The sequence below is a fragment of the Oxyura jamaicensis genome, chromosome 3 (genome assembly GCF_011077185.1).
Source record: "Oxyura jamaicensis isolate SHBP4307 breed ruddy duck chromosome 3, BPBGC_Ojam_1.0, whole genome shotgun sequence".
Lineage (NCBI taxonomy): Eukaryota > Metazoa > Chordata > Aves > Anseriformes > Anatidae > Oxyura > Oxyura jamaicensis.
In genome coordinates, this window is record NC_048895.1 from 19,033,788 (window position 1) to 19,105,097 (window position 71,310).

General features: G+C 44.8%; 2 protein-coding genes across 3 annotated transcripts in view; both read left to right on the top strand.

The window, feature by feature from the left end:
• Window positions 1-11,176: 11,176 nt before the first annotated feature.
• On the top strand, window positions 11,177-38,125 carry SRD5A2 (steroid 5 alpha-reductase 2). Its single transcript, XM_035322591.1, has 5 exons — window positions 11,177-11,643; window positions 32,272-32,435; window positions 35,054-35,155; window positions 36,082-36,232; window positions 36,800-38,125. The coding sequence occupies exons 1-5, from the start codon at window positions 11,360-11,362 to the stop codon at window positions 36,864-36,866; spliced, it is 768 nt and encodes a 255-aa protein (XP_035178482.1). The 5' UTR covers window positions 11,177-11,359; the 3' UTR covers window positions 36,867-38,125.
• A 19,753-nt stretch (window positions 38,126-57,878) lies between these two features.
• Window positions 57,879-71,310, top strand: part of AHCTF1 (AT-hook containing transcription factor 1) — a 45,419-nt gene continuing 31,987 nt past the window's right edge. For both annotated transcript variants that reach the window (XM_035320498.1, XM_035320500.1), the window contains exons 1-5: window positions 57,879-57,988; window positions 64,133-64,259; window positions 65,455-65,708; window positions 69,555-69,735; window positions 70,519-70,726. In XM_035320498.1, coding sequence (XP_035176389.1) covers window positions 64,139-64,259; window positions 65,455-65,708; window positions 69,555-69,735; window positions 70,519-70,726 — 764 coding nt within the window. In that variant the 5' untranslated portion in view covers window positions 57,879-57,988; window positions 64,133-64,138. The remainder of the gene's footprint in view (window positions 57,989-64,132; window positions 64,260-65,454; window positions 65,709-69,554; window positions 69,736-70,518; window positions 70,727-71,310) is intronic.

A 71,310-nucleotide genomic window follows, 5' to 3' on the forward strand; every position in this document is an offset into this window, starting at 1 on the left:
CTCTGCGGCATGGCTGCAGGGGGCATAGGATGCAGCAGAGCTGATGTCAGCGTGAGGTGGAAAGGGCCCTGGCGAGGGCTGGGGCAGTTTGTGCTTCCCAAAGGCACAGCAGGAGGGATGGTGTTTCTGGGCACCCTTATGAAACGTGCCAGGAGCATATTAACAAACAAACAAAAACAATACTAAAAACAGCGTAAGTTTGACATATCCCTTAGCTACAGTCAATCTTTTAGGTAGGAATGCTCAGCGACTCTGGGAAGGCAGCAACCAGAGAGCAATCAAGTGCTTGAAGTGCAAGATGTAAAGATTTCTACTTCCTGCATAACAGTCAAAGCAGCCTGGCAAAATGGAGGCAAATTGTGTCATGGTCCCTCCATTGCCACCGCTTGTATACCAGCTTGCAAGCACACAAAAGGGAAATGTTGAAATAGAAGAAAAAACAAAGATGCTTAAAACATAAGTAAGAACAATGGCAAACTATTCCTAAAAGAATACTGCCATGGGGAAAATAAAAAAATATGTTTCAATAGTGAAGTCATAAAATGAGTGTGGCTCATGCTGTCTAAGATCATGCCAGGAATGTGTCAGCCTCGCAAACTGTGCAGTCAGAAATGCTCCATCACCAGTACAGCCAACTTTGTTTCCTTGCTTTGTGCACCGAGGCATATGTATGGGCAGAGCCATGAAGCACTGCTGCCAATGACAAGGTCTTGCAGGGTTGGTGGTGCACACTTCCTCCGTTTTAGTCCCTTGTCTTCTATTTTAAGCAAGTAGCTCATCGTACTGGAGCGTTTGAGATGCTCATAACCTGAACACACTGGCTTCCTTGCCGACCAGGGGATTGTGACTCGATGGAGTGCTATGGTTGCCATTTCCCAAACCAGGGACGGAAGAAAAAAGTGACTGAGTAACTTGCTCAAAACTACCCGTGGAGTTTCAGGCAGACCTGAGAAGTCAATGCAGATCTCCCAAGTGCTGGGTAAAATGTTGAACCATTCCTTCTGTTGCTAAATTTCTATTGTCTGCTTGAGTATATGATTAGGACAAGAGCAAAGCATGAAGAAACAATGTGAGAAAATGCATGTCCCCAGGGTATCCTCTCAAATGGTACTGATTAAATCCAATACAAAAGGGTAGCCAGTGACCAGTATAACATTTGGTTGAAATCTAAGAAAAGGCCATATGAACCTTGCAGAAGTCCATAGGACTTCTGAGTCCTATGTCTTTCCTATGTCCTAGAAGTCTTTACGAGTAATCTCAATGAATTTACAATGAATTCATGGGGGGGGGCGAGGGGGGGGGAAGGGGGGGGAGAGGCATGTAGCAAACAGAGATTAAGAGTATGTAAAAGAGATTATAGGTGACTGAAGTATGAAAACTACAGATATGTATGGGAAAAAAGGCCACAGAGTTTGGTGTTAGCTTACAGTTCAACAGACAGTCCTTTTGGGTACATGTATGTCATCTGGTATCCCTGTAGAGAGCACTTCATACCAGGTCATTTTTGGTCTAATCCACAAACATTTCTAATCATATGTCCTTCACAATGGTGCTCTGACCTCACGTCATACACTTTTCCTTCCTCACATCTTGCCCTTGTGGATGTAGCAGCCACTGCTGTCTGTGCAGCCCACGACCAACCCTCCCTGTGTCTCCCCTCCATTTCCTGCAGGCACTTAGAAGGTGGGCTGTAGATTTTTAGCTGGAATGACAACAATCTACATTGCATTTTTCAGATTTTAGTGTAAAGGTAACACATTGGTCTCGGTACATTTTATTACCCGGATAGAGTGTTTCCCACTTTCTTACTGTAACTGCCAGGCACAACTTGTTCTCATTCTGCATGATGCTTTCATAAGGGTCTGCCTACTGCTTATTAGATTGCCAGAAATTCAGTAGAAATGGCAAAGAGTGGTTCTCCAGCCAGGTGTTTAGAAGTCACAGCACAGAAAGATGTGGCGTCCTGTTACTAGATCAGTGCCAATATTGTAAATGAGCCAAAATTAAAACAAACTATGAGGATGACAAAACACACTGACAAGGAATTACATAATCAAAGAAATCAGCTTCCAGAGGACCAAGTAAAAGGAGACTGTGCTTTCCCAACTTGTACACTGCACAATCTTTTCTGTCATCACTGCCCTATTTAAATTAAATACACTGTTATTTACATGTAGGTTCATACCTATAAGATACCATTTGCATGCAACAGTCCACCTGACTACTTGATCACATAACCCTTCTCAGATAATTTAACACCATAGTATCTTTACTGTTGCTGCAGAGATCAAACCTAGTTGAACCATTCAATGGAGTATGTGAAAAGCTGAGCTTGAGAGGCTGGGCTGGTAAGTGGTGGTGGTTGCACTGGTGGCTTCATGCCTGCACTGACTTTCTCTGTCTTCTGCTCCATGCGACAGGTGGAGGTGGCTGGGTATTGTTACTGGCTCATGCTGTTCTGGAGAGCACTTTATTTATAGGTTTAGTCCCAACTTCTTGAATAACCAAAGAAGTGAACAGTCCTTCTGGTATGAGCAGTACAGCTGCATAAGCTAGTGCTTATAACTAGAACAGAAGTGGATTTAATAGATCAAGCAATGGCTTCCTCATGTTTTTCATAGACTCATGCATTTCAAGGCCAGAAAGAACCTAATTAATTTTATCTGAGCTCCTAAATGAGGCCACTTTATTTTATCCAAGTACTCAAGTATTGAGCTTGATAATTACACTGACTTAAAGTATGCTTTCTGGAAATGCAGCCATTCTTAACTGGAAAGCATTAAGCAATGGAGAATCAACTGCTTCTCTTTGAAAATGTATTTTATGACAATTGCCTCCAGTTTTAAAAATATATGATTATTTTTTTTTTTGAAGTTGTCTGATTATGAATTCCAGATACTGTTTTTTGTTACACATTTTTCTTATAAGCTGAAGAGTCATCTAGCACCAGGTACTTTCATATGTATAAAGCCACTTCTCAATCTTAAAAAAAACGAGTAAGTTTAAAATATTGCTATAGGATTTTTTAATTTTTTTTTTTTTTTTTTTCCAGACCAAGGATCATATTATAGCTCATTTCAGCACTTTTAAAAAGCATTCTTTATAAAAACATGATTGGCGGATCTGGAAACAGAATTCCCCTTGTAACTGGCACCATCACTTGTAAATACCATATGGATTTAAAAGTGCCCAAAGTAACTCAGAGGAGGGAGTAAAGAGTTGAGAGTGTGAAATCAGAACTCTTTTCTTTTTCATGTGGTCAGGAAGTGAAGGTCCTCATCTTACAGGGCCTCCCGCTAGGTCTCATCAACTGAAAGCAAATTTATTTGAAACAGTTGCTTACACTTGCTTTTGAGAAGTAAGTGAGTGCTGTTCTTACCGAGTTTGTGAAAGCCAAGCTTGCAAAAGACAATAGGAAGCCAGAAATCAGCAAGGGGCTTTCCTGCCAGGTAACAGGGAGGATGTCCAGGGGCCAAGAGTCAGCTTAACAGATGGGGGCCCAGTAGCTCTGCCGAAGTTAGGGCTGGAATGACAGATGCGTAGTTATTCTTTGTGCTCTGATACGTGGCTCAAGGAGACAATTGTTCTTCACCATTTGCGCTCACTAGATTATCTCTTTAAAAATGTAACTAACCATAACATGTTGATTTCATGAGTGTCAAATCTGTTCTAGAAACTGTTAAGGGCTTCAGAATGGTGCAGAGGAACATAGTCTTTCTTTAAAAATAAATATATTCTGACATTTGGCCACATCTACTAAGTTGGATAATGCCCTAAATTGCTCCTAGGTGCATTAGAGGGCAACTGTTAAATTGCTGGAGTGATCCTTGGCACGGACTAAACCAAATAACTCTCAACTGGGATTATAAAGCACGGTTTGGCAGTTATTGTTGGCAAGGGTCTCTTCCTCATGGACAACCGGCATGCCTCCGCCCTGTTTTGGAGGTTAGGAAAGTTTAATTGTACCAATACAGGCAATTTCATACCAGTTGATCTCTGTGCTGGAAGACAGTCCACAGCATGGTAAATTTTGCAATACAGTTTACAACTAACTTTTGAATATTTGCTGAGGGCAGACCAGTGCAGGAATAGGTGGTTCAGGAGTCTGCAGACTTCCTGGAGTATCATCACTGAAAGATATGAGTTGTCCTATTCCTCTCAATAGAGGATCTGTTGATCAGATTAATCTAAAAATCAGATTAGGTTTGGGACTTCAATCCACATGCCCATATTCTCAGCTGCTTCACTAATGTTTGTTTTGGTCCTGATTTAGATGAGGCTTAAGCACTTGTCCAGACCAAGCAACTTACATCAGTGATACAGCATTATCATCTTAATTTAATTACAACTTCTACTTCAATTGTGGCTTGTCATAATGCCCTAAATATTTGGATCAAGAAATTATATGAGGTCTTTAGCTTCATTCAAGTCGTGTAATTGTGGCAGAATAAACAACTGGAAATGGAAAACAAAATAACTTGAAAGACCAGCAATTTTGATATAAAAATGTGATTATATATGCTGTGATTATAATCACAAAATCTGGTAAAATGAAAATGAACAGAAAGCATGAAGAATTCCATCCAGTTACTGAAACACATGTGTTAGTCATGTTCAAATAACAAATGGTTCACTTGGTAGCTTCCCTACCTCAGTTTAAAAGAAACTGCCACAGAATTTCAGAGACTCACAGCATGGCTGTGGCTGGAAGGGCCCTCTGGAGCTCATCTGGTCCAGTTCCCTGGAGGTGGCTGCCCAGGACCACGTCCAGGCAGCTTCTGAAGATCTCCAAGGAGGCAGACTCCACAGCCTCTCTGGGCAACCTGTGCCAGCGCTCCGTCACCTACACAGTGAAAAAAAATCCTGATGTTCAGGCAAAGCCTCCTGTGCTCCAGTTTGTGCCCATTGACTCTTGGGCACCACAGAAAAGAGCCTGGCTCTGACCTCTTTGCACTTTCCCTTCAGGGATGTCTATTCATTGATGACATCCCTCCAACAGGCCCAGCCCTCTCCTTTACCCATAGGAGGGATGCCCCAGTCCCCTCGTCATGTTTGTGGCCTTTCACTGGCCTCCCTCCAGCACGTCCATGTCTCTCTGATACTGGGCAGCCCAGACCCGGACACAGTAGCCCCAGCATGGCCCCACCAGTGCAGACGAGAGGAAAGGTCCCCTCCCTCAGCCCGCTGGTGGCTCTCCTCCTCACACAGCCCAGGATACCATCGCCCTTCTTTATCACACAATGTAGAGCTGGCTTACATAAAGCATGGATTGTCAGAACACTACTAGCAGTGTGCTATCACAATTCTGGGTGTTCAGGATACTGTGTAACACAGATGTCCATATTGCATTATCCAAGACAACTGTCTTGTCCAGCACACTGAATTACTCCAAGCAGCCCACAGTCTTCCTGTGAGAAAGGACTTAGGCTACCCTGGTTTGTCCCAGGCTACGTGGGGTCTTCTAGCATCAGAGCACTGCTGTGGCTCAAATTCTACCTGTAGATTCTCCTTAAATATGGAGAGCCATCGGGAGATAGTTTGGATATTGGAGTGCCTCAGAGAAGCCGAAGTGGGACTGCAGTCTCAGTGCAGAGCCAACAGAATGAAACAGCACAGACAGCTAGGAAGATGGGTTCTTGGTGAGAAAAGAAAACTTTCCATGCCTCCCAGTTATACAAAACAATTGCTAGATGTTCGGCAAGCCACAAACCTAAAATATTCAACAAACTTCCTGTTTCTGAACTTGTTGACCATTGTAAGAGCTCAGAAATCAAAACCCCTCTAACCGACATAGTTGGAAACAGACCCTGCACAGGCAACCAAGGCACAAACATGTCACTGCAGGACCTGGCTGCTCTGTTGGCTAGGTAATGTACTCTACCCAGAGCCCCCAGGACACCACCCTGCTCTGTCCAGGTCCCGTCCCCTCCCTGCATTCCCCATTTCCATGGAGAAGAAACTCAGTTGCATCAGCTGGGAGCTGTGGCACACTGCAGGCAAGTTCCCGACTTTAACAGAACAAGCCAGCCTGAGCCAAGTTTCTGCGGGGTGCGCTGCTGGTGCAAGCCACCCAGGAGCCGTGCTGGGATGGCAACAACCACCAGCCGGTGGCAACCCCTGCTGCTGAGCTGCAGGCACGAAAACGCAGCAGCGTAGGGGCTGCCCTGCCTCACTTGCTGCATGACCAGGACATGCTGCATGGCCACTAGGGGAAAAAAATACCCCAAATTGTTAACAATGCCTGGCATTTCCCATTGTTACGCCCCATCTTTAGTTGTTTATAACTTTGCCGGCTCTAACCATACAGTCTGCTGTTTTCCAACTTTGGTGTGTGCTCAAACTTTTTGGAAAATGTCAGCCAACGATTCAACTGTTTCTGAAAGAAAATAGCTAACCACGTTAAAAAAAAAAAAAAAAAAAGTGACATTTTCTTTGAGCTGTTCTAGCACCCCCAAGCTCTGGAGCACTCACATGACGTTTGACAGGAGGTGGCCTTCACATCTGGGATGTGCCAAGTGAGAAGTCTTTGAAAATACTTGGCTTATGGTGCTCAGGAGAAACATGTTGGAGTTTGTAACTAATTTCCCAGGAGAGACGGTCTGCAACGATGATGACCCAACTTCTGGTGAGCAGAGAAACTGCAGTTCAGTGCCGTGGGGACTCGGCGCTCACACCAGACACCAGATGAGGAAGATTCTCCTGTGCTCCTCAAGCTCCCCCTGCTTTTCATTCTGTGATTTTGTCTCAACGTCCACGAGCGACAGTTAAGTTGAGCGTGCTTCCTCACCTTGTAACTTTCAGTGGCTAGGATGTTTTAATGCTAACAAACTGGAACAGGTGGGGCAGTGTGGGTGTAAAGGTATCTTCCCTCTCTGCTGGAAGCCCTGTGTTCTCAGGGAGCAGCATCTGAAGACCAGCCAACACGGTAAGAAAGCCACCTGATAAAAGAAGAGCAGTTAAAAGAGAGAACTGGTGGTCAGGCTCTGATCTTCTGGCAGATTTATATTGATGCTGTTCATGAGAAACTGAAATGAAAGGAAAGCCAGTCTCACAATATTACACTTCTCCCTCTTGTTTGCGGCCCTTTGTTTGTCACTGTCTTTATATTTATCTCAGTAATGACGTAAACACAGTATTAAAAATAATTTGCTGCAAAACCCTGTGCGGACTAGAATGAAGTTAATCCTCCAAGAGATTCCTTCCTCTTTGTTTGCATCTGCTGGGGCAATCTGACCTCTCTTCCTCAAACCCTACCTTTACTGCCTCTTCACTCAAACTGTATTTGCTTAAGTGAGTCTTTCTCTGCATTTGTTTGATGCCAAGTAAGCATACATAACGAAGAGCATTAATCAGTAGCAGACCACAGATTTTATAGAGCGAAGGTTTGCCAATGGAGCTTTCTTTGCAAGTTGCAAGCACTGACTCTTCCATGTATGAAAACATAAAACTGGATACTGATTTACTTCTACTGGGATTTGGTGACAATTTTATAGTTTGCTGAGATTCTCACACTTCCTTCAGCGTCAGGAGTACAAACAATAGCAGTGGCTTATTTATTAAACTTCACAAGCCAAGTTAATGCATGCTTCTGCAGTTCTAATTGTTTTTCTATGCTTGCTTGCACAAGTCACAGAACAGGCCTTTAGAAATGTAGTTTTATTAACCACATGTAGTTTGGTTACTACTCTTTCACTGTACCATCTGTGACGGAAGGAAAATGAGTATATTTTTCTTTCTCTCTCTTTTTTTTTTTTTTTTTATGCTTGCAATTTCACCCACTGGAATAAACACGCCATGCAAAGTGGCAGTAATCCAGCCTCTTGTGTCAAAAGATGGCAATTCCTGCCGCACAGCGAAAGAGTACTTGTGACCGAGATGTCTGTGTCAGATTATGAACTCTGCGTTCTTGCAGCATTCAAAATTATATGAGGATAGTGCAATAGAAAGAACCATGAGGAAAGGAAAAGTTTCTTATTTAGCACAGGTTACATATGATGTAAAGCAAAGTGGCAGCAGCGGCTGACAGGTCCCAATATTTCTCAGCTCCAGCCCAGCTGCATTCATGGCAGCACTGGAAAGAGGCTTTTTCAAAATTGCACCAGTGCAGAGGAAACTTCTGGGAGATCTAAGGAGCTTCCTCAGGCAACTCTTTATATTTCTGTGTGTCCTCATATTCTCATTCCAAACTTAATCCTTGGTAGAGACTAGATATGTGCCACTGCAAGGACCGCACACCTAGTGGTGCGCCACACCCAAGCTCCGCGTCGTCTTGCTGCAAGCGACAGCCCGTCTTTTTGGTCTGCTGTGCTCTGACCCTGGCCTGCAGGAGCTCCCGCAGGTGAGAAGCTTCTCCGGAGGGCAGAGAGGCAATCAAGCAGAACGATGCTGTTCTTACCCCGTGTTATTAGAGCAGGGACATACGTGACGTGGTCAGGAGGCACGGCCGTGTCAGAAGGCAGCCTGTGCTTTGGGAACGCCACCCTCCAGCTCTTCTGGGGTTCTGCAGCAGGCCAAAATGATTCTTGGCGGCCTCCTGAACTCAGGGAGGAGGTGTGTAGTAGTACTAATCCTAAATCAACAAACCTTTAGATTTATAAGCGACACATTTATTTTCCTCAGATGATCCCTATTTATAAATTTCTGCATCTTTGGTACATTTAACAATTCAGTTCTTCGGAAGAGCTGGACTTCTCCCTTTGAAGATAAAACAAGCCAAGAGTTCTGAAGTTTTATCAGATGTGCACACAGGGCTTAGAGTGTACATCTTCCCCCTGTTCAAGTATTTTTTTTCAACAAATACTCCCCATGAAGTATTTACTGCTGAGACATAAAAAGCATTCTGAATATCTGTAATTTACTGGAGGAGAAAACATCTGAATTCAATGAACTTCACTTTATAACTTGATTGTGCTGGCTCGAGATAATTTCAGGGCAAGATTCATTACTGCCTGGTGCTCCTTTGGGCTGGCAAAACCAACATCTGCATAGGCACTCATAGGAAGCATAAAGTTTTATTTAAAATTAAGATTTAGTGATGTTATACAACACATACTCATGCCACATGCACCCTGACTTCTCAAAACTCATTGATGTATACGAAGAACACTTCTTTCACAGCACTGCTTTCACCTTCTCATCACAATCCATGATGGGATACTTAGGCAAGGAGGAGGAATTTTCGGGGAAGATCCATCCAGCAGTTGAATGAAGTGGATGATCGTGCAATGTCTATTTCAAACAACGAACATAAACACTCTGGTACTTAGGGGAGTGTCTGTCCATAAAAGCAACTTCAGAGCTCTGACATAGCAAAAGTGGGATTTAGTTCTGACACATTTGTCTAGATATCCTTTAGAGCCAACAGAGAGAAACAGGCTTTTCTCGGGTATGATTCATCCTTTTTCTCCATGAACTGGAAAGGGTTTCTATCTGACTAGCTCGCTTTCTAAACATTAGATGAATTCCCACCCCATTTGTCCTCCACTGTAAATGAGGAGAACTGGGCTCATTCAGCTTGAACCCAGCCAACCAGGCTAAGGGGGAAGCTCCCAGCGCTGTGTTTCAGACCACAGAGCCCTCTAGTTCTTACACCATCTCCCCATTAGTTTTAGTTTGAATCCAAACTGTATTTTCAAAGTGAATCCCACAAACATCCCCAGCTACTGAGCTTTGATTTGCTTCATGAAATAGCCTCTGAGTCCAACTCAGGTTTTCTTTTGGATGAAGTTGGCTTTGTTCAGAAGATACGTGCCATGAGTGCGCCTAATGTGCTTCTGTTGCTAATGTGTCTCCAAGGCACGGGGATCAGACTAGAGGTAGCTTGAAGTAATTCCCCCTGAAACTTGCATGTTATGGATCCTGGGTCCTCATTGCTAGCTCTTTTACTACAGATCCATTTCTTTTGGACTGTGCTTCTTTCTAATTCAGACATAGCCTTACATTTCTAAAATCTCTCCCACAGATACTTTCCTCCACTGGTGATTCACAGCCAGGAACTGCTTCTTGAACATAGGTGCCTATGCCACTAGCCATGATCTACACTGTTTCATAGTGAGCATACCAGGCACAGCTCTGGTCCAGACCAGCTCTCCTTTTTATACACAGCTGGGAGATGGCAAGTGCCAGAGACCAGCTCCAGCAGGTAGGTCAGAGGCAGACAGGAGACTTCAGGGGGAAGAGTGTTCAAGGCATGTGGCTGACAGACGTAAAATACCATGTGTCTCCTAGGCTGGATTAGCCTTGCCCTGTTTTACTTACGAAGGAGACCCTAGTGACTACAGCACTCTACATGGTACAGGAGAAACAGCTCATGGCCAAAAGAGCTCTGTTCCTCTGAGTAGCTACCCCGTGGGGCAGCCCAAAGAACTGAAGAAGAGCCTCCTGGACCACAGGACAGTCTGTAGCCTGGTGGTTTGCTTGGCCTCTGCAGAGAGAGCACCCCCTTAAGCAGAGGAGGCACTTGAACCCCAGCCTCCCCCACCCTAGGCTTGCACATTCACTGCTCAGACACCGAATAAAAAGCGAACTACTGCCACGCCTGCTCCGTGAGGGTGCCTTCTCCAGCATGTTGTGTGGCGTCCAACAGCTTGCTAAGCTGGATCCGACCGCTTTCTCGGTGAGGCTTCCAAATGACACGGATGCAACTAGAACTCATGGCTTTGAGCTAATATGCCGCAATGGCCTGTAACGACACAGTTTAATGTTCTGCTAGCCCTCCTGCAGTAGTTCAATGCCTTGAAAACCCTGACCAAAACGAAGAAACGAACAAAAAAAGCCAACTCCTGAGGTATGCCTTTAGGCAGGCTGCTGGCAAAACTGCTGTTGGGACAGGTTGGGATGCACGCCCCGGAGCACTCCTCGGGGCACGCTGTGACCCCGCCACACGGCCCTGGGCCACTTCAGGAGCCCCAGCACGCTGTGGTCCCGCCGGGCGTGAGCGCTGCCCCACGTTCCCGGCGCCGTGCCGGGACACGTCCCTCACCGCCCCGCTTCCACCCGCAGCCCCTCACGGGGCGCCCGCCCCTTCTCGTCGCCTCTGCGTGCCCGGCGGCGGGCTGAGGGGATCGGGCTGAGGGGATCGGGCTGAGGGGATCGGGCTGAGGGCAGCCGGGCTGAGGGGATCGGGCTGAGAGCGGCCGGGCCGAGGGGGCGGCGGAGCCCCCCGCGGGGCGCAGCTCCCCTCGGGGCGGGCTGGGGCGCCGGCGAGCGAGGGGCTGCGCCCTCTGACGAGCCCGGGCGATGGGAGGCAGCGCGGCGGGGCGGGGTGACGGCCGCCGCCGCTCTAATAAGGCCGGGGCTGGCGGCGGCCGCCGGCCGTTCGCAGCGGTGCCCCGCGCCCCCCGCCCCCCCTTCGCCGAGCATGCACTGCCTGCCCGGGCTGGTGCCGGCGCTCAGCTCGCTGCTGGGCGCCCTGGCGCTGCTGCAGCTCTCGCTGTACCTGCGGGTGCCGTCCCGCTACGGGAAGCACGAGGAGCGGCTGTGCCGGCCGCGGGGCCGGCTGCCGGCGCGCTGCGCCTGGTTCGTGCAGGAGCTGCCCTCCTTCCTGGTGCCCGCGCTGCTGCTGGCGCTGCGCAGCCCGCCCCGCCTCGAGCCGCTCGGCTGCCGCCTCCTGTGCTGCCTCTTCTGCTGGCACTACTTCTACAGGTACCCCCGGGGAGCGGGGCGGCCGCGGGGATGGCCGGGGGAAGGAGCAGGTGGAAGGAAGGGCTCGCTGCTGCGGCACGCCGGGGCGAAGCTGCGGGGGCTCGCCCGTCGCAGCCCCGAGGGTCGCCAGCCCCGAGCTCCCTGCGATGAATTCGGCGCTTTCTAACCGGGGGCTCAAAGCGAGAGCTCCTCTGCGGGCTTTCCGAGGCGGTTGAGGTGGCGCAGCCCTGCAGCCGTCACCTGGCGCTACAGTCCCACGAGGGGACTTGGTGCTGGAGGGTATCGCCGGGGTTTATCTCCTTGTAGGCTGAGCCGAGCGTGTCTTGCCTGCTGCTGCCCTTCCATTTTCGCGGGGGGGCTCATGAGGAGTTTGAATGTTGGTTTTCTGCTCATGAAAAAACTGACTTTTTGCAAGTGGAGAGGGCATGCGAAAACCTTAAGTCATTCTCTAGCAAAGATAGATGTAACTTCTGAAGCAAAACCTCTTTGTTTCTTTTATCCCCAATCCTATTCCTGTTTGTTCTCCTTCCCAGAAGTACAAAACATGTAACAGTTGATCAAAATTGATTATTTGCAACTCAGGCACAATCAATATGTTGAAAATCCAGCAGCAGTCTCTCAACAGCCAGTTTAGGGATGCAGAGCCTAGGGTGTTGAAAATAGAACGGAAAATGGTTTTAAGGACTAAAATGCTTATTTTACAGATGTATTCATTATCACTAAGCTGGTCTTTGCTATTCTAAATCAGCTGGAGGACACTACCTGTGACACATTAGGTTCCCAGAAAGCTAGATGTATTAGATGCATGTAGTCATACTAAATTTATTTTAATGCATTCTGCTCTTCTCATGGATTTCTGACTGTTTCAGAAAATGAAATCAATGAGAACCGCTAGACAACTGCACGAGGCGTTACCCTACCAGTGTGCATGTATCTGAGCCAGTGCCTTCTTTCCTAATATTACTGCTAGACCTAGGCAGAAGCCCTGTGTTTTCATACTTTTTTTTTTTTTTTTTTTTTCCTCAGTTTTGAGATTCTTTTCATCTCTGGCCAGATTATACTTTTTCCCTTGTAAAAATAAAAGCTCTCATTTAGCCAAGTCTACATGACCACCTATTCTGTTTCTAGCATTACATCTTATTGCAGTATTATTCTCGCAGTGTGCAGCCTCTTCTCATGTAAGCCGTTTGGAGATTCTTTTAAGCCAATTAATATTCAAAATATTGCATGACATGCTAGTGCTCTGTTCTTACATAGAAGAGCAACAAAAAGAGAAAACGAGGAGTTTTTCTGGTTACAGACGTTTTGCTGGTTTATGGTATTTGAAAAGAGGTTCAGCACTGTGATATAATATCCAGAGTTTATCTATTAAAAAAAAAAAAAATCTTTACTAGAAATGAACTAACAACAGTTTAAAATAATTTCATGTTTAAACTCGACTGCAAATATAATAAATTAAATATAAAATTGATCATTAATAAAATTACATTTACTTGGTGGATGTAGCCTACTGCAGTTTTTCTGACTTTAAAAGTGAATAAAGATGTCCTGGTTTTAGTTATTAAAATATCTTACTAATCTGTTCCTACTTTTGCTACTAATCGTCTGATATCTGTATTTAAGCATTACATTATGTTTGTATGAAAATACCCTCTTTGTAAATAGAAGTTTCTTCATGTATTGTTGCATATTTTAGAGACAACTTTGTCTCCACAAGAAAGCTTTTATTGTTCCTAGTTTTGTCAGATCTCTTGCACCAAACATGCATGTGGAAGAGAAGTTTTAAATAGAGGTATGCCCAGAAGGACAATGTAGACTATTAGAGAAACATCGATTTTTAAAGACCACTATAATAGCTGTTCTGCCTTCCTCTCTGCTAGGACCAGCTGTGCTGCCCCAGTGGGTTGTGTTTGACTGAAGCACATAGTTCAGAATATCTTCAAGTCTTGATCTGAAGACCCTGGGAGATGGAGAATCCATCACTTTCTATGGAGAATCTGCTGTTTTCTTTGGTAGTTTAGTCTTGTGAATTCTTTCACTACCACTTAACTTGCTTAAAATGTCATGCTTGAATAGAACTATTCTCTATTTCTTCCAGTGTTGCTTGTTGCTTGTTTCTCTGTGCTAATTTAAAGCACTCTGTAGTATCCTTTAGTATTTTCTGACCATGATATCACTTATACGGTAATCAGATCATCTTTCAACCTGCTTGTTACAGAGCTGTCAGATCCTGTGTCTGCACTGGTGTGATCCAGATAGTACAGGAGCACATGATCATATTTCTGATGAATTGGCTAATGCACATGATATGGTGCTTATGAAAGATTTATGTTTTCATGGTGGCTTTCTGCCAGCTACAGGGGAATGGACATTACCTGATCTGACACAGAGTGGTGCAGACACATGGTACCTCATCCAGCATGAAGTTTGCCAGGATAAAGTTACCTTTTCATAAATTTAGGAACAGGTTTAAATGAGCATAATGATTTTGTCCTGCTTTTGCATGTGGTGTCATGTAGCTGCAACATTTTTGATTTGATCTGAGGTATCATACCTAAACCAGATTTATCACAGCACTGAACCACGGCTGAAGGCCATCAATGCAAGGCAGTTTTTCCCTCCCTGGAGACTGTTTTTTCCTCTCCTCCTTTTCTACGTCCTGAAGACCTCAGTGTTGGCTGTAGCACGTAATATCAGAGTTGTAGTACTGTATCTACAGACAGCACCACCTTCCCGTTCCCATAGGCTCTTCCCATGCTTTCAGATCAGAGAATGCCTTCTGCTTTGGAGTGACACCGGGAAGCCCTGTGTTTCCAGGCTCCTTTGAGCACCCCGGAGCTGGTGCTTGCTAAGGTTACAGTCCCCGTTAGGGATGGTTTGTGTGTGTACTCTTTGCCTGGGGAGCAATCTTCTGAATGGGCTCAGTGCTCGGTGCAGCTGGCCGACCTGCACTGATGTTCACCACTCGCCTAGCATTTGTGCCATCCGCCAGCTTTTTCGGCGGTGCTTTTGCATCTGCTGCCAGGTCGTTGAGGAACAGGGTGGAGCGTGGCAGGGACCCCACAACCCTTTCCTAGAAAGTCCCGGGGTTAGTGCCGGCGGCTCCTGGGGAGGGCTCGGCGGAGCGCCCTGCCCGCCCGGCGGAGGTGCCCCCGCACCCCGGGAGGGGACGGGGCCGTGTCCGAGGATCCTGCCCGCGGTCCCACGCCGACCCCGCTGCCCGAGGGGGATGCCAGGAGACCTCCCCCGCCTTCCCTCCTCGCCCGGCAGCCGCCGTGGGGAAGCAGGGCGCTCTCCAGGCTTCTCGGCCACCGCTAGGCAGCAGCCTCTCTCTTCGTGGCGAGCACAAGGTGCTGCGTTCCCTGTGCTAAAGGCACGCTGCGCCTGCTGCTTTGGGGGTGGGGGGAGCAAACGGGGAATCCCACATGTTCCCCCCCACTTTGTCTGCTCTCTGTAGTTGGCCATCTCTTCGTCGCTCCGTGTGAGCTGTATTACCGCAGCGTGGTGTGAATTTAATCAAATGCAGAGGCCCTACAGTGCTAAAGAAAACATCCCATAAAAATCTGAATTTATCACATCTGTTTTAGGTAAGCTCACAGCTTCTTCACTTTCGTATGGAAGGGTCTGCAATAGCAGGGCCTCCAAAACTGATGGGCTGGGAAGGCAGAGAAGAGGAGGAAGAAAGTGAGAGAAGCACTGAATGCCAAGTCTGCCATCTGTATCTTCATTCTCTAGGAAAAGCTGTCTGTGAGCAGAAAATGATGAGTGGCATGAGATGTATGTACAGGAATAGTTCTTGTCATAAATGACTTATAAAGGATTGTGGTTTGAAATGTAGTTTGTAATACAGCCTTTCCTGTGAGAGGGGCTGCGTTGGTTCAGGAATGCAGTGAGGATGCCAACTGAAGTCCTCATGTGGAGTGTGGGGGGAGCCTGTTCACTGCATTTCCATTTTGCATCCCATTCAAGAACCAAAGGGGGGAAACAGAATATAAGAGGATGAGAGGGAGCTGTCACAATCAAATTCCATATAAACCTTAAGGCTGCATTTCTCTTAGAACTCAGACCAGGCAAGAAAAGAGAAAGACAGAGTGGTGGGGGAGCAGAGAAGATGCCAGCTTCAACAGTCAGGGAGAAAGTCTTGTCTCACTGGGCTACAAACAAAATCTTTTACTCTGTTAGTATATATATATATAAAATAATAAATTTACTGTTTTCATTTTGAAGTGTGCTCTAGTGGTATGACAGGCATTAGGCAGGCTGGTCTTTCAGAGACTGCTGAATCCTCAGCCCCCTTTGGTTACAGGTGACCCATTTGGTGTGCCTGTACTTAGTTTTCTACAAATCTAGATAATTCTAAAAAATCAGGGAAAGCTGGCTTTCATGGCTAAAGAATGGGAAACCGGGAGCATTTGAACCCTGCACAAGTTTTTTATGCTTCTCTTGGCCAGTACTCCTCCCTCCAAAACCAAATTGGGGTAGGTAAGAAAAAGCTGCTCCCTCTCCTCAAGCTCTGCAGAACGGGCTCATCCAGTCTTCTTTTGCCTGCCTGTACTGCCTAGTTGGTCAGGCATGTGCAGCATTCACCTGGACATGCTTTTCTTTTTGTCCTGTAGGTGTGCCTACTCAGGAACAGTAAGAAAATTGGCTCATAATTTTTAAAGGTATTTTGTACTCGTTCATAATGGGGTTTGAAACACCAAGTAGATAAGCACAGATTAGATTAAGTTTAAACTGTATGTTTCTAAATGGAAGTCTCCTGGCTAATAGTAGATATAATCAGACCACATAATAGCCACCAGCTGCAATCCAGAAACTATTTTTTCCCCAAAGAAATATCTATTCTATCCTTTGTTCTTATAAAGTCATCATTGTTAATTGTCAAGAACTAATGATATTTCAATAGTGGCCTCTTGAAACATGTACCATTCATCTCCCAGCAACAACATGCAGATATTTGACAAGTAACAATTCTCTATTTTGCTTCACCTCGATTCTTTGCAGTAGACCTTAACCACATAACTTTTGGCCTTCACCAGCTACCCAGTAACACATTTACATTCCCTCTTCTGTTTGGACTTAACTCTTGATCTGGTTGTGATATCCCTAGAGAAGGCTGGCCATTCACTCTGCCTCTTTCATGCATTCTTTGCTGCCCAGTCAATGAGTTTAACTTTTCGCAGTTCATCCCAGTGAGTTTCAGGTAATGCCAGCCATACCCAGTTTCATCTCATCAGTGAAAATGTTACATTCCTCGCTGTTCCTACCCGGGTTCCTCAAATTAATGTGTAAATAGTCAACCAAAACACCTCAGCGTGCTTTGCCACAGAAATGCAAAGTGTTCACATATCCAATGCACATATCCAGTGCTGAGATTGAGTTTGCTTCCTTGCAGTCTCCTCTAAGATTATTAAGTACCCTCATAATTATTCCCTCCTAATTGAATACTAGCTGGTTGCCTTCCTCACTGTTAGTAGTAATTGTCTCATCTATATATTCCTTTTCCATTGGAAAATGGCCTAACATTACAGACACCAGCCATTGTTGCCCAGCCTAAAGTGTACCAAAATAATTTTTCCTTTTATCCCTTGAACTGGAAGAATTTCTGCAGAGGTATTGTAGAATCATAGAATATCCTGAGTTGGAAGGGACCTACCCACAAGGATCATCATGTCTAACACAGGTTCCACACAGGACCACCCAAAAACCAGACCGTGTGTCTCAGAGCGTTGTCCAAACGCTTCTTGAACTCCGTCAGGCTTGGTGCCATGACCACTGCCCTGGGGAGCCTGTCCCAGTGCCCGACCACCCTCTGGGTGCAGAACCTTTCCCTAACCCCCAGCCTGACCCTCCCCTGTCCCAGCTCCATGCTGTTCCCTCGGGTCCTGTCGCTGTCCCCAGAGAGCAGAGCTCAGCGCCTGCCCCTCCGCTCCCCTCGTGAGGGAGCTGCAGGCCGCCATGAGGCCTCCCCTCAGCCTGCTCTGCTCTGGGCTGAACAAACCAAGGGACCTCAGCCGCTCCTCATGCGTCTTCTCCTCCAGAGCTTCACCATCTTTGTAGTCCTCATTTGGGCACTCTCTAACAATTTTATGTCCTTATATTGTGGTGCCCCAAACTGCACACAGTACTCCAAGTGAGGCTGCACCAGCACAGAGCGGAGCAGAACAGTCCCTTCCCTCAACTAACAGTGCCATGCCCGAGGCACCCCAGGGCCCTCTTGGCCACCAAGGCACACTGCTGGCTCACGTTCAGCTTGCTGTCCACCAAAACCCCCAGATCCCTTAGGTGACTTAGACTTGTCTTTCTTCACATCATTTCAAAACAGCATGCCCATTATCAGTATATTTCTACATGATGCCAACTAATCTGTGTTACTTTATATTACCAGGCAGCATTACAAAACTTTTTTTTTGTGTGTGTGTGTGTGTATAATCCAAGTTTTCCTCCCAGATAGGCATCACTGTGTGCCATTCTTTTGCTCTCCATTCCCCATCATACCCACCACGCATGCTGTGCCATCTAAGGCAGTAATTCCCAAATCTGGTTGTTCAAGAAGGTTTTGTTTTTTTGAGTGCTGCCCATCATTACAATTTAGCACTCCAGACTATACCTGTTGTCTCACAGTCAGTCAGCTGGCTTCATATACCAAGTGTTTTTTCTGTCCTCTGGAAGGAAAGGAAATTATGGTACATGCAGAGCATATCACAGAAGCTTTTTCTCCTTGTTCCATCTCTGCTACCTGGAGCAGGGCCATAGCTAAAGCAGTATTTGTGCTTCCTCTGAAACACCTCAGTCAGTCACTCCTGTTTGCCTGTCACTGATAAATGAAGTCTCTGTGGGTGCTCAGTCCAAGCCACTCTGGAGAGAGCTGTTCCAATTGCAGAGCCCTGAAGTCCCAGCCATGAGGCAGTCACCAAGGCACAAGTAGGTCCCTCTGATCTCACCCAGGTGGGCTTCCTCACCTCAGTGAGGAAGTTACAGTGCTTTGTACTCTGGAAGTTTAAAAGCCTTGTGGGAAGATACATGCTGAGCGCTGAACTCCACTGAGCTTCAGTTAGACTGATGAGAATGTACAGATTTGTATCTGCATTACCAGATTCCTGCTGTTGATATTCGAAAAGCAGAATTTGAATTGCAAAGGAGTAAAACTAAGAGAAAAAAGACAAAACTAAGAGAAAAAAAGACTACATTATATGCAAGAGTCTTAATATTTTATTTATTTATTTTTTTTTACTTTAAAATAATACTCCTTCTACCAAACAAGGAAATTACTTGTTTTGATCATGGCAAGTCCGCGGTATTCCCTTATTAGGGCTGCTCTTTTAAGTAGAAAATAAAAAGCATGGAAGAAGAGCTAAGGTTCATTCCATACACACAGCAGAAAATTTGTTGAGGACCTTGCTCTTTTCCAGGTTCACAAATCTATTCTTCAGATTTCTTATCATAAGAAAGGCAGCCTTTATGGGAGAGGTAGTACTTTTTAATGAGCCAATAAATACAGATTGACAAAAGGATAAATTTTCACAAGCCACTCTGTGTATTGAAAAGCCTATACACTTAGGTCATTTCCTCATTCTAGGGATCTCAGGTAAGAATAAAAAGATGTGAAATGACCTTGTACTATTCTGATTAAAAATATATACACATTCCATATACACTGCATCTATTGGACTGCTTGTGGTTATATTCATGCTATCTCCTTCAAAATTAAAGTCATTTTGATCAAGGGGAATTATACTAAATTTCTTATGTTAGGTGTGTAACCATTCTTATGTTACACACCTTGAAGTGTCGTTCTCTTCTTCTAGATGTTAATTTAAAGGTGGCAGGTGAATTGATCAGTAGTCACCCACAGTTGACATTTGCCATATGTAATACCATTTTGCTTACAACTGTGCTAAATTTCACAAACAAGGCTTGTGAGGGGCAGCAGAGGGAACCAGGGCTGTTCGGTCTGGAGGGGAGCAGGCTGAGAGGAGGCCTTGTTGTGCTCTACGGCTGCCTGAAACGAGCTTGCAAGCGAGGAGGGTGTCGGTTCCTTTTCTCTCAAGTGACAAGTGATGGGACACAATGAAAAGGTCTCAAGTTGTGCTAGGGGAGGTTTAGGTTGGATATCAGGAAGAATTTCTTCACCAAAAAGGTGGTCAAGCATCAGAACAAGCTGCCCAGGGAGGTGGTGGAGTGGCCATCCCTGGAGGTGTTGAAGAGACGAGTGGATGTGGTGCTTAGGGACATGGTTTGGTGACGGAACTCGGCAGTGTTGGGTGAGGGCTAGACTTGATGATCTTGAAGATCTTCCCCAGCCTGAATGATTCTGTGATTCTCAGTGCCTCACTAAGTGATGCAGAATACCTCTGGAGAGTGTTGTCCTAAGCAGACCTTTCAGTGACTCCTGCCACACACCTGGGGCAGGAAAATGCATGTGCATCTATAAAACTTTTGCTGCTCCTGAAAACAATGAAGGGGAGAAAAATGTTGTGTTTACATTATGCTATTGAGTTCTTTTTGTGTGTTTGCTTCTTTTTATAACCTTTAAAAAAAAAAAAAAAAAAAGAATCATCAAAGTGTTCGTGTTTTCAAACTTGGCCTGGGTTAAGGTTACTAAAGTGTAGAGATGTGTCTCTGGCTGTTCCCAGCAAAAGCAATTTAAACTTGGCGGAGTTGTTTCTGGGAAATGCATTCGTATTTGTTCAGGGACATAGAGTTTGTCAATTAACATCTTTAGAGTCTACTTGTGCTGAGCAGTTCTGGTTCGTCTGAGGCTATAAGCAAGTGTGTGAGCCTGCAATCCAGCCAAGTATTGTCCAGGCCAGCACTGCAGGGGCAGAACAGCACTTCTCATGCATTTCAGGCCGGTAGGGTACTCAACAGGGGGGAAGGGGTCCCCTGTCCGGAGTCCTGTCAGTGAGGATTAGGAAAATACAACTTGTCTCAAATGCAGAGAAATGAAAAATACTGTGAGGCTTATGGTCAGGGATAGATGGCAAGAGATAAAAAGGTCAGGTGAAAGAGCAGAACAGGAAAGGGCTAGTATGAGAAATGTTAGAAACAGCAAGGACTGAGAAGAAATGGAAGGGAAAAGTTGCAAGAGGACAGTATCGGGGTAAATCTGGGGAACAAAGGACACTAATACTGACATTTTCTATGAATTGAGTGTTTCACTTAGCAATTTTATGCGTTAGTAAATCTTTTGATGTAGTATGTAGTTTGGAAGGAAGCAAACCTGACTGTGACTCTGTCAGCCCATGATGATAGCTCTTTTCCTTACCAAAATAAATAATAATAATAATAAATATATATATATATTAAGTCTTCTGACCACTTTAGTGTGAACACAAACTCAGGACCTCACCTGTACATTTCAGATTCTCTTCCTCTCTGTGTCTGTACTGCCATGGATGCCACGGGGTCATACAGGTTCAGAAGTAATTTGGATTACTGCCTTTCCAAATAAAAGACATTCAACCAATACTCTTCAAAATGTGAACCTAAGAATTTAGAAATGATAATTTCTAACTTTAACATTTTTTACTGTTTTAGAAGTAGAACAACTTTTTTGGTATTGGCTGTAGACATTGATCAGATTAAACTGCTGACAGAAGGCTATGGCTGAGATTCTGACTTATAATGGCAGGATACTGCCAATTACAGGAGCAGAGGTGTGGGAGATATTGAAAATTAATCAAATTGAACATACTCAGTACTCCTCAAGACCTAGGACACATGTGAGTCTCCAGGACATTTCAGCATGGACTTGGCTTCCTCTAATTTTTAGACATGCAAGTTGGAGTTCCATATTTTTTGTCTGTGGTTTCCATTTTCGGTTTCTCTTGTCTACTGGTTAAAATGATTATACTAATCAACAGCCCTTCAAATACAGCATGGGCTCCAAGAGTTTAAGTGTTGCAATAAACAGTTTTCCTGCTTTGTCATCAGAATGATATATTTTGGCCTTTGAATTTCTGTCTTCCTTCTAAAATCTCAAAAAGCTCATCCTTACTGCTTTTGAATTAGTTTGAAATACAGACTCAGCTGAGGACAGAGCTTGGTCTGACACAAGGAATTTAATGACACACCATGTTTTTAATCAGACTAATGCAAGACATTTGTTTTAATTAAGCTGACTGTGCAAAGCTGTCAGAGATGAAAAATAATTTGAAATGTTGTAATTGTTTGGTTAAGTGTGTTTTTGAATGTGTGCAGGGAACAAGTCAGTTAAAAAGGCCTGAAATTTTCTTATGAAAGAATTAGGGTCTAAACTTGGAAAAAAATGTATGTAGTGTTTCTGATCTTTATGGTTATGAAGAAGACTTTCCCAACATGAGACAAGCCCAAACTGCTGCAGAGGTTTATTGCTGAGTCTTTCAGTTTCTTAGAGCATGTCATCGCATATTAAGAAACAAGGAAGAAGACGACCCAGTGCTGCACTTCTGAACCCTGTGGGCTGTGGTGAAACAGTCAGAAATCCTTCTACCATTAGCCTGCTGCATGGTGAAAGGCAGAAGCACTCTCAGCAGAGGTAGGGCCTTAAACTGCTTTAGTTTATGACCTCAGTTTTCTCACAGATCAGATCCTTTTTTTTTTTTTTTTTTTTCCCCCAGCAACACCTAGCTCTCAATCTCATACTGCTTCCTGTAGCTGAATAAACAACACAGATGTGTCAAGTCTCCAGACTTGGGGTGAGACTCCCAGGTAGCCGCTGGCTGTCACCACATGCACTCATGACCTTAGGTCTGTATCCCAGTCTCCCGTAGTCCCCAGGTGTCCCTCCTGCTCTGTGAGCCCCTGTGACAGACACAGCTGCCTGGGCTGATCAGCGAGGCAGCTGGGAGCCTGCTTGCCTTGTGTGGGAGCAGTGAGCACGCTGCCTCTGAACAGATGCTCACAGGTCCCCAAGCATGGACGTGCTCCCCAGCTAGAGACTGGTGCTGGAAAGCCTCCTCCTCCAGGTTCCTGTCCTGTTTATCCTTCACATAAACCAAATACGTGGGCACTTAGGACAGGGGGAAAGAAACCCAGGAGGTCCTCCCCTGGTCCTCACCTCCACAAGTGCCCAGCGTTGCTACTGGAACTAGCAGCCAGTCTCTGCTGGTACCAAAGAACCACAGCAACTGTGTAGATCAATGCTCTTATATGTCCAAATTATGCAGAAGTTTATAGCTTATCAAAAACTGACCCTATGGAGGCAAAGCCAAATGGAATTTAGAATTAAATAATTTAGGAAGCACGACACATTTTCATGGACAAGTCAATGTAAACTGTACTAATACTTTGTCACGGCTGAGTCGTTTCCAGCTACAGGATCCGGAAAATCTGTTGTAGAGGGGAGAAAGACCTGTTTGGGAGCCCAAGAGAAGCAATCCTGTTGCTATTCAGTCATAATTACAAAGGGATAGGTACAAAGGTGAAAGAACTACAGAAAGAGAGACAGAGTGCAGTTGTTGGGTAGCAAGAGAGACAAATCTTGACTAGCATGAGGAATCATAAGGGAGGCAAGAATCTGAAGAAGGACAAAGAAAAGACAAAGTCAGGAAGGCTGGAAAAGCAAAATGGAGAAAGCAGGAGTTTAGGCTTAAAAGAGGACAGAAAGGTCCTTAATGGACAGGAAAAAGCCAGTTAAGAATATTTTAAATACTACTAGCAATGTGTCTTGCAGCTCTCCAGGGGCTTTCTGAATAGATATAAAGGCTAGTGTATGTTGGAAGGATACAGTCTGACCACGATGTAACTTTGGAGAGGGATAGCTCACCAAATGTCTGGGTTTTTTGGTCATTTCTCAGCCCCATGTGGGCCACTTGTGGGAAATAATTGCACTTTATCTGCTAAGTGCAGTTGTAAGAGCACAGATTTGTGCATCCTTGGATTGTGTACCATTTTTCATGTAGATGTGTCCTTTTTTTCTGCTCGCACTCTGAGCCTCTGTGAACTCTTTGAGCTCTCTGCTCCAGTGGAGCAGTTTTTTGAAGTGCATAGCACAGTGTCTGGTTAAGTTACTCTGGCACATGTTTCATGCCTTTGGCAGGCACCCATAGTTTAGCAGGAGGAACAAAGTGATCTGTCTTTGTAAATATCAAATGGTTATTTCTGGAGAAGAAAAGAGTGAGATACCTTGCTGAAATATATGCTTTAGCTGGCTGAGCCTTTGACATGCCATTGCTTAGATAAAACAACAAGCACTCTCTTAATCATTATGTACTGCTGTCCTTTAGATACCTGCAATTAGTAGAGGCAAGCCTGAAGCACTGTGGTTGGTATCTGCATGTTTGTCTTCACCGCAGTCCGTCTTTGCATGTTGACCCAAGTCCTGTCTTCTGCCACTCACAATTTTAAATCTGGACCAAATTTTAAGGGTTTCAACTGAGATAGCTGGCCTGGCGCTGGGTTCAGTCTGCAGCCTGAATAAGAGGTTTTCTCGTGCTAGGATTTTTTTTTTTTGTGTGTGTGTGTTTGTTTGTTTGTTTGTTTTGGTGGTTGTTGTTCAGCTAATTCCAGATCTTATCACTCCTCCAGAGCTCCCTCTCACCAAGATAGCTCCAAGTTCCCATTCTTGGACAGGTCCCAGCCACATATAGTCCTTGAATTTTCTTCTCAGTGCTTTGACCTGTAAGAACAAAATTAGCACAGGAGAGGCTTCCATGAGCTCCACTGTCCTGTAATGACCAAGCCTGCAACAGCCCAGAACTGCAATTGCAGGGTAAATTACAGAGAATAAGGGAAGATGATCAGTCTCATTCCTGATGGGCATTTGACTTGTCCATAAAAACCACCAGTGACAGATGATCTTCCAACCCTACAGCTAATACTTCTTTCTTTTTTTGCAGCAACTTTTTATGAAGTTGTAAGTTGTTACAATACTCATTTTTTCCCAGAGCTAAAATACTCATTTTTTCCCAGTGGCATATCATTCATGAAAAGAACGGAGTAATACCAGAAAAGTCTTTTACAGAACCTCTCTCAAAATACACTTTTACTTTGATAGTGAACAACTGTTAATGATCCTTTGCTACAATTTAACAATCAATTTCACTGCCACTTAAAATAACATCTTCTAAATCAGGAAGCTCTAAGAAACTTATAAGATTGACATGTGAGACAGTGTAAAATGTCTTGCTAAGATCAAGACACGGAACATCTGCTGCTGCTACCCTCCCTCTCCCATAATACATGCAATTTATGTTAATTCCTTCACTAAACAAACCTATTTTAAGAAGATAGGATTACCTAAATTAAGTATAGAAATAAATCCTGCCTCCTGCTATTGTAGGTATAGAGCACTGCTGGACGTGGAGGCTGTTACAAATACTAGAGTTTGGCTTTTTAGGCAAAAGGACCATCATACCATACATTGTGTACTCCAGCACTTTGCTGTGCGGTTTTGTGGGCAAACTGTGGGTCTGTGTGGGATGGTCTTGATTCCAGCAGGGATCTGTACACAGGAAATCATTCCTTTGCTTTCTTAGCTTCACTTTACCTTCTTTGGTTATTAAGAGCAAAATATTTTGAAAACAAATCCCAGTCTTTCCAGTGAATTTTCCCAGTTTGGCAGAAGAGATAGACAGAGACAGCTGGTTCTAGGATCTTGCTCCAGTCACTTTTGGTTGTGGACGTTCAATCCATTTTTCCCAATTTTCAGTCCAGCTGTCTTTCAGATCTCCTTTCTGCAAAGAGGAAGACATCATAAAAATTTGCTTAGTTAAGAGCAAATATAAATAAAATAATATTTCATAATTAAGGGTATTTAAAACCTATTTGGAACTTCTACTCCAAAATAGAAACATGTGAGAAACCAATATATCAATATAAATGTATACTGATTGTAGTTTGCTGATGGACTGTGACTCGCTGGCACAGCTTGCTTATGCACCAAGCCCAAGAATTTAGTTCTTGGTTTCCCTTTAGAAATTGCATAATAATTGAAGTGTGGCACTTGTTACCTGCTAAAGCCAGTAGAAAAGATCATAATGATTCAATGCTTTTCATGATTCAATGCCTTTTCTAAACAGTGAAAAGGAAGAATTCTCCTTTGTTGGTTCTAACTGGGTGCTGGTAATCACTGGGAGATACCAGATTTTTCCAGCGACAGTTTCAGAAATAATGGCAGAATAACAGGAGGAGCAAGGAAGTAATTCATACACAGACTTGCAAAATGCTTTTGAAACCTGGCTGCTGTTGTAATGAATTTAGAAAAGCAGAAATGTGTTCCTTGGAGCCAAGCCTACACAGTCCTTCCTTACTAATTAAAAACAAATACCCATTATTAGGTCCTGTTCTTTTCCTTCCTTTTTCTTTCTTTTTTTTTTTTTTTTTTTTTTTCAGCTACATGTATTTTATTAAGTGTAGCACATCTAATCATTCCTGCATGCAGTGATGTGAAGAGGATTCAATTTTATCCCTACACCGTATATGTCCTTCTTACTTTTCTAACCATATAGCATGCCTAAAATTTGTAACAATTAATCAGGTGCTCCCGACTAGTACTAGATTGTCAGAACGACTGACTTTAGGTGTTTATAGTGTTGGAATTGAACATTACATAGCTCACATTCCTCAGATTTATCTGAGGAAAAAATCTCAATGCATTATTTTTTTCAGCAATGATTGATAGTAGCGTAGAAGCAGCATTTTATTTTTAGCCATTCACTTTGGATACACATGCTTCTGCAAATCATTGTAAATCTTTTCCTAAAATCCCACTTTATTCAATTGCAGTTGTAAGCAGCTGAGCTTTTCTGAGCCAGCACCAAGAATTCAACCTGAAGTCTGTATCAAACCGTGGGCAAGAAGTCAAGCACTGTTGTTGACTGTCAATCTTTGACGGAGTTGGCTTCTGCAAGTGCTGCCATCCATGGTGTCAGCCTTCCTGGGATAGCGAGTATTGCTCTGGAGCTTCGCTCGTAAATGCCAGTGTTAAGCAATTGCTTTGCTATTCTAGGGAGTTAACGCTGTCGTTTTTAACTCTCTCGGTTTGTGTGTGATTTTCTTAGATGAGACGTGAGACACTACGAAACCCTCAAGTTACCATACTGGCTCAGAGCAGAGGTCCGTCCCATTCAGTGCCCTGTCTTGGTAAAAGTCTTTCAAAAGAAAGCGCATTAAATGGTGGTCGGTCACCCAGGGGAGGTGCTACCTACCCTCTGCCTCTCTGAATTGGAATATGATTTATCCCCTGACATAGAAAAATGAATATGCATTCCAAAGCCTTAGATTTTTTCTTGTCTTTATTAAAGGACCTGCCTGTGTCTGTAACCTGTGGTTATCCCCCTTCTAGTCCTACTGAGCTCTTTACTCCATCGCTGTTTGTGTACTATGTTAGTATGTATATATTCATTGCGTTTGAACTTGCTTCTTTTCATATCATGACAAATTTGGCACACAGATATTCAACTCTCCCAGACTGATTATTTTATGATATTTTTTATCTCTTATATATCTTCACGTTTTAATCTCCAGTCCAAACTCAGCAGCTCCAATGAACCAGTATAGGAATCTCTTCCAGGCCTCTTCTTATTTTGCCACTCTCAATCCTTCTCCATTTCTGCTGTCTTTCCCTCAGTCAGCATTGCCCAGACTTCCCATGCTCCATCGCCCTTTTTCTCAAGAACTCCTGAAACCTAAGCATGGTGCCATCTGGGTCTCAGGGTTTCCTCAGTCCTTCTCCCATCCCTTGATGAGACGTGTCCCTGTGTCTTTTCCCCGGGAAAGATGAGTGCTCCTGCCAGAAGCCTTCATACAGTCCTGAACCTGCTCCTAACAGACTGCAAAGAGTGTCTCTACGAACGGGCTTCAGGTTGGATGAATTTTCTAAGTGGGCCATAAATAACCCAACAATTATAGATTGAGCAAATTTCTTCTAGACAGAACACTCAGCAACAAACCTGAGGTGACAGGTTTACTATTTTTTTTTTTTGCAGCCGGACTGTAAGCTTGTCAGTATTGTCTATAACTTTCTTGTTCCTTAAGTAAAAGCAACCTAAACTTTGTCCAAAGATCTTTGGAGGAACATGGAAATAGGGTGTTTTGCATGTGGTTTTGAAAGGAGAGCTAATTCCAGCTTTGTGTTAGTCACAGCTATCTGTTAATCTGCATGACTGAAGTAAAAAGGGAGCTCTTGTTCCCATCACAGTCACTGGACAATGATTTAAGATGAGTCTACAGAACTGGGCTTTGGACCATCAAGTGATTCCAGCTCTCTGATGGCCCCCTACACTTGCAGTGATGCAGGAAGGGGCAAGGAAGAAGAGGTGCCCTGCAGCTGGCAGTCACCCAGGGGTGCACACAGCCTCCGCAGGCAGCTGCAGCTAGACCTCAGGTCCTGATTTTACAGCCTTCCGAACATCAGGAGATGATGTGCAACTGCAGAACTGCAGTCAGGAGATCTGACGGCTGTCCTGGACCTACAGCAGGTATTGCCAGAGGCTCAGCAGCCCAACGGGCATTCCTGCGTGCCAGCATTGTTGGTGTGTGTGTCGCCTGGGTCATAGCCCGAACTGATTCTTGAGGCTGCGCCAGAGCGTGTCTCACTGCCCACACCTCCTTAGCAAAAGGGACGTGGTCCACCCTGTACCGTACAACTGGCTCCTAATAGCCTGCACGCTTAAATATTCCTGTCTTGCTGACCTTCTGGGGCTATTGCAAAGTCCATGGGAATGAGGAGGCAGTGCAAAGCAGCTTAGGGTGGGTTGTATGAGGAGAGGGATATGAGAGGTGAGGAAGCTCTACTGTTGTTTGTGATGCCAGGGCATCTGTAGACAGCACAATGAAGGAGGGTTAAAGTGCTTCTGTTTTACTTTTGAAAGTATTTGTCCTTTTGAACTGATAGCAAGATTGCCTGCTGCTTGAAATTGTCATTTTAACTGTTAAATTTTTTTAAACCCCATTTGGGATAACTGAAAAAAACAGAAGTGGCACATGAAAATTAGCTACCAGATTGTGCCCTGGTGTTGACTATATATGCAGAATAGACTCAACTGTCTTCTGCAAATATTCAGTGAGAATCAGTATAATAGAACTCAAAAATAGTAGAAGTTAAAAACTGACTCAGGGAGCAATCCACAAATAATTTACAGGATTAGTCTCAAAAAGAGAAAGCATGTACAGATTTTTAGCACAGACCCTTCAGCAGCAGATGTCTTTGCAACGTGTCCTTTGACATCCAGGAATCTCCAGAATAATTGGAGGCTTTGTGCAGGGCATCACGGATGGCCCAGGTAGAAGACCATCATCGTGGACGTCTTCAGCCTTCACCTAGCTGGTCAGGTCAGCAGCTCCCCACCAACATGGTCAGGTGACAACCTATGGCAAATACTCCTATGCTGTTGGTTGTCCATGCAAATAAAATGGTGTTGAGATCACAGAATCACAGAATCATAGGGGTTGGAAGGGACCCCTGGAGATTATTGTGTCCAAACCCCTGCTAAAAGCAGGTTCCCTACAGGAGGTTGAGCAGGAAAGCATCCTGGCAGGTCTTGAATATCTCCAAAGAGAGAGACTCCACAAGCTCTCTGGGCAAGCTGTTCCAGTGCTCTTTCACCCCCAGGGTAAAGAAGTTCTTACGCACGTTGGTGTGGAATTTCTTGTGTTCCTGCTTTTGGCCATTGCCTCTTGTCCTATCAATGCATACCCCTGAAAAGAGCCTGGCCCCATCCATTTGCCTCCCACACTTCACATATGTATAAACATTGGTCAGATCATCTCTCAGTCTTCTCTTCTGCAGGCTGAACAGTGTATCTTGGGGCTTGACGCAGTTGCCCCAGGTGTAAAATAGCTCATGGGCACTGGAAACACCTCAGGTATCTAGACTGAAAAGCATGAGCTGCTACGGCCTGAACTACTGCACCTGGGCCCTGGAGAGGAAAAGACAGCAGCAGCATAAATGCTTCCAATTAACAAGCTGTTGGAGGAGGTCTGAGAACCCACTCTTCCTGGATTATGGTAACATTGGTGAAAAGATTTCCACCTTCCAAGGAAAGAAGAAGGAAACTCTGTTTTCCCCCAGTTTGAGTGGGGGCCTCCATAGTTTTCAAGGGAGCTGGGCTAACACCTGTAAGGTGAAATTGATGCAATGTCGAGTCATTCTCTCTTTGAAACCTTCTGGAAAATAAATGATGGAAAAGGAGATGAATAATTTATTATTCATTCATTTAAAAGGAAGCTGTTGGCAATGGTTTAGTCAGATGCAGTGCCTTTGGCCAGTAAAGATAATAAAGGACTAAAGGATTAGTCATCAATATTGCACTGAAAGATAAAGATCAAATTTGTCATTTGTCTAAATCCAAAAGGCCATTTTTTGATCTGTTATTCTGGTGGCTTCTGATCCTCTTTTGATTTGCACACTGCAAAATAATTTCAGCAGAGATGCAGACTCTTCCATGTACTATTTAATCCTATTAACTATCCTCACCTTATCTCAGTTGCCTTTTCAAAACCCATCAGGAATAGTTTGTGCACCCTCAGGTAGCAGTGTGGCACAAGCTGAAAAGCCCCGTGTTAAAACAAAGGCTTCTGGCATTGTTCAGATACAGGGAACTGAGTCTGGGCTCTGGATTTACTGAAGCAGATTTCCTCGGAGAAGTTGCTCTGCAACACGGATTATTGGATGAAATCCTGAGCTGGATTTTCAGAAATCGCTATGAGTCGGGGTTTCATTGATGCCAGGATTTTATTCCCTCAATAACAACAACAAAAAGCTGGCACATCCTGGCACCCCTGAGGTTGTGCTTACACTGTGCACGGAGCTTCCTTCTGTCCTGCATCCACAGCACCCATGGCAGGGAGCTCCATGCCTGATTTTTGCCCTCCTGTTACTGCTGGATGAACCATCTTGCGAGGGCCTGTAGCCTTCGTACTGCCACAGCAGGTTCAGGCCGTGCCATGGCAAGCATCAGCTTCACCAGGAGCCGAGACGAGGAACAGAAGCGAGGGTAGGAACTTCTGTCCATGTCGGCTAGAGAAATTAGGAGATTCTCGCACACACCTGTTTTTGACAAAGGGTCTAACTCCAGCCTGCTGTGTAAATTCCCCTCCTAAACTCATGTTTATGTAGAATTTACTTTCTCCAAGTCTCCACTTGTGAGTGTCCCTCTTCTCGTAGCTGCTCAAGTCCGGTTTGCCAGTATTATTTCAGTAGGCAGGTCTGATTGCTAAAGCTGGCCTCGCCTACTCCAGCACCTTATTCCTGAAGGACAAAAGCAATAGCTGGTAACTGTACTCCAAAGAGCATTCTTTTCCATGCTTTAGTAAGTGTGACTTGTGATACCACTGCCTGAAAAATATTTTCTGTACCTCTTAGCTTTCACTGTATTTAGAAATGTTTAGTGCTTCTGCATCATAACTGTCTTAATTGCCAGAAATTTGGCTTATCTTGCTCTGGAAAGCAGTGAATACATTAACGTGTCATTGCTTGTACTCAGCTTACTCACTTTTAGACACGCTTAATCAGATTCAAGCTAGATTTATAGTGTTAAGACATTTTATGCCTCAGCTTGCTGAAGTTGATATTGGCAACCCAGGCTATGGATTACCTACCGCTAGAGCTTATATACTGCGATGGTAAGCACCATCCTGAGAGGCCAAAGGAAAGAAATGGAGAGTGTAGATTTTATCATGTACAGAACTTAATTGGACAGGTAAGAAAGTACTTAACAACCCTGAATATAACGTCTCCACTCTCCCAAGGATGATACGGATTGCCTACAGTGTCGAGAGGGGTATGCCCTCCTCAAGTGGAGAATGCGTGACAGCTAAAACCACACAATCACAAATTATTTGCTCCTACGAATGTTTATGCTAGTGTTAGCACAGCTTTTGTCTAAGGAAGCTTTGGTTGCTGGAACTGCATGAAAATCTTGGCATTTAGCATATTAAACTGAAGTTTTTAGCTCTTCTTATTTTAGAGAAGAGCATGAAAGCATGGAGGGGAGGCAGAGACCGCAGCCAACAACATCGCTCTGCCTCTAGGTCAAAGTGTCCGAGCAGAGCAGGACAGAGCTGCGGTGTGTCGGAGATGAGCGGAGATCCGGGAGTGGAGCAGGAGAAGCCGGGGAAGGCGATTATGCCTCAGGCTGCATACCACAGGGGATGGGAGAACCACAGGGGTCTTGACGTTGCCTTCAAATCCACACCCCACCATCAGCTAAATCCCTTAGGGATCATTCCTGGTGGTGAGATCAGGAATGTCTTCTCCACAAGGAAGCTCCTCCGGAGTGTTTGGGAAACTTTGGACATCAATGTGCTTTCACAGCTTCCTTTCCTCAGCCCTCTGCAGTATGGCAGCAAAGGGCAGCCAAGGTCTTAGTATGAAAGTGCTGTTTGTGGTTTGAGTTCCTCGTGTTACCCACAAGGGAGAATGAAGGCAGAGAGTTATTCCTGAAGCCACAGTGACTCTGGATGAGATTTCTAGCTTCCCATCCTGTGCTCAGTCCCGAGGGACCAGAAAAATGTGGGTATCGGCAGTATTTCTTGTTCCCGTTTGTTGTTGGTCTTATTTTGTTACAGCTGTTTCCCAATATTTAATCTTTACTGACTTTTTTATATTTTGTGTTTTGTTAAAGTTTTTCTTCCTACAGCAGAGAAATTGCAAATACAGTGTTATCGTGTAATGTGCTGACTTTGTTTTCTTATCTACCTTAGGACATTTATTTACCCCTTCTTCACTAGAGGCAGACCTTTCCCACTGCAATTGCTTTTCTTTGGCACGTTATTCTGTATCTATAATGGCTTCCTCCAGGGGTACTACCTGATTTACTGCGCTGAATATCCAAACGATTGGTGCACTGACATCAGATTTACATCAGGTAATTACAGCTGCAGGATTCCCAAGATGTAATCTCCAAGCAATTTGTCAGCATTTTGAATTACATCCTAATCTTCACAGAACATGTGAGTCAAATCAGTTGTGATGGAAATCAGCATAAAACCTGCCTGCTGGCCCAGATAAAACAACCGAATGTGCAGTGACATTTTTTTGCAGGGCAGCCACCTCTGAAGGCATGATGAAGACGGAGGGTCTTAGAGCACAGTCTCAAATCACCAGCCTTGTTTTACTGACGCCACCCAAGAGCCTCGTGCTGCTGCGGGCTGTGGATATGCTGCCTCAGACCTCAGCTGAGCAGGGATGTGCCCCTGCTTGGCCAGAAATGTCCTCCAGGCAGTGGCGAGAGTGTGCAAGGGCAAACTGTGTCTTTCTCTCCCTGCCCGGGTGGTTTGCACTTGATGCAGCCATTCTGACTGACAGAGGGCAAAGCCCCAGCATAAATGAGGCTTCAGAAACAAAGGGCTCTTTTTTCTCCTGTAGGGCACATGGAAAGATTAGTGATCACGCACAGTCTGTTTGTATGTTAATCAGGTTCCTTTTTGTTCGGTAACTTAAGAGTCTAGCTGGATTTTGCCCTGTAAAAACCCTGAGAGAATAACTGAGCAAGAGCAGCTAGGTGGCATTACACATTTGGGTGCTGCACAGAAGATTTTTTTAAATGCACACTTTGAAATGAGAATGAACATGGAGGTCAGAGGAAGTGCTTTGGATATGACAAGTACAAAGCAACCAAGGTACTTTCCATACGCTGTTTCAGGCAGTGGATGAAAGTTCAGTCTTGTGTCACAGCATCTCATGTTAAAAATCCTGGATGTTGTTTAGCAACAGCTCCCGTATCTATCAAAGCAAATGCCACACTGCTTAATTTGCATAATAAATTAAAAATATATGCAATGAGGGGGAAAAAAAGAGAAAACAGTATTAGCAGTACTTAAAATATCAAATAAAAAATGATGTATTCTTCCTCTGCAGATTCTTCCCAACTTTCTGTTGCTCCTGGAAGTGTTGAGGTTTTACGAGTGCTTAGTCTTTTTGCTATGGTTCTTAGCACCCACCACCTCCATTTCATTCCTGTCAGACACAGTTTTCTCAATGCCTAATGTGGCATGAAATGTAGGGCATGTCACCTGCAGAGTTCCTCAATCAGAAGCCTCTCGTTTTTCAGCTAAATGGAGTCTGATCAATGAATCACGCTGTCCAGAAGCTGTCAGCAGCCTTCAGCGAGTGAGCGACTGCTCCGTGTTCATGCCCACAGCTCTGTCCAAACGGCCTCGCTGCCGGTGGACTGCGCTGCCCTGGGATGTAGGTTCCCTTCCCTGCTCCGGTGACATGCTGGATAAATTTGTGTTCCCTGGGATCCTCTTTCCCCAGCTGTAAAATGAGAATAATGAAACCTGCCTACAGCTCTGCAGTAACGTGCACAGCTGTGGCAGGCCGCCATCCGCGTGGATGTGGTATAGAGCCTGCTAGCAGGCTACCCGCTCTTCTTGTCCACTTTTCTCTGCTAAAAGAGATGCCTCAGGAAAAAAAAGAGCAAGCAGTGGCTGACAAGTCAGGGGAAAGTACAACAACAGGGGTCTCTTAGACTGGCAGGCAGAGGACCACTTTTTGCCTCAAGCTAACCTTTCTGGCTACCTCAGCCAGAAAATTCTGGCTACCTCAGCCACCTGTCCCTCAGCAACCCAAAACAAGCCTCTGCCTCAGGTCCTTTGCCTACTCCCTTAACTTTCTGTTCAGCTGCAGTCAGGATCCTGTCAGTTACCGCATTTTCTCTCCAGCACCTGCTTCTCTCTGATCCTTTCTATCCCTGGCCTCCTCCTTTCCCCAGTCCCCCCAGCCCATCCCAGTACTTGGCCACCTGATGTCCCTGGGGACTGCCAATACGTAGGTGCTGCTCAGCCAGGGGGAGACTGAGCTGAATGACTGATCTTCCGGATCATTAATGTGCGTATTTGTGGGACCCAAGTGGTCAACGGTTCAGCAGACGAAAATTGGCAGCAGACTGTCCTCATGTCTCTGGCTGAGGATGGGACATACAGACAGACCACAGCACGATGGCAAAAAGCCTGAGGAGCAATCGCAGTGCCCACAAACCCATGTGCAGGGATGCTAGTTGACTTTGTAGCCTTTCTTCTTGTAATAGCTTCTTGAAAGCTATCTTCTTCATGTCCTTCTTGAAAATGGAGCCTTGACCTGCCCTCTGGCTTTGGAACGTGCACACATCTCCGATGCACACGCCATTTGCCCTTCCGACCAGAGCACCTGACAGTGCTCTGGTCGGACTGACAGAACAGTCTGCTCGGGATGGCCATTTTTCTGTGCATAATTGCTCTCCACACTGAAGCTATCCAGTGCAGGGGATCCCACCGCTGACACGGAGACACATGGTTATTTTGTCATCCATCACTCATACTTCCCCCGTTCAGTAGCTTTCTCAGTAGCAGCACATTTTTGACTTGAAAAAGAATCCACCCACATCATGTTAGGCCTCACGTCTGTGTGCTCCAAAGATAAACCTCATAAATGTGCTTGAATTTGTTGGGTAGGGATAATGGGACAGACCAGAAGCTGTCTTTCTAACCCATTTCTCTTTCTTAGGCCTTCTCTTATTTCTGCTGGGGATGGGAATCAACATTCACAGCGATCTCCTGCTGCGCCAGCTGAGGAAACCTGGGGAAGTTACTTACAAAATTCCTCAAGGTATGTTTCTGCCATTAGGGAAAGCAGTGCAGCAGGACAGGTGATGTTTTCAGGTTGAATTTGTGGCAAAACCCAATAAAAGCATAAATGCCAGTATCGCTCATACTTGCTGCAGATGCTTCCTGAGCAGCAGGGATGAGCGTGAGCTGGCTGCAGGCAGTCGGCAGGAAGCAACAAGAGTGTCTGCAAACGCGGCGTGAGGAGAGGTTGTAGGAAATAGGCTGGATAATTTAAGGAAGATTGAAATGGGACATAATAAGAGTTTTTAGCCTTCTAAAAGGCAGCTGCAAAGAAAGAAATCTTCTCCTTGTCCAGGAAGAAGAAGTAGTGAACTTACACTGCAAAAGGAAGATTCAAAATGTAAAATTCAGGGAAAAAAAGTCAGAGCTATGAACCACGAAATGCCTGGCTCTGTAGAGAAACATGGACAGCGACCCAGGAGGTCCTGCTTTTGCAGTTGACTCCTGCTGGCTTGCTGTGGATGCTGGTCTCTCTCCCCCCTGCCCCATTATTGCCTCCCATACCGACTTGCCCCTTGTAAATATTTTGGTTAGCAAGACTGAGATCCAGATTTTGCATTCCCCAAAGGTAGTGGAGTTGCAAAATATTTTTAGGGCCAGAAAAGAATTCAATAAATGTTAATACTTATAATCTAGATAATTCTAAGAATGGGCTTTCTTAAGCCCCTCTCCAAATGGAAATACGTTATTGTGAAATGCTGGAAACCTCTGGCTTAGAACTGCCTCTGATTCTTATACTTGTACAAGACCCTCCTTGTACTTTGACCTGGCTCCACTGGCTTAAGGGAAGTCATTTTAGGTTTCTGTTATGGGTTCTGAGTAAGGAAGGTAGAGTATCTGTTGCTGACTTCATGGGAAGGAACTTCCCAGGAGGCTAAAAATTGCATATTTTGTCTTTTGATGCAGGGGGGCTGTTCACCTATGTTTCTGGAGCCAACTACTTTGGAGAAATTGTGGAGTGGTTTGGTTTCGCCATCGCAACCTGGTCCCTACCAGCCTTCGCCTTTGCCTTTTTTACTCTTTGCTGCATTGGGCCACGTGCTTATCACCATCACAGGTATCAAAACCCATACTGCTTCCTGCAGTGTGCTGCAGCTTGCTCTTGGAATGCACTCTGCAAAAGGGCCAGAGAGGGGCAAAGGAGCAGGGCCAGAAATCAAGATAAAATCAAAATTAATGCTATGTAGAAGAAGCGTAGGGGCCTGTTCATGGCTAGGTGAAAGTACAGCAGCATGCTGGAAAACCTGTAGAGTCAAGTAGGCCTGACGGTCCTTTAATATAGCACAAATTGCATCACTGCTTCCACTGCATTAAGGCACCTTGTCACCGAGCCTGGTAACCAGAACCTTCTTGAAGGTTCCCTGCGCTCTCTGCAATATTTTGGAGTAGACATGCTACTGTGCTCTGAATTCCTAAAGTTTCTACTTCAGGTCTGCTACTACGTTATTATCAGCTTTCACTTAATTAAATAACCAAACATTTTGGGAATATTCTTTTGCAGACTAACACAGAGAGATTGCAAAGTAGTTTGGAGGTGTTATAAGGTTCCTCAGCTGAGCTGTATTCAAACTGTCCAGTTTTCTTGCATGTATGCAGTTTCACTCTCTTGCTTGTTTTCTTTCAGGTACTATCTCAAGACATTTACGGACTATCCAAAATCAAGGAAAGCCTTGATTCCTTTTGTTTTTTAATGACTGAAATATGGACTCTGTGTTCTGTTTTTATAGGGCTTTTTTTTTTTTTTTTTTTTTTTTTTCCCTAGTTTTAAAGTTAGGTCTGATTACAAATAATTGTACAAATGGTAACCTGGGGTTGTAACAGGCAAGCAGGTCATTTGGAACTGAAGTTCCTGTTTTAATTACAGGGGAAACTGCAGGTAGCTGTGGGCATAGGGGCTTCCCAAGCAACGTACTTGCTTGTCAGTGGAGTTCTACCTGTGGAAAACGGGTATGACTGCACTGAAATCAGAGGGAAAGCACTGGCTAAAAGCTGATGCAGAAAAGTTCAAAGTAAGCCCATGACTTCAGGTGAAAGTCCTCAGCAACCACTCCAATCTGCAGCCCTTCCACAGCTGCTTCTTCCTGCACCCATGCCATAGCCCTTGCGCTGCCGGCACTGCCCTCGCTGTTCCCACACTTCACACTGGAGCAGGGGTCCCTTTGTCAAGAAAATAACTCAGCCCATTACTTTGCATCTAAAAGCGAGGTTAGCCCCCAGAGCCACGAAGCAACAAGAGGACACCTATGCCAGCACACGGCTGGGAGCAGGCTGCCGTGGCGCAGAGGCAGCATGAAGTATGCGGAGATGCAAGCACCTTAAGCTGGCACTCACAAGCACGTCTGTGTTACTTAAGCAATATCCTCCTCACTGCCAGATGATTAATCTTTAGCCACCAGGATTTTTTTTTTTTAATGTACTTTGTTAAAGCAGTTGCAGCTCCATTAGGACTTTTGTTTCTCCTCTGGCAAATCCAGAGGCCTTTTCAGAATAAAAAAAATTGTCCACTCAAAACCACTCAATTTTTATTCATAAGAAGAACTTGAGATGGTGATGTATGACAAAAAAAAATATACAACAAATAAAAAGCTCTGGGTTGAAGAAAATGTTCTCTGTCACTGGCAGTACATTTTGTCTAAGAGGAACATTTTCAGATACTCCTATTAGGAAATGATACAGAGATATTATTGAATTTCCACAAAGACACAGTATGTCTTTTCATAATTTCAGAATATAGTTAGGAATTTTCCAAAAAATGTCAATAGGAACAGATGTCCCAGAGGATGCTGATAGTTTAGTTACTCTTTAAAGCATAAAATCCTGCTAAGAATTATGCTGAGTAGCTGGAAAGAAAAAGACCAGACCACACATACTAAACGTATTACATACTGCTGGAGTAACCTGATTGACTGTATGCAGTTTTCTCCAAAACACAATAAAATTTATGTAAAACGCAGAGCTGTGCTCGTCTGTAATTTATTGTTTACAGAAACAAGTCTCTGACGTTGCTTATACAGTCCTGCTCACATTGGGTTCCTTCTTCTGGGCAGACCCGCCCTGCTTTGCTATTATTATTAATTGTCCTCATTGCCCCATCCCTGGAAGTGTTGAAGGCCAGGCTGGATGGGGCTTTGGGCAACCTGGTCAGGTGGGAGGTGTCCCTGCCCATGGCCAGGGATTGGAACCAGGTAATCTTTAGGGTCCCTTCCAGCACAAAGCATTCTGTGGTTCTGTGTTTACTGAGGATCAGTGGCCAGCAGAGGCTGGGCCCCACCGCACTGGTCCCTGTACAGCACACAGCAGAGCCAGACCTTCTGCCAAAGAGCTGTGCAGGCAAAGGTGAGGGCAGGATGAAATAACACACAAGCAGAACTTTTGTGGCTACAAATTTCACATTAGTCCCACAAACATATTTTCCTTTTGTGTCCTTATTTAAACCTGCTGTGTGGAAACACAAGGGGAAGGGGGCTGCAGCCCTGAGGCTCTTGTGCTGGCTTTGGTGTCCGGATGGCTCCTCCTTGCACTTTTTCTTTCCCCTAAACCTCAGAGTGGTGAGAGAGCAAAAGGGCTGTGGGTGCCAGTTCCCTAACTGCTGTCTCCTCCATCTATTTATGAGTTTGGAGAAGGAACAGTGATCAAGCTTTTCCTCACCTTTTGGACTAGAACAGTGTTTTATGCAGTCTCCTTCATCCCTCTTACGTACCCCTCCTCTTAGAACAGGAATATTCCCTGAATTTATTTTCTCCTGCTCTGTACCATCACTTTAAATTGTCTTCACCTGCACCCTGCTGGGCTCCTGTTACCCTGGTCCAACACTCAGCCTAGGGTTAACTTCACCCTGCTCTCTACGTACACGAGCTTGTCCCATCCATACCTAAGGAAGGTCGATAAAAGGGCCATTTTCTCAACAGGATTTAAATAAGTTCCCCCAGTTGGATCATTACCATTGACACTGCTGGCCCCAGGCCCAGAGAGCTACTGGGGCGGGGGGGCTGGGAATGGTCCACGATGGGAGCTGGCACCCTGAAGTATTTTTGGAAAGTGGGAGTGATGCACGTGTGCTTTAAACCACCCAGAAGCAATGGTTGGTGTTAATAGTGACAGAGAGGAGGGACGGGTTGTCCCCACATGGCGCTCCCCAGTGGGGCCGGTGGCTGCTGTCAGGACACTAGCCTGCCCTGCTGCATATGTGGGGGGCATGATGCTCCCCGTGCATTTCTTTCATCCCATATTTTTATAAGGAAAAATACATTCCACTTGTCTCCAGGAGAAAAACACCATGGACATTTTCATATTCCCCTGCTCAAGCCTCTGGAGGTTATGTGCACTTATTTTGATTACAGAGTTGACTGAAAAGTGTTTTGAAAACCAGCACTTTTTTGACTTTCTTTGCAATGCCCTTTTGTTCTGCCAAAAGCTAACACAAGTGTCCTCTGCTGGTAAGCATTTACAATAATAGCTCATTCCTTTCCTCCCCCTTTTGCAATAATATTTTTCTGTTTGGTTTCCTCCCATCATTCATATGTAAGTTTTCATTTCTCTTTGAAGAACAACTCCGTTTCAGTGCAGCTCCCCTGGAGAGGGCCTTCCCAAGGACAGCTCTTGAGTGTTGCAGAGCAGACCTGTCGTATGCGGAGCTGATCACCCAGCCTTCGTTCATGCTGGCAGACTGCTGGGAAAACTAATCCTTTGTCCCTAGACTCTTGTTAATTTAATTATTTTTGTATTGTTCAAATGCTGTCTTCAGAATCTGACTTTCTGTAAACACGCATGATGCCACTCTAGTAATACACAAGTGGTTTCACCACATATCTGACAGTTTCCTCTGTGAAACACATTTTCTGCACCCAAGTGATCAGACAGACCACTTATTGATACCGTAATTTAGATATCTAATCTCTTCTGACAACTGAAAACAGAGTGGAACGCTGTTCACGGGGAGGCAAAGAGGAGAACAATGGCACTTGCCATTTCTGATTCCCATCTCCCTGTGCCACACACGCGTCAGCCTTTGCCTGGCTTCCATCCACGCTTCAGATGAGAGGTCACCAAAGACAATAGAAAACTGGCTCCAGGCAACATAGAGCTTTTGTTGCTATTGTTTTAAAGTGCATATTTTACATAATACATTTACTCAAAAGGCAAAGCCCCCAGTTTTGGCCCTTGAACGACTGTCTTTAAGAAAAGCACTCATCTAGGAGCTGCACTTCTGCCCCCATTACTCTCCCAGAACACGAAGCCTCTCAGGCTTAGCCAGAAGTTCTGCATGTTTCTGCAGAAATATCAAGCCATGCTGTGTCCTGGAATCACAAATACCAAGGGACCCTCACAGATAGGTAGAGTGCTCTAATGGCTTGTACTCAAGATATCTGTTTGTACTCTTGATGGTGTCACTGATCCACTGAGGAACTTGAGCAAGTTATTCACCACTTTTTGGTTTTATTCCTTGTCCCTGGAAATGGTCGTAAGGGCCAGGATTAATTCCTATTTTATGTGTTTTATAGTACTTGGCAAAATAGGCCCAAACTCAGTTGAGGCCATTAGATACCAATGTAGCACAAATAAGATACAGCCTGCTGCATAGTCTTGGCACGCAGGGTTATTATAATATTACAAAATATTCTGAAGATATATAAGATGTCCAACTGGTGCACTGAGATGTATCTTAAGGAGATATTCTCATAAGGAAAATGGCTAACACATGTCACCCAGTGAACCTCAGGATCATCTGCTGACAGCAGAGGGATTGCCTGCTTGCATTTGAATCAGTTTTCTAATTAAAAAAAAAAAAAAAAAAAAAAAAAAGTTTTTTAATACAAATGACCATAGGTCTCATTTAAATCTGAGTGTAGTCCTGAAAGCCTTGTATCCTCTCATCTGCCACCTATGGGATCCTCCTGAATAGGCCTCATGTCCCAGAGTTGGCTTTCTAGGGACTTCGCTCAAATCCAAACACTGCTATCCCTGCAGGAGTAATGTGATCTAGGAAACACAAACATCTGACATTAATTCAGGGCCAGAGCCTGCCAGGTACGTTCCTCATGAGCTGTACCATACCCTGTGAATAAAGGCATTGTTGGCCACTGAGCTGCTCATGCAATTATTGTCTACAGAGGTGGCAGGTTTGGGCTCTGTGGTACCAAAGTCAGGCATCAAGAAATGCCTAAAGGTAACATCTGAAAGGGTAAAGGAAGACATTGAGGCCTGGTTCTGGTTTATCAAGTTACTCCACAAGTTACTCCGGCCTGTCCAATGCCGGAGTGCTGTGAAGGCCTTCAGTATAGATACGACCCTGTCTTTCAGAACTGTACATTTGAAAAGTAAAGGAAAAGGACACAGATTTCAAAGGAGCATTAAATGAGTTCCTCTGCATATTCCGAAGAGAACAGACTCGGAGCTTAACTGATGCAGTGTTTGGAAAAATTCCACCACCATGCTTTTCCTCTGGGTGCCAATGGCCTCCTGCAGAGTCAGTGCAGTCTTCAGCTCCTTCAGACTGTGATTCACAGCGCCCTAGCGGGAAGCCTGCGATCCCACTAAGGAGGTAGGGATGCTAGCAGTACCCACAGTGAGCCCGTATCCATTCATTAATGACATTTGCCTCGTTGATGGCAAATGGGAGACGGCTGCGTTTTGGCAGCATGACCTGCAATGTCATTCCCAGAACCAGGGTTATCCCATCCGAACACCTCTCACATCCCCTCCAGCACCACAGGCACCTGCCAGGCTGCTTTCCAGTTTACGTGCCTAATTTTCCCAAATTTTCCATGTGAGGTCACATACACATGAGGTGAATGGAGAAACAGATACTGCATTGTACCTTCCATAATTCATATGCAGCATAGAAAAAAAAAAAAAATGCTCTGATGATTTACTAAGCTTTCGATATATTATTGTTTACAAGCACTTGCTACACTCTAGTTGCTTGGGGAGAGGATCAGGGGCAGGCACAACATGGCATGGAGCATTCCAGAGTATGAGACTGCACCTGCCTTAGATGTGGATAAATGAGGTATGTGGGATGGAGACCATACACAACTTGTGATCCATTTCCCCAGCAGAGCTCATTTCATCAGCTTCCACCACCAAGACTGCCAAACTCTGCCTTGTAGGTAATTCTCCTTTCCCAACTATTTATATAATAGTGTCACAGCCACATTTCCTTGCCATACCAAACACACCATGTCTGTTTGGGCTGAATTTTTCTTTTTGTTCTGCAGCGTTGCAGCCACAAGGAAAGGCCTACCATGGGGATATGGGGATACATTATATGGTGCATGGTAAAAGATGGACATCTTGCAGAGGGAGTTAATTTTAGTGGGTTCACAGCAGCCTCAATCAGGCCTGAGTCAAATTTGGGAGGAAGGGCCTTGCCCTGCCTCGAATGTTGAGAGAAGGTGTAGCTCCACGAGCCCCCTGCATCCCCATGCCAAGCCCACCAACCCTCATGAGCAAGATTCCCTCTGCCCATGGAGTGCTTGGTTTCTCACCTGTGAAGGGGAATTCAGCTGTCTGGTGTCCCCCATGGAGTATTCATCCTCATCCTCCCTGGTCACATCCCAGCCACAGCTCTGGGTGCTACACCAGAACAAAGCCCCTTCTTCTTCCTGTCACCTAGTGTGGCTGGGTACCTGCGAGCAGCCCTGAGAGCATCTGTTTCCTCTGATGGAAATTCCAGAAACAAGTTCAGTCCCCCCAGAAAGAGAGCAGCTTTCAGATGATTTGGGAACCTGCCTAGGCCAAAACAGCATCACTGCTATTTGACCAGAAAACTCATGTTTCAGACCTCTGCAGGAACAGAAAGCCTGTTCTTTCAGGAGTCACAGACTTGGACGGTGTTTATGTAGAGGAAACCAAGAGAGCATTCACAGTAGATTTCTAGAGATGTGGGAAGCTGGCTCTGTCAGCCCTATGGAACAGACAATTTAAAAATACCAGTAACCACCACTCATGATAAAAAGCTGCTTTAAAACACATATGCATCAATGGAGCCTCTTAATCTAAACCCTCTGCTTCCTCAGATGGGAATTCAGAGCTAGCCCTTTGGTAGTGGGTAGGAAGCGTGCATTTCAGCACTGAACGTACTAATCCTGCCTTCTGTGCAGCAGGGTGAAACTTTATCATCACGCATCCTGGCAGCCTCACACAGTAAGAAATTTTTCTGAGGGTGTTAACTGAGCTATGTCAGGCAGACAGCCCTCTTACGTGTGATACAACTTTGGCTTCACAGCCAGCAAGCTACAAGCCAGAGCCCCAGTGGTTATTAGCGTATCACAGACAAAGCCATAAACATCAAAATGTGGTGACTATCCCACAACTGAAATGGATGCCCTGAAGCAGTGGTAATGGCATTGGACTGAAGTCAGGCTTGGCAACTGGTGCTGCACAATACATCAAATGACAAAATCCTCCCCGATTTCAGCAAGGCTTTGGTTTCAGCCACATTTTCTCTCTTCAAATACATTAGTGGCCTGTATCCAGTGATTTTCAACACTGTTCCTATCCAGCATCCATGTGTCAGCCACAGCAACACAGGGAAGCTTTCTTTTCATAAAGTAGGATTTCTGTTTTCCCTTGCTTCTGACTGCGATGCCATTTCACAGGTATTTTCAGAACTTCTTCTCTCCCTGTGTCTTGCTCTCTCCACACATCTCTCCACCAGCAGGTCATGGAGGAGGCGAACACAAGGACGGGACAACCTCCTTGTACCCCTTGTTGTGGGGCTGAAAGACTGTTCTTGCAATCTAAATATATTCTGGTTATATATAACTATTCAGTCATTAATTTATAACTGATATTGAGTGAATCCAATCCACACCTTCTGGCCAAGCCCTGGCTTCACAGTGCAGCCAGTGCTGTAGCACTGTGTTTACTTGGATTTTCTTGCTCTGAGCCCATCTTATCTGAGGTCTACTGACACTGCATCACTGCTGTTGCTCAGAGAACATGATGAGACTTCTCCAGCCATTCCCGCTCCCCTGGGCAAAGCACGGATTGGGAACTAAGTAAATGGGAATCTGAATAAAACAAAAGAACAGTTTTGATTATGCCAGATGCCCTGGGTAATTAGTGGGCTGTACAGGGAGACAGATGTTAAGCACAGCAGCAGGTCTGCCAGGGCTGGCTAACACAGGACAGCAGTTTTTACATGGATGTTTCTGACAAGGGCAGCACACTTCCCTACCCAACACACTTTTGTTTGGGGTTTTCTGCCATGCTGAAGCTCTGGGAGGAAAAACAGCCAAGGAGGGATGACTCATGGCCGTGCCAGAGGCCTAGCGACAATTCAGAGGTGGAGCTGTCTCATAGGCCCCGTGCAGCCAACTCAGGCAGTGCTGGAGCTGGAGATATTCCAGGAAGCCCTCCTCACACGCAACCGCAAAAAAAAAAGATTTAGTGACTTCTTCTTGGCACCTTTTAGCACTTTCCCTGCCAAACAAGTCCTAAATGTTCACCTTTTTCAGTTGGACTTAATCATCCCTTAGCGTGAGTGCTCAGGCTTATTCACAGGATCGCAGAAGAGGGCATGACCTCTGACTTTATGCGATGGCACGAGAGCCTGCTGAAAATGCCCAGCCTGACATATCCTACAACTATATATGTCTTGTTTCATGTCTGTATTGCACTGGGGACTCTTCATAGTGCTGTGATCGATTAACGCGCCCATGTTTTTCCTGAAAAAATAAAATTTCAGTTCCAACCATGGAGATCTGGTGGTGCAGGGGATGGTGAGTTAGAGGCCAGGAGAAGGGGTGTGAACTGGTAGGCACAGCTAGCGATGCACAGCCCCAGCTACACACCAGGGGAGGTATCTAATGAGCATGGATGCAGCAGTGGCCACGCATGACACCTGCTCAATGTGGGACTGAGGAGTTGTGGAGGTTTCACCCAGCCTGGAGAACTGCTCAGGTTTAGCAATTTATCCTCACAAGAATTAGATCTCAGTACCATCCTCCAGCCAGAGCTGTTGTAGGGAAGCTGTTGTGAGAGGCAGGTGCACCCTTCCTCTCCTGAGGCGAGTGAAATGTCCTCCTCGTCCTACCGGAGAGAGTCCTTCTGTATGAAAACATGCCACCCAGCTGCTACCAGAGGAAATGCAGAAAGTCCTCAGAAACACAGAAGAGCCCAAAGACTCCTTCCTCCACCCAGTATACTCACCTGAGACAGGACACGGATTTTTTCCCCTTCTTCCTTGAGTTGAGGGTGATAACAGAAAACATGATACTTTATCCTGAGTGGAAAAGGGGAAAGTAAAATTGTCTGGGGCCTGTTCCTCTCTGAGGAGCAGACTAAGGCAGCCAGCCTGAGGAACATCTCATCAAGAGCACATTTTCTGAATGGGACCAGCCAAGTTGGGTAAAGTACTACATGTTACCAGGTCTTGATGCCGGGTTTGAATACCTTTGGTATTTTATTTTCCTTCACTGGGAGTATTTCTCAATCACAGCAAAGTGTGTTTGGTGATGTTTTTGTCCCTCAGCCTGAGGAGATGTTGACAGTCTCATTTCCTACCAACTGCAATCTGCAATTGCTTAACATAAAGTGTTGTCATGAGTTTCTCATATTGAGCATTACAAGCTTCTAACCTCTCATTCAAATGATCTGTTGAAAATATCATGATTTTTTTATTGCTATAACCACAAATATTTAATGCTGCACATATTTTAGGCCAAAAAAATAAAAAATAAAATCTTCCTTGAAATTACCATGAATAAATTGTATCTTTCCATTTGAGAATGTGTTCACACATGTAGGGAATTAACTATTTCCAGATAAATTTATTTATTTACAGTAAATGAGTGTTATTTTGATTTGCACCAACAGTTGGTAATAAGGCAAGATGAGGGGGAGAGAGAGAAAGAGAGAGAGGAACACGTGTCTCTACCAGCTGTTGTTTCACTCTTTCCAAAAAGCATGAAGAAGTTGTTGGCAGTCATTACAAAAAGATTTTCTTTCTTCATTTTCAAGCACAAGTATAACAGCTGTTGCCTCTGGCAAGTGTAATTTTTGCCTTATTAATGCTCATCCCAAACAGAATTTTTATAAAAGACCAAACAAGAAAACAAAAAATGGTGAAAACAGCAATGAATCAAACTCAGTTCACAAGCTTGGAATATCCAAATAAGAAAAAGAACAGTCTAGCCACTTGAAGACATAACCACCCATCTCACAAATTTAGACGGAAGGGCAAGAACAAAAGAAATTATCACTGCTGGTCACCCTGCAAGATGCTGCTTCAGTTTTCCTACAAGATTGTTTCTGTTGCTGTATCAACAATTGCATTTCTTTTCCCCTTTGGCTGCAAGTCACTTTCCTGATAGAAACTGTATTTATCTGTTCTACATTTAGATTTGAGAAAATGCCCATCCTGTGGCAGCTAATCAGCAGGGTAAGGCTGTCCTGTGCATGGCTGCTGCTGGCAGACACTTGCAACCTCATTCTGTTTCAGAAATACAGCATCTCCTCAACTGAGCTGAAGAAGTGTAGATTAAAACACATGATTTTGGTGGTTAGCACAGCTTTTACTTATAATTGTCCAACATCATTGCCACAAGTGCAGTCTTCTCACTGGAAGCTCTGTCAAGGCAGCCTGGATAGGACACCACCCAGTAGCACCCTACAGTGCCAGCCCCACAGGGCAGCCAAATCTTCGCTGAGCAAACTCAGTCCCCATCACTATCTATCACAGGAAAAAGTCACCTTCTCAGTACAGGGAACCCCCCGGCTCCAATTTTTCTTCATTATTTGGAGCCAAGCTGCTCAGTTGCCTTCTTCACCAGCATCTCCAACTTCCCTCAGTTGACCATGGGATTTTAACAACGTATGTAAGCTCCACTGTTTGGTTCCTTGTTTCTCTCCTTTTCCTTCTGAAGATCTCACCTTTGTCACTGGGTTTGTCTCACTGGTATTTTGCATTGTATCTTGACCCTGCCCTAAAATGCTGCAGGCTGTGGTGAAACAATTTGGATCAGCTCATTGCAAAATAGTCTTAAAAGAGATTGACTGTGATAAAGGGCTTTGAATTCACTTATTAATAATGCAGAAGGTTAACCACAACAGAAATCCTAAGCAGATACTCCTAAGTACATTCAGAGGGATAAAGTTTATCAATCTCCAGGGTTATGTTTCTTGATTACAGTAGTATTTTTTTCTGGCAGACAAAACAGACAAGACAGTCAAAAGCAAATTCTAGACCTAATCCTCCTCCATGGGGAGCTGATTTCATTTCATAAAGGGGAAGCTGCAAAGCAGCTAGGATCTATCACATACACAAAGAAATACAACACTTTGTGCTACTTTGGGACAGATCACATTCACTCAGAAAGGCAGGAAGGCTTGGGAGTAGGACTCTCACTCCTGTGATTTAATTCCAGCTGAAGTGAGAGGAGCTCTACTAGCATGCATGCTGTAGCAGTGTAATCTGTGATTCCACCAAAAGTCATGATCTTGATGTGGATATGAATAGGTAAAATCCACAGTTTTGTTCTCATGCAGAAAGGGGGATTAGAATACTGAACTTGTCTCTTAAAGTTTGAAAATCTATGCAATTTTATTTTTCAAAGCCAAGACCAAGTCACAGTGCTTATTTTTAGGTATAATTCTCAGTTGCAATTGATGGCAAATTTGGACTAGAAGTCAATGGTGCCATCTGGCCCTTAGATAGATCCTTGTACATTGTTAGCTTTGCAAAATTAGAGGAAGGTGATGTTGATCATCCAGAAAGAGCAGCTGCTGTTGGAGCTGTTCCTTGGATAGAGTGCTAGTCAGCTGCGGGCTAGCAATTCCTCCAACACATATTTAATCTAGCAGACTAATTTTTGTGCACATTCCTTTAGAGGCAGAAGCCACTGTAATGAACAAACACACAGACCCACCTGCCACCTGCTTTTAAACAAGTCTACTTGAAGTAGTGATGGCAGGCACTGGGGTAGCTGGCCAATGCTTCTGGCTCAGCACATGATCTGCTGGGTGAATTTTAGCATGGTATTTCTTATTACAGCTGTTTCCCTTCCAGTTTGTCAAGTTGCAAGCAGTCTGTGAGACAGGCTAAGTATAATCCTATCATTGTGTGAAGCCTCACAAAACAGGACTCTGTTCTCAGCCAGCACATCTAGGCCAAACTTGTTGACTCTGATGTTTTTTATCTGGGTACATCCAAAAGGAAGAGGGGCTTAGCACTCCATCCCTCAGCAGTATCAGAGGCAGGGGCATGCTGTAGGGACAGGGAGACTGCGCAGAAACCTGGGGTCAGTTTTTTTTTTCCAGACTGGGTGCTATGCACAAGCCCCCTCCTCAGGCAGCCCCCAGGAGCTCCAGGTGAAGAAGCAAAGCCCAGCGCAATGCTGCCATCCCTGCCAGTGTAGGGAGCTGCCTCGGCCTTGCCAGGGGCATGGTCACAGCACAAAGTAACCCACATGTGGGCAGGAGGGCAAAATATGGGGGCTGGCCTCTGCAGCCTCCCTTGGAGCCTGTCTGGGCATTGCCCATGTCTGAGGGCTACCTGGGGAGACTCTCGAGGTGGTGGCAACTCAGATAATTTCCACGACGCCACTTCCAGAAACACACTTTCTATCTTTGAAATGGTGGAGCAAGAGAAGCTGAAAGGACTATTTATTCACAGTAAATCTTTGTTCCAGCAGCTAATGAGCAGATTCAGCAGACTGAGTGATGTCTCCTCCTCCAAATTGCTCACACCAGAGGTCACAGTGGCTCTCTCAAGGGCACCGGCTTTGTGTTCACTGTCTGTGTTTGCAGGAGGGTGGATAACCTTTATTTTTCAGCACATGTGGGTCATATCCAACAAGGTGCTGATCACTTTCTGCAAGGCGCTAAGCACCCATTGACAAATGAGGTGTCTGAGTACCTCTTGGGAGATGATCAGCATCTGGCAGAATAAAAGGCTGCAGGGCTGAGCTGCCCAGACAGCCCACACAGCAATAAATTAGATGCTGTAGTTGCTGTGCTGGCAAATGTATTCATCGCTCACACTCAGCCGTGCTGCTCACACAGCTGGGCACACTGACATTAAAGCTTACCTGTACAGGGAAATCACTTGTACTCTCAGACATTTTCAGGAAGCGGTCTGTTGCAGATGGTTTGAGGAAACACAGATATCCTGTGCTCCCCTGCATGCTGCTATGAGGAACTTCTATTATTTGCTTTGTCTGCTGAAGGAGGAACTGCTGGATATTGCATGCTTTTTAAAAAATCTCTACTTGACAGCCATTTCAACATATGTCCGTGTTCCCTATGAAAAGCAGCCAATATGATTTATTTTCCGTTTTCAGCTGGTATTTTCCAGCATTCAGATTTTTGCTACGGAAGCTTGGATTTCATTGCTTGCAAGTTTTCTATTTTACACCTTTTAGTATTTTGGTCTAAAGCTGCACATGGAGATGGTAACCACCAAAGAAAATGCCTAATATCAACCATCTCAAATTGATTTCTTCCCAGCTCAAGTTGTGTTAAATCAGGGCATTCCAAATTTGAACACTGTGTAAACAACCTCACACATACTGTATGTGCAATGTGGTAATGAACTGTAGACAGCAGAGTGACTTTGGTGCCAACTAGAGAACAAAACCCCCTCTTAATTATTGGTGTGTTTTTATTTTAGATCTCAGAAAACATCTGCAGGCTAGTTTGCAGCACCTCAGCACAGAAGCCCCCTTCTCAGTTTCAGCACACAGCCTGTTGCTGCTATTGTACTGCATAAACTGAATTAAAAAATCCCTCTGCACCAGAAATCACAGGAAAACCGTATTTCACAGTTAGATTTTAAGGATTTTTTTTTGCCACACAAGCCCATTCTTGCTTTGTTTCAATATGAATGATGACGAGCGTTTGACAGATCTGCAAGAGAGACCAGAAATGCAATCTCAAACCTGAACAAATTCTCTTGTCAGGAAGAACTTGATTTAGGAACTAATGACCATTGGGATTTACCAGCAAAATGGGCATAAAACCCCTTACACTTGAACAGTATCATTAATTCAGCCACACTGCACACATGCAATGCAGGATCTTCTATTCCTTTCCTGTGTATAAGGGCATCTATTGTTTACACCCTAAAGTACAAACCCCACTTTTTTCAAGCTGTCAAGCCGTGCAATGCAGACTGAGTGCTGCTGCCGGAATGTGAACACTTTGCAGAGAGGTGGGTCCTTCCATTGTGTGACCTTCGCGCCACATAAAAAAGGACATCATTTAGCAAAAGGGGTGGGCAAGTGAAAGGCTGGTGGAGGACTCGGGAACTTGTTGTGCAGTCAACCGACTGCAAGCTGCAAAGAAAGAAACACGTGCTGGGAATTATCTGGGGTAAGGTGCAGCCACGTTGGCACATCTTACCTGTGGCTTGTTTTGATCTGTTGCTCATTTTAGACATGGTTTCAGCAACCACCTGCTCCCCAGCCTCTGGTGGCTGTCTCCAAGCGAAGCCCCTTCCCCACACTTTGCCTAGGTTCCCTCTAACAATGGAGGAGAGACCCAGGCACCCCAGAGAGCGATTCCTGCTGACCCACCCAGGTGCTGTGGGATCCACAAAGCGCCCCGAAGTATGTGCTCCAGCCTTTGGCTACTGGGAGCCCAGGTGACTTTTGGCATTTCTTGGAGCTGGCGTGGCATAAGGCCCAAGGCTGTAAGGAAGGGGAATGCGTCTTATGGAAGGGGAATGTGTCTTATGGATCAGCCAGCACAGCTGGAGAAAAACAGGCTTTTGGGCATGCTTAACCTAGATCCTCATCCTTCACATGGCTAAAGGTGGATGAGATAAATCCTATCATAATGACCAGGTTGTTTCTGGGAGTAATCGTCTCCCTCACAGGTAGATTTGCATTCCTTCTTGCCCTCACTATTGACAGAACTATACGCATTTTGGCTTAACATGAAGGTTACTTATTGCCCTGTGCAGAAATACATGTACTTGAGGTGAAAAAACTGTTTGTGTGGGCAATGTAAAATATATGAAATCCCTCATTTCCTCACTTCCAAGTGACTCCTTTTTGTAAATTTTAAATAAATGACACGGTGTCCAGATGTTATGGAAGGAAAACTGGTCAAGCTACCGGTGTTGCCCAGAGGCTGAAGCCAGAGCTCACAGCATTGGTCCCTCCCTGCTGCTCAGGTGTGGCACGAGGCACTCCAAGCCACAGAGTGAAGACAGTCTGCTCAGTGCCACTGCCACATGGCCAGCTCACCGCAGTCCTTTCCCCGTGACCATGCACATGGAGAGAGACAGGATCAGGCTCAGACAGCACCTTGCTCTCCTGGCTGGACTTAAGGGCAGAGAAGCCATATTTAAAGCAGCAAGAGGAAGATATCTAGGCTTCAAACAATTTTATCACTGGGCTTCAAACAAATGCCCCCAATGGAAAAAATAAAATAAAATCAAAGCCCTTTCGGGCCATGCTCTGCCCCGGGAGCATCATGGGGGCTGGAAGCCACCTCGCTGCCAGGGCAAGCACAGTGTGCTGCATCCTGCACACGCTGGGTGGAGGGGAAGGGCAGGCTGAGACCCCAGTGCAGACTGCACGACGTGCTGTGGGGAGCCTGCCCTGTACCAAGGGCAACACAGAGAAAACCCAGGGGGAATCCTGACTTCACGACGTGCTCCAGCCAAAGGCAGCCAGAAATACCTCTGGCCATCAGGAGGCAACATTTTTTTACAGAGGAAACCGAAGTGTGACCCATGCAGGGTGTGCTGATGAGGGAAGCAATCTTCAAGGTCTCCTAAGGTCTGCTTTTCTGTTTGAACTAAAATGTAGACACTTCTCTCACTCTCTCTTTTTTAAAAGCTACACAGAGCTTTACAACTGCAGTTCCAGCCCCGTTTAATTTTCCCTTTCCCTCGGAAATTCTGGAGTGCCTCTCATTATATTAAATTACTGCCGCTCCAGTGGAGAACAGAAGAGATGCTGTTATACTATTTTTGGTTCATTAAGTTTCTAATCACTTTGGGTTTGATGTTCAAAAGCACTAATTAATGCTTTTAATGTGTAATGGTAGCCATGCACTACAATTGAATTAATACTGTTTTCAAGGAAAAATATAAAATATTTATTCCCAATGAAACTACAGTAGAATTACAGGTTGAAAAGCTCTATAAATTACATAAGAGTAAAAATTGTACAGAACTAATTGCTATTATCTCACAACCAGGCAATCTGAATCCAGAAAGTTAAATGCAGATTAGTCTTTTAAAAACCCTGAAGCAGGCTAAATCAAGAAAGTCTCAGCTCAAACAATAAAATTCTCAGTTCACAATGAAACTCCTTTAAAAAAAAAAAATCCCATCTGGTATGTCAACAAAGTACATCTGAGGTGTTTTAAAATTTGGCCTTAAAGGCAGGGGACGTGTTTTACAAATAGTATCCTCCTATGTAATTACTGAGAGGCAGATTTAAACTGTATTTAGTTCTTGTTTTTAAACTAGTACCCTTGTAATTACATGCTTGGATAAGTACAACCACCTCTCTGAGCATCCTGTGTTCACAAATAATCCTGGGTCTGGAAATAATTGCTACATCTCCAGAGCATTTTCTTTTTTATTTCATCTTTAAGTCCCTGATGTATGCTTATAGTCCAAAGAGGAATTTAATTCAGAGAACGAGGGACACGAGGCAGCAGACCGTGGGCGCCCGCCTCACCCATAGTCAGTGTGGAGGGAAGGCTGTGCGGTCCCCACTGCCGCCGGGGAGCCCGAGCCCCATGGCTGGCTCCTGCCATTCACCTGCCTGCTCCTCCCCACCTCTACTGGCCTCAGTGCACTGTGGGGCCCCGTTCCAGGTGTTGGGGCCCCGTTCCAGGTGTTGGGGCCCCATTCTGGGTGTTGGGGCCCCATTCTGGGTGTTGGGGCCCTGTTCAGGATTTGCTGTGCTGATGCAGGAGTGGCCCGCTTGTTTCCTACACAACCCTGGCAATTATATTTGGCCTGGCTAAACTGACCTAGCTAAATAATATTACCTTTGAAATACAGCTTGTCCAATAGGCTTAAAACAATTTTAACTGCACTCAGCCTGATGACATCTTGCTGGCCATGTAGCCTGGCTTTTCCAGCTTGGCCAAGCAATGTCAATGTGCATACAGTTCCAGCTGCTGCTTCTCCCCCTCTTTCGTACATCTTCCTTCATTTGCACAGGATCCTGCTGCTTTCTTCCAGTGTTTTGACTTTGGACCCCCACCCCCCGCCACCATCTCACATCCACTCCCATTTTTCTCCCCCAATTCTTTGCTTCTGCCACAGATGCTGAGCTCTTGGCTGTTTTTGTCCTTACCTCCCCTGCTTGCTCCTGGTTCCACCCTCTTTCACCTCCTGAATTGCCTCCCTCTCATTTTCTCTCTTTAATCTCTCACCCCTCTCTGACTCCTCAGCATTTCAATGAATGTATGTGTTAATCCTCTTCATTGCTTACAAATGCCCCCCCCCCCCCCAACCCCTACCACAACTCTTCACACATCTTGTTTCAACTACCACGCATCTCCTTTCTCCTCGCACTGCAGGCTGACAGAAAGCCTGTTTGCCAGAGGAGCCTGGAGTCCTCCTGCTGCTCCTTCCCTCTTGCCCAGCCTCTGCCCCGCGCTCAGTTAATGTTGCTGGTGTTGGACCATGAGCGACCTCTCCACCAGCTCTGGCTCTGCCCTGAGCCTCCCTTCTCTTGCCAGGTGCTCCCCACATGGTGACCATGCTTCCCTCCCCAGTACATAAATCTGTCTGTCTGTCTGTCATGGCTCTGTCCTCCCTTCCCCTTCAGTCTCCTCTCCGTCAGCAGGTCCCACCAGCTAGGCCACAGCATGGGTTGTATACAGCTCCGGACTTGTCCTCTTCTTCTGCGCTTTATCCCCAGGTAATCTCAACTGCAAACATAAATTCGGCTGCTGAGCAATTTAACAATCCAGAGCTCTGTTCAGGCCAGTCTCTCAAGGTGAGATTAATCTCACCAAAAATGAAAGGGCAGTGTGCTGGTGTCTTCACCTGCAAAAGCCATGCAGACTCCCTTCACAGCTAAGTGACCACCACCACCTTACCCTATTGGAGGCACTGAAAGCAGGTCAGATGCACACAGGAAAATCCTGTTTCCCTCCCCTACCTAAAAGCTCTGATGCTGATGGGCAAGAAGACTCCCAGGCCTTCTTTAACACAGCTCTGGTGCTGGTCCAGGTGAGCCTTGCCATCAGCCAAAACCCAGGCTCGGCTACAACAGACCACTCCATCACGGTGCTCCTCAGCCACGCAGGCCAACAGCCCCACGTGCCTATAGCTGGGGGCATCTTTGGTTGAGACCTCTCCCTGTGACCTTATTCAGGCCCACGTAAGGCCTTGCAGTGTTGTTCTCTGCAAAAACTTCTGACAGGAAGCCTTTCTGTCTCCATCTATAGAGCTAAGAATCTCATCCAAGCTGTTACCACTTTGAACTGTGCTTAGTGCAAAAGTGCTTTTCCTTCCCCGAACAAATGCAGTTTTGTCCTGCACATCATCACATTTCTACAGAGAACACTTGTCTGGCTGGTCATCTGGGTGCCGCCAGACCTTTCTTTGTATTTCTCACTAATGAAAAGAGAGCTGCTTCTCCTCACTTCCAAGACCTTTCATAGTCCATCCCAGCTCTGCCTGTCTCATGCATAGCCTTTCATGCAGAACAAAGAGCCAGTCCCGACATCACCCATCAGCCTGTGATACAACCACCTTGGTACGCTCTCTTACACTGCTGTACAGCCTTCATGATGCCCAGCATGTTTGGGACAATCTGTCTGCACATGTGCAAAACCACCACATCTACAAATTCTCCTTTTCCTCACTGCCCACAAAAACACTTGACAAGGGTCACGCTTTTGTGCTGGCACACAGTATCCTGCAGGTTCCTTGTACTGCCCGTCTGGCCTCACACAAGCTCCTGTGCTGTGTCAGGAGCTGGAGTCGCCCATGCTACTTCAGTGCCTGGCATGGGGAGGTCCTTGTTCCGTGCTCTTACATGTCACAAATTAATATATCTAAAATGGCATCAGCAGCCACTGAGTCACAATTGTCATTTGCATGACAATATAAAAAATATGAGTCTTAACCTTAAGAGGCTGAGCTATAATTTAGAGATAATGGATGCTGTTAATAGTGTGGGAAGCTGGGAGAAACTGAGCATGTTTGACACTCCTTTGGTGATTCTGCCGCTTCTTGGTAGCACTGCAGATTTGTTTATGAGTACCTGAAAATGTCTGTTTTAAAAGAAAAGAGTGTTTTGGCCATGATAGAATGCCTACATTCAAAGGGATAGCATTAGACTTGCTCTTTTTCCTTCTTACTTACTTTCCATCCTGTCAGTGAATGAATGTAACCTTAATTTTATGTTGACCATCTTGTTTTTTAGCATATGTTTTCATATTAAAAATGAGAGGAAAACTGCAGCTAACTAGCCTACTCCTTTAAAGCCCAGACGGACTGAGGGTGAAGAGGCAGTAAACAGACCAATTTTGGAAACTGGCAGGTGCTTCCTCTCCTGGAAAAGAGGAGGTGAAGAAAGAGGTGGGTGTCTGCAAGTCTTCTTTGAATCACACGCCTGGGGTGGTTGCAAAGACATCTTTGAGAGTGTTCGGTGGAAGTGTTTTATAGGGAGGGTTTTTTCTACTGAATTTGGTGTTGTCCTTAAAGAAACTCTGAGTCTAACAGGGAGTCCTTGCTGTGATGGGAAACAGATTAGTTCTTATAAGAAGCTATTCTTCTGAAAGAAGGCATTGGAATCACAGGTTCGTTTATTCGGTGTTAGTTACCGGGTTGTTTTTGTCAGTTAACCTTTCTTAGTGTGTATTGCTCTGTTTAACCATTCATCTCAAAGTTTTGCTGCTTTGCTTCAAAATCCATGGTGGATGTGCTAAGGAGGTCTGGAATGCAAGAACTGACTTGTATCCTGATTTTCACTATAATTGTTTTTAGGGTATTTTAGGACATGCACGTAGGAGTATGAGAGAAAAGGTAGGTATTAAACTGCTAGAGTGACACTTAATAGTTCTGGTATTTTCTGGACAATTTGTAGAATGTAATGGAAATTATCTTGAATGCAACTTGCAATGAATCTCTTTGTGAGGGTTACTATGTGGGTTGGAGCAAAAATAGTTTGAAAGTGAAAAATCTGTTAAAATTCCAAAGATCAAAATTCCATCTTTCTGTTTTTATAGTTGAAAACAGAAGATTTAGTCCATTAGTTTAAACTGAGGAATTAAAAAAAATTATGCTACAGGCACTCCTACAAGTTCAGTAAGCTTCACTTAAATTCCCAGAACAGCAAAACACTTGAATAAAAGAAACTAGCTGGTTGTTAGTGACTGCGTTAGTGTGTTAGTGACTGCATTAGGCTCTGTTGAAGCTGGGACAGCTATTGGATTTCTTTTATTTAGCATGAATATAGGAGAAATTGACCTCTTTTAGTAGTTGAAATAGAAGTAGGGCCATATATTGCACAGGCATGTGCAGACTGATTAAAAACTGTCTTCTACATGTTGACAGAGATTTGAATACACATAGGAAAGAGAACAAAACATGTTGTGCTTGGCTACCTTGAAAAAAAAAAGGGATTGTGGAAGCAATTACTAGGTGGGAAGGGGGTTGAAAATATCTTCAGTCATCTAATTCTTACTCAGTACAAGAAAGTAGGAGTTTGCTCATTCTTTGTACAGGAAGTGTTGCACAAGAGATACCTCAATTTATTATCACCTTCTCATCCTAAGTGAAACAGCATCCAGAACATCAAGAGCTATGAACTAGGATTCACTGAACAGTAATTTGTAAGTACAGATACTTTTCTAATGTTACTGATGTTCTACCTCCATGAGGCAAAACCTGAAAGAGTGAGTATCTTGCCAAGGTGATGGGGACATGTAGCTCTGCATTGTGAAGTAGATGGGAAAAAGGTCATAAATCAGCTTGACAAGTCAACACAAAGAACTATCACTGTCATGGTTGTAAATAATAGTTTTATGTAAGTACCTCCAGCTGCCCTCACTCCAGCTGTGAATGGGTGAGACAGTCGTGTTCTGTCTGTAGAGAAATGTTAATTTGTATTACTGCCTTTTTTTTTTTTTTTTTTTGGACTAGAATTTTAATGTAATGTCTAGAACGAATACATGTTGAAATACTTCTAATTGCCAGTATTATTTCATTAAAGCCTGGCTATGCTTCTGCTTCCTTGCTGCATAGACCTCTGCAGTCACATAGAAACAACGCAATAAACTAGAAACCAAGAATCAAGTGTGCCTGGAAAGCTGTTTATTTATAAAATATATAATGTAGGCAGCGGGGCAGGTCTGGCCCCTCGGGGTGAGCTGCTGCGGGGTTCAGCGGGCGTGTGGTGCTGGGGGGGGTGGGCGCTCCCCCCCGCCCATACGGGAGGCCGCCGGGGCCCGAGGCAAAATGGTGCCTCTCCCCGCGCCGCCTGCGGCCGGGCGCCAAGCCTCCAGAAACTACACCTCCCGGCGTGCCCCGCGGCGGAAGGGCGCGAAGGGGGGCGGAAGCGGCGCGCTGCGCGGCACGCTGGGACACGTAGTCCGCCAGAGGCAGGATCCCGAGAATTTGAAAATTCCCGCGGCGGCAGCAGCGGCAGCGGCGGCAGCGAGAGCTGCTCAACTCTCGCGAGACCTCCGCCCCCCCCCCCGGGGGGGGGCGCGGGGGGGGGGGGCCCCGGGGGGGGGGGGGGGGGGGGGGGTGAAGGGGGGGCGGGGCGGAGCGGGGCGCGGGCGGCTGCGCAGGGAACGATCGCGGCGCGGCGCGGCCGGGCCCGGTGCGGGCGGGCGGAGGGCGCTGTAACCGCTGCGGGAGATGCCGCCGGCCTCACCGGCACGTACCGGGGCGGGTGGAGGGGGCGGGGAGGGACGAGGGAGAGAGGAGGGAGGGTGGGCGGCGGCCGGCCGCGTTCTGGGCGCTCCCCCGGTGGCTGCAGGCCGGCGGCGGGCCCGGCCCTCGCCCCTTATGTAAGGCCCGCGGGCGGCCGTGCTGCGTCCCGGCCCCGTCCCGACCCGCCGCACGTGGCCGGCGGTGAGGCCTGGGCAGCGCCACCGGGGGCGGACACGGGCCTGGGTATGGGGGGGGAGGGGGCGGCTGCCGCCGGGGGGCGGCTTCCACGCGGCCCCCGAGCACGCCCCGCCGCGCCTGCCCCGGGCAGCGCTCGCCTGGCTCTCCCGCCCTCTGCGTTTTTCCCTTTTTTCCCTTTTTTCCCTTTTTTCCGTCCCCGCTGAGCCCTCGCGGCGTGGTTCGCTGCGGCGTTGGCCGTCCGCAGGGGGCGGGCCGCGTCCTGACCCGCCGGGGGTGCGGGGACCTGCCGGGGGTGCTGGGGATATGGGGTCTGCCAGGGGTGCCGGGCCCGGCCCGCCTTCCTCCTGTCCATCCCCGCGCCACTTTCTCCAGCGTGCCGCTGAGCGTGTTCCCGCGGCTCTTAATTCCTGCGTGAAGCGTGCACAGCCCCTCCAAGCTGCTGGCTTCCCCATAAATACTTGATTTCTTTAATGAGCCTGGTCCGGAGGTGCTGCCGGTAGGAAGAAGCGTGGTGGCCGGCTTTAAACTTCTCACGGTGTGTTGTAAAATACTTTGTAATTCAGGGACTAGGTGAGGAATGAGCCCCGCCTCGGGTGTGCAGGACAATGTGGCCGTTCAGGTGCCTCATTCAGCCCATCGATGCTATGGGTGTTTGTGGCGGTCCCGGCGGGCGGCTGTCACGGGTTTGGGCACACGGCGCTGTGTCCTGCTCTGCTGAGGACAGCTCCTCGTGCTCCTACTGCATCGACTCGTTTTGCTGCATTCGTTTGCCCGGGGATTGCTTTTTTAACGTGGTGAAATGAACTTAATCAGGCTCCTCTTAATTTCGTGCCTTCTACCTAGTAAGCTGTCAGATGCAGTTTTAGAAAAATAGTGGTGACAAGCGGGTGCTGGAGTGGTGCCTTGCTGCCTGCGCGGTGAACAGAATGCTCAAACTGGGAGGACAGTCACCAAAAGCCTGGGCCTGTCTGTCTGTGTTTCAAATGTTTTTGCCATCCAGCTTGTCACGTCGCTCCCTGTGAAAGCGCTGGGAAGGATGCGTGTTACGGTGCCATGCCAGGATGCTGGAAATGCCTGGTTAACTACCGGCTGGCTGTTAGGAGGCTTGTGTGTGCTCTGTGCTGTGGCTGCTAGCACCTGCCTCTGCCCGCCCTTGGCGTCCCAAGTAATGTAAAAAAAAAAAAAAGACCGTAATCTCAGAACTGACTGCAGGAACTTCTGCTAGCTTAGCCACGTTAGACGGGGTCTGCACCTCTTGGATAAAAGCATGGTCACATTAGAGGTTAGCCATAGGAGGTAGCTGGGTGAACCAGCGCCTCTGTTGAATTCTGATCTGGTTTGGTTTTGCTTGTTCTTTGGCTTAAAGGGAGATGAAATACATGGTTTGTGTCAGGTATGTCATTGTAGCTGTTGGGGATTGTTGGGATAGCTGAAACTTTATTCTCACTTTCTTCGCACTGTGGGTCTGTGCTGCTCAGGGAGCTTATGGAGCATCCGCACAACCTCTTGACACAATCGGGGGCGTATTCTAGAATTCTGATGCAGCCGAGCGTGACAGGCAGTGGCTCCTTAAGACTGAAGTTCGGGTCTTGGTTTAAGTGTGGGGCTCTTGCTTAAGACATTAGGGGGAAGGTTCTCTGCACAACTGGGAAAGAAAGTACCCTGTGGTACTCATTAAATCCTTTCTTCAGGAGTAAATCACAGCAGCGTGCTAATTCCCTGACTACCAAACTTGACTACCTGACTACCAAAGTTTTATCGGCGTTGTTGTCTTCTGCTCCTCCTCCGGTGCTCGTGAGTTGCTTCCTGTTTGTTCTACAAAAAAAATGTCGTGGAAGTAGTCAATAATAACTCAAAAAACTCTGTAATTGTCAACTTCACCTGTTAGTCAACAGAGCAAACACTGCTCATCTCAGAAGAGTTAGCTTTATCTTCCACTTTTTCTTCCTTGGCTTCTTCCCACTCTTTGTCCTTTTTCTGTAGTAAAGTGTGACTGGAATGATGTTGTGCAGTGTTGTTCGTTCTCTGATCACCGAGTAATACTTTGCTGAAATCACTTCAGCTTCCACATCTGCTGGATGAGAGTGATGCTTGTCAACTGGAGCTTTCTCAGTGAGGTAGTCTCTACGTGAAACAGGGAGTTAAAAGTTGACTGCGTCTTGGGCAGTGGCCTTTCTAAAAGTGAAGTTGATTTCAGCTCTTGTTGGAAACTGAGCGTGTAGTTTCACACGTGCCTGAGCCAGCACAGCGGCTGGCTGCCATAAAATGGGGAAGGCCTCGCTCCCTCTGCTTATTTGCAACACGTTGTCCTGCCTCCTTTCTTGTGTCGACTTTTGTGCTCGCTAGTTCTACCTGCAAGCCAGTTTAACTCCCTAACCTGGCAGAAAATGGTTGGCTTTTCAGGGTTAGCTTCCTGCCTGCTTCAGGAGTTGGCTTGGCTCACAGAGCAGGCCAAGGGGCTTGCCAGTCAGCGCAGGGGGGGCGCAGGGATGCAGTGGGGGTGAACATGAGCCGATGGGGAGCCAGGTCTCCCTCTTTTGGTGCCAGTGATTTCACACCTGCTTGTGACTGACCATGCTTTGGGCTTTTTCTTCAGTAAGCAGATACTATTCTTTGTCTTTGAAAGTGGTTTTCATGCACTTCAGTCAGCTAAAACAGACATCCCAGAACTCTGACTTGGCTGTCTGCGGTTCTGCTTGAACATGTAGTTTCTCATGGTTTTCTTCTGGAGTCTGTCAATCCCAAAACGTGCCATCATTCATTTTTTTTGACATGTTTGTGTATTTGGGAATAATTCATGATGTGTGAAGCTTTAAGCACCTAGGGTGAAAGAGGAATTGGCAGTGTGTACACAGACCGCTTTCGTGTAGGATGCAGCTGGGAGGTCGGATGCTGATTTTACTCCTGAACATGGAGAAAGCCTGTGGCATTTTAGACTAATCTGGTTTCCAACAGACAGGAGGAATACAAACGTGATTGCAGTCATTGTCTTCAGAGAGAGCAGAAATGCAGTGAGTTTTGGATGTATTTCTGAACAGGAGAGGCATTGTGTCTTTAACCTATTTCTATTTAACCTAGTCACAGGATTCTTGTGAGCAAATATTTTTCCCCTGTTCTGATTTCCCAGCAGTCCTTGGTTTAACTTAGCAGAATGATGCAAGTAAACCACACTAATAACCTGATCACTATACATATTGTTCATAATTGATCATGGAGTTTATCTTCCCAGTTCCATATTGCCAGGGCAGATGTCTAGGAAAAAAAAGTCATAAATTCTTGTTGGCTTGCTAGAGAAAATGTAGGCATGCCTGGTGCTGTAGCATTTTTTCATGCTTGTATATGCATTTAAAGTAGCTGCAGCATGACTAAATGAAAGGTTATAAGCATGGTCCAGGAGTTGGAGTGTTGCCTGATTGGTGTTTCTGAGGGGTGGCACTGGACTGACGCCCATGAGGGGGCTGTGGGCAGGACGGCGCTGTGTCAGGCCGTGAGCTTCCCACCGGAGGAGAGGAGTCTTGTTTGTTTGTTCTTTGAAATCAAATCTCTGCACTGGATTATCTTAAAATATGATTTCAGTTTGGCCGCACAAACTCAGGCTTCCCTCTGTGCTCTTGGCTTCTCCAGGTGGGCAGTGGCAAAGGCCCACGAGGGCGTGCGGTTGAGGATGCCACCTATCCTGCTGGGAGACATGTCGGTTCTTTTCCACAAAACTATCGTGCGGCTATTGCGAAACACTGTATTAGTAATCGTGAAGTGCTTGTCACACAAACTCGTTTTTCAGAAGCGTTAGTGCCTTATATATAGAAAAGATTTATGGGTTTATTCACTATAATCATGTTCTTTTCTGAATCGCATGCTGTTTTCTACACTTCCTTCATGTGTGCTGTCAAAGTCAGTGTTCTCCTTTAGAGGAGCATCAGCCAGGTGGTCATTTTATAGTAGGCTACTTCAGGGTTTTTGAAGTAGTATTTAAAAAAAAAATGCAGTGCTATTGTTTATGATCTGGGTGATGGGGCAGAGTGTATCTTCAGCAGGTAACTCTTTCCTCAAGACAGCAGCTTACTTCTAACAAAACAGTAAATGAGACTGTGAAGCAGTTGCCATGTGCAGAATACCAAAGAAGTTATTTCTGGTGGTGGTGGGTCTTTTTTGACCTAGTCAGAACGCAGAATCTTACCTGATTCCTAGTAGAATAACATCTCTGATAGAAGACACTGGGACCCTGGACAGAGACTACATGTTTCAGATCCTTTTTTCTTCCCTTTATCTCCTTGTCTCACATGTCTTCTAAAACTGGTAACAATTGCTACAGAAAAAGAACCCAAGTAATAAGAACACATAATATCCTATTACACAAGAAGCATTTTGGGTGGGTTTTCGTACTTTTTAAAAAGTTAATGACATAGTCTACTTTTGGTATCTATTTTATCTCCTGCTTCCATCTGTTCTGTTTATCTCCTGCATGTGCTCTGCTGAGTAGTCTTTGTTCGTTACACAGTATATCCCCATTACTTTATCCTGCATTTGTCTTGAATATGATTTTTCTGCTTGGTTGCCTTCTTTTTCTGCTCTTTCAGATGTATCAGCTGGCTGCCCTGTTGTTCCTCTCTTGAAATTTCTTCTCCTGATTATATTCTCTGGTCATTCCTACATGTTCAGCATTACAGAGTTGCAAAGGAACCTATGAAAGCAGTTGGACGTTGATGGAAATTAAAAAGATACTATTCATAAGCCCAGAATATATCTATTAGTATTTGGCAGTATGGGTTACTCATGAAACACGTTCAATCACTCATTATGAGTAAACGAAGCCAGACTGCTGGTTGAAATACGGAGCACCTGTATGCAGTGCAAAAGTTCATCCTGTTGGCGTTGCTAAATGATGGTAATCATGTAAAGGGGGCCTACAGGAAAGATGAGGAGAAACTTCTTATCAGTGGTTGTAGTGACAGGAGAAGGGGTTTTAAACTAAAAGAGGGGAGATTTAGATTAGATATAAGGAAGAAATTCTTCACTCTGAGGGTGGTGAGGCACTGGCTCAGGTTGCCCAGAGAAGCTGTGGATGCCCCATCCCTGGAGGTGTTCAAGGCCAGGCTGGATGGGGCTTTGGGCAACCTGGCCTGGTGGGAGGTGTCCCTGCCCATGGCAGGGGGTTGGAACCAGATGATCTTTAAGGTCCCTTCCAACCCGAACCATTCTGTGAATATGTAATTACCAAAAAGCAAATCTAGCTAACCTACTAGGATCAAATTGTCCCACTTGGAATTTATTGGTGCTGGTTGTCAGTGCTGGCAGAGTGGTCAAGCTGGCTGGCAGCAGCAGTGTCCTGCAATACTGGCTTTGCAAGAAACTGTTTTTTTTTTTTTTTTTTTTTTTTCTCTCAAGATATTACCTTATTCTTTATGTGGGGGCTCTGAATGCTGGCAGAAGATACAGCAACACATTCTCAAATGCACGGGACTCGTGACTTTAGATAGTCGATTCCAATGCCCAGGTCTTGGAGGATAAACCTCTGCAGAAGGACAATTCATACACATTGTTTATTTATATAGTAATTTCCCCTTTAATAAATGTGTGTGTTATCCCCAGAGCCTAGTCTTCAAAACTAGCTGTGACTTATGCTGTAAGAGAAATGTTATTTTTCTAAAATCCTATCTTACTATCCAGTATATGAGTAGACTTGAGCTGAGTGTATTGTTCTGCTGCTATTTTTGTCAATAGCTGTGCATTGCTTTTTTAGTGAAATGTCTCATAGGCATTAGAAAAGCAAATGATTGTCACTTTGCTCTGTTGTAAGGTCAAAAGCTGAATGCTTCACCCCCTTACTTACGAGAAGAGCTACATGTGATGTAAAAGAGATTATTTGCTGTATACTGATGAAAAATCTGTGAATCTCAAAAATATATGTCTGACACTTGTCCATTTTTGCATTTCTTTCTTTCTTTACAGTGAAGAATGCAAGACTTAACAGCTCAGGTAACAAGCAGTCTGCTGCAGTTTCCTGAGGTGACTATTCAAGCACTTGGGGAAGATGAGATAACCCTAGATTCTGTGCTGCGTGGGAAGTTTTCTGGAGGTGAGCATTTTCCTTTAAAATGTGGTCGTTGTATAAAGTCATTGTTTTCTGGAGGTTACCTGAAACATAGGGTCACAGAATCAACTGCTTCAGATTGGTTCTGTTGAGATGCATCAGGCTTAGAGAAGGTAAAAAGGATGTCTTGATTATTAGAAATGCTAAGATTAGAATGAACTTTGAAATTATAACAATCTGCATTAAAGGTTAAAATAATCTTGTGCTATTAAAGTCATTTACTTAAACATGCTGAATCAGTGAACTTTCCTCAATTTTTAATTAACTAAAGAACAGCTTTTCAAGTAATAATGTTGTCTTGGGCTATATTTATTTGCACCAGCACAAGCTATATGACCATTGTGATACCACATGTGGAAATGGTTCTACAATGTTAGAGCCAAAAAAAAAAAAAAACTATCTTCCAAACCGAGTGAAACAGACAGAAGAGGCTAAGAATGTCAGGCACTGCAGCCATTATTTCCAAACTCTTGAACAGGATGCAGATTAATATCCAGTGAGTTTCTGAAGTGGCTAAGCAGATTAGGTAGAAGATGACTTTCTGTGTGATCAGAAAGTAGAGCTGGGTGCCTATCTGGATTTCTAGCCTTCTGTTAAGACCGGGTAGAATCCACCTGCCTGACCGTAAATGCAGTAATTGAGTTAATACTCCTTTGAGTTTGAGGTGGTTCTGTGACACAAAAACTCTAAATCCTTCGGTAATCAGCACAGGAAGAATTTGTAATTTACTAATGCATTTATGGTCACTTTGAGATAATTTCTTGTCAAATTCCAAATCCATACCCAAAACAGGGATATGTCAGGTAAAATTAATAAACTAGAATGAATGTTACAGTTGAAATGTGCTTGAAGACTTGAATATCATTATGTATTCAGATAATTTTTAGCAAAACCAAGCCAAATACGTAAAGACTGAATCAATATATTGTAATCCTTACCCCCAACAATCAAAATCATTCAGTGCAGGGATGACAAGTGCAAATGCCCAGTAATAAGGTTGTAAATTTTAAGGTGTGCAGCATGAGGATTTCAATGGGTGATTCTAAAGAGTTGACCAAAATTAAGTTAGTTAGTCTTCTTCTGTTAGGTACTTTTACTGAGGGAAGGGGACAATGACTTTTAAGTTGTTTTCAGTCCTCTGCTGGAAATTTTCTTGAGTCAGCTTTCTTTTCTCTTACAGGGAGAAATGGCCTGGCTTGGTTGGCATGTGGTCCTCAACTTGAGGTAGTGAACTCTGTGACAGGAGAGAGGCTCTCTGCATATCGTTTCAGTGGAGTGAATGAACAGCCTCCCACTGTTTGTGTGGTAAAGGAGTTCTCCTGGCAGAAGAGAGCTGGGCTATTGGTTGGATTGGAAGAAGCAGAGGGAAGTGTTCTCTGTCTGTACGACCTTGGAATATCAAGAGTGGTTAAAGCTGTTGTTCTTCCAGGAAGGGTATGTACTTGTTAATCAGAAAAGCAAAGCTTTTATCTTACTATGTGCTGTTTCAAGAAAAGCTTTGGAGCATCTCTTTGTAGGATGTATTTTTTTCTATGCTGTATTAATATCTTGTAACTTCAGAGCATCCAGCGAAGAGAGTCGTGATGTAAAAGGAGGGGCCTAACAGCACAGTTGTCTTTAGAGTTATACTGATAGTAAAACAGGTTTTCTCAGTTTATCTAACTCTTCAAGTTCAAAAAAAGCTTTGATTTTTATTTTTTTTCTGGTCAGATTGAAAAAGAAAAAATACCTTGAAGTGTCTGTAGTACATGTTTCCTAATTGGTTAATTTCTGTGAGAAGTACTGTCTTTAAAGTATCTCAGACTTCCATAGCTGTTGTGCCGTGAATGACTTAGACACAGTCACATGCATTTCAAGTTGAAGTTTTACATCTTAAATCTAAATAGAATGAGCTGCGAATAGGAAAATGAAAGTAGGTTTAGAAGGATCATTGTCACATATTTAATCTGCGTGTATGGAAGTCATTTGAATATAATTACAACTATCAGTTGTATGAGGGAGTTTTGCTGTGGTGCAGCAAACTGTTCAGAAGAAAATGTGAAGAATCTTGCAGGAGGAAGTTGGCTGTTTTGTGATAAGGGTTATGAATTTTGGGATAAAGCCAAAGCTTATCTGAATTTTTGCTGTGCTGCCCTAAATGTTTTTGATTACAAGCATGTTTGGTCTGTTGCTTTCATTCTGGTTCCTATCTTTTTGCTATTAGATTAATTACATCGACATAGCCAGGGCACAGGTATTACTAACTGGAGCATTAAGTTCTTAAGTTGTGAGTAGGAGTAAAGGTAAGCAAAAACAAGTAGATGAAACTTGTGCTTGACTACTGTCCGTTTGTTTTGATTTCATTATTCTGTAATTCATACCAGCACGTATATAATGTATAACTTGATGTTTTAATCTGCCTAAATGTTTCTGATTCTTCCACACTGATTATTTTTAAAAGTAAAATGCACGTCTATTCTTAGTATCGCTTTCTGCAGTTTGAGTTGTTGCTTTTTTAAGGCTTTAATGAGCATCTTAATTTATGGACTGTTTTTACTGTGGATCTATCTTCTGTAGCCAGTTGTAGAGGTTAACTAGTTTATAGTAGCTGGTCCGAGGTGTTGAACCGTTAATGTATCCATACAGAGTAGTTATAGTGACTGTATAACTGACTTTTAGTGCAAGAGTAGATTGGTCATTTAGAAAGGAAAGGATTCAAAAAACTTGGAAACTTAAAAAAAAATTGGCTTTTTTTTTTTTTTGAGTATCTCTAATTGCCTCTGGACATGCATGTAAAATGCAGCAGAAAATTAAAAATGTTACTGCAATCCTATTTGAATTAGGTTCCAGTAAAAGCAAATTTGAATTAAAACATTATATTAAATTGTTTTACAGTGCTTGTGTGTTTCAGAACTATTAAACAGTATTTTCACAAATTTTCCTGGTTTGTGTGAGGCAGAAGGGTAGCATTCAGGTTCAGTGAGCTGAGAAGAGTTGTCTTTGTTCATTCCCAGAATGAGCTGGCAGTGGTCTAGGAGAATATGAAAAGCCAGTGCAGAGAACAGTGGAAAAATGTGCTGTTTCAGGAGCTTTTACATAGAAAATTGAAGTGTTAGAACCCGAAACATTTTTGCAAAAATTTAAAAGATTTATTTGGAGCCACTAGTACAATGAAAAAAATAGTAAAAGAAAAATCAGAAGTAACACTTGAACGATGGGTAATGCTGCAGTGAGGTGTGTACTGTACTGGTGCTCTCCTCATAACAGTCATCAAGATGTGCAGCAAAAAATGTGAATAATCAAAATGCTTTTGGTACTGCTTTGAGTAGCAGAGAAGATTGGAGATTTAATTCATAGGAAAAATGAAACAAAATGCATTTATCTAAATAACTGCAGATGTTTCTATGATTAGAAGTGTTGTGACAGCTGAAAGGTAAATTCTGTACTGGATTGCTGGGCAGTGTAGTCATAACAAAGAGGGAGACTGGGGGCTTCAGGGTTTAGTTATTTTTTCCAACACTGGAAAAAATATGTACAGGAAGAGACTACCTTGTGATGAACACTTCTTTATTTCAGTTTGATGTAAAGTTGTTGTTGACGTAAAGCTTCCTGTTTTCATTCTGTTGCATTTTGCAAGAAGACTAAATGACAGCCTGTGTTCTTGTATAATTCTGCTGCAGGAGTTCTCAGGTGTTTGGATTTCCGGTATAGCAGTGAGTGTTGTCCCAGAAGGTGTTGCAGGTGCTGAAGGGTCTTCAGTTTAAAATACAGCAGCATGCAGACTGCTTTACGGTAGCCAGATGGCTTTTGAAGATCTCCAAGGAAGGAGACTACAATCTCTCTGGGCAATCTGTGCCAGCGCTCTGTCACCTAAGCAGTGAAAAAAAAAACTGATGTTCAAGCAGAGCTTCCTGTGTTCCAGTTGCCTCTTGTCCTGTCCCTGGGCACCACAGAAAAGAGCCCGGCTCTGACTTCTTTGCACCCTCCCTTCAGGGATGTATGTTCATCGATGAGATCCTCCCCGAGCCTCCTCTCCTCCAGGCTGAACAGGCCCAGCCCTCTCCTTTCCCCATAGGAGGGATGCCCCAGTCCCCTTGTCATGTTTGTGGCCTTTCACTGGCCTCCCTCCAGCATGTCCATGTCTTTCTTATACTGGGCAGCCCAGACCCGGACACAGTAGCCCTGGGGTGACCCCACCAGTGCAGACGAGAGAAGAAGGGTCCCCTCCCTTAGCCTGCTGATGGCCCTCCTCACGTAGCCCAGGGTAGCATCGCCCTTCTCTGTGGGAAGGGCACATTGCTGGCTTATGGCCAACCTGCTGTCCACCAAGGACCCCTAAGGCCTTCTCTGCAAGGCTGCTTTCCAGCTGTCTGGCTCCCAGCATGTTCTGGTACCTTGTTGAGGTCCCTCTGGATGGCAGCACAACCCTCTAGCATATCAGCCTCTCCTCCCAGTTTGTAGTGTGTCCAGACTTGGGGCACTCTGCCCCATCATGCAGATCACTGAAGATGTTTAACTGGGCCCACTAGTGACCTCTGAGGTATGCCACTCAGTACTGGCCTCCAACTCGATGTCATGCCACTGATCACCACCCCCTGGGCTCAGCCCTTCAGCTGGTTTTTGATCTGCCTCACTGTTTGCCCACCCAGCCCATATAACAACAGTTTGTGTGGATCTGACAGGAGACAGCATCAAAGGCCTTACTGAAGTCCAGGCAGACAATACCCACTGCTGTCCCCTTGTTAACCAGTCTAGTCACTTCATCACTGAAGTTTATCATGCTGATTCCCTTAGGCCAGTCCATGTTGACTTCCCCTGATAGTTTTCTTGTCATTAATGTGCCTGGAAAATGATTTCCAGGATTAGCTGCTCCTTAAAGAAGGCATAGACTATATCAGAGTGCTGATAGGCTGCGAGCACTGGGAGAAGGAGATTTTGTTTTGTGTTAAGTCTGTTAAATGCAATAAGGTTTCTTATAGTAACTCATTTTTTTTCTTAGTCATTTCTAAGTAGGAAAGGGAAGTTGGTAAGCTGTAATAACACAGTGTACCATTTAAGTTGGATTTAATTCAATTAAATAACTGTAGGAAATACAGTAAAAGAGAGGCAGAAGCAGATTTTTGTACAGGACTGATTTTTTTTAATGGAAATAATTGAAAACAATGCTTTGCTTTCAAGTATTATGATTGTGCATTTACATCATAGTGCGTGTTTCTTACGCACTAATTTTGGCTTCCCAATTTAATGATTTCTATTTAGCTTGTCGAACAGTTGAAATATTAACTTGCAGTTTTCTTGTAGGTAACTGCTATAGAACCCATAATTAATCATGGAGGAGCCAGTGTGAGCACTCAGCACCTACACCAGAGTCTGCGATGGCTCTTTGGAGTGGCAGCAGTGGTTACAGATGTTGGACATATACTTCTGGTTGACCTTTGTTTGGATGATTTATCTTGTAGTCAGAATGAAATAGAAGCATCTGGTAAGCTTGCGTTTTTTTTCAACTTGAAACACCCATTTTAAATGTAAGAAAGCCTACGTCTTTTAAGTAATCAATATAGATCCAATTTTGAAGATACTAGCATACAGACTACTGATTACAGGTGCTGGTTTGGTATCATGTAGTCCTGAACTGATGGGAGAGGCTTAATGCTCTTTCTAAAGTTATAAATGCTCACTGTCTTCCACCAAGATCACTATGTCCCCAGTTTTTGCCAGTGAGGTATAGGAATTTTACAGTCTGAGCCAGTGCAGCTGTCTGATGGGAAGTTGTCAGAGGTGCTCTATTTATTGGGAATGATATTTTGCTTCTGTTAACTAACATGGGGGCAAATTGTAGGCATATTTTAAAAATAAATCCAACTTATCAAAAGTCATGCATTTGGATGAATGAAATACCTGATTCACCTATTCAGTTTTTATATGCTGTCCTGTTATTACAACAGTAGCTTCAGGAGTTGATATCACTTCAAATAGCTTCATCATGAGACCCACGCTCCTGTTGTACAGAGTTCAAGAAAAAAATGTTTCTGGTTACACTTCTACCTGGTTTTGAAATACAAGTGAGAATATCAATCAAGTCAGAGTTCTTTGAATACATATTAAATGACAATAGCAAATTACTGTTGCATAAATGGATATTTGGCCTGGGATGGTAAGATTAGATTATCAGTGTTGTCATGTCAGTGTTTAACATGTGTGCTAAGTGGAATAACACATTCTTTTATCGTGTGATCTTTAAATTTATTTTTGTGTGTGTGTGTAGACCTAGAAGTTGTCACTGGAATTCCTGCTGAAGTTCCACAAAGAAGAGAAGCTGTGACCAGAGAGGGGCGACATCTATGCTTTCAAGTACAAAATCCTTCAGGAACAGCAATATCAACCCTGTGCTACATAAGCAGAACCAATCTGCTTGTTGTGGGCTTTTCAGATGGCTACCTGTCGCTATGGAATATGAAAACTTTGAAGAGGGAGTAAGTAGGCTTGTATGTTTGCAGGGAGGTGCAGAGAACTCAATTCTTAACTTAAGGAAGTATGTTAAAGAGAATTTTTTTAGGGACTGAAATTCTTTAGTATAATCCTGGAACGCGTAGAAAATCTCTTCTGAACTATGAATTCATACATGGATTAAGTTGACCACTTTCTCCCCAGTGGCCTATGTTTGTTTTCCTTGTTGTGCCTCTGGATTGAGGAATTGTGGAATAGAGATGTCTCTCTATTGAGACATGAAAAATCAGTAGCTGACCTGTGCCTGAAAATGTATTCTTTTCTGTTTCAGCATTCTCTGATACAGGAGATCAGTCTGTACCAAGGAAAGGATGCATGTGAATGAAAGTTTGCTTAGAATGCTTGGAGACTAGAAAAAGGGACCCGTAAATTTACAGGTCCTTAAGCAAATCTGCAGTGACTAACCAGAAATTATTGGATACATAAGTAGACAGTGGTGAAATAACTAGTTGGCAAGAATAGATTATGAAGTTACAAATAAAATTCAGAAGTCTGGAAGAAGAATGCTTTTCTGCATAGTCCAAGTAAAGAAACAAGAAGCTACTTCTGT

What these genes read in the sequence shown, in the direction of transcription:
- SRD5A2 (XM_035322591.1), top strand. Translation starts at nt 11,360, where the DNA reads ATGCACTGCCTGCCCGGGCTGGTGCCGGCGCTCAGCTCGCTGCTGGGC. An exon ending in TACTTACAAAATTCCTCAAG is followed by an intron (nt 35,156 to 36,081) that starts GTATGTTTCTGC and finishes CTTTTGATGCAG; the next exon opens with GGGGGCTGTTCACCTATGTT. An exon ending in CGTGCTTATCACCATCACAG is followed by an intron (nt 36,233 to 36,799) that starts GTATCAAAACCC and finishes GTTTTCTTTCAG; the next exon opens with GTACTATCTCAAGACATTTA.